Source organism: Haemaphysalis longicornis, unplaced genomic scaffold (genome assembly GCF_048455015.1).
Source record: "Haemaphysalis longicornis isolate Haplotype H1 unplaced genomic scaffold, Haemaphysalis longicornis Haplotype H1 scaffold_1, whole genome shotgun sequence".
Classification (NCBI taxonomy): domain Eukaryota; kingdom Metazoa; phylum Arthropoda; class Arachnida; order Ixodida; family Ixodidae; genus Haemaphysalis; species Haemaphysalis longicornis.
Window position 1 is genome coordinate 475,932,744 of NW_027526203.1, and position 71,756 is coordinate 476,004,499.

The window sequence follows — 71,756 nt, forward strand, 5'->3', positions numbered from 1 at the left end:
CATATCAACTGAACTCTTTTAGCACACACAAAATGACATATACAGAAACAGCGCATGCGCGAATACAGGGGAAGCCACCAGGAAAAAAATCAGGGGAAAAAAGCAATCAAGGGGAAGGGATTTCTCGTTAAAGGAAGCAGGAAAATAAATGGACTGGGGATATTGTTAAGCTCTGATGGGAGCTCACCTACATTTAACACAGTCCGCAAGCGGGAATAGTTGGGGAAATAGGATAGGAGAAAGAAAAGTAAAGATTAGAAAGGTGAGGAAAGAGTAGAGAAGAGTAGTTCCACTGTGGTCGATTCCGTCGCACACAACACACCACGAACACTGTTGGCTGGCGTAATGCTGCGTCCGGGAGACGAGAAACCTCGAAGGGAACAGTGAAGCGCGGAGGCGAGCATGGTGCGACGACGAGCGAAGTCTGCGGCGGTCCCGAGCGCTTTGGAGACGGGTACGGGGGGGGAGCTGGCACTCGACCACCCACACCAGCAGAGTGCGAAGGCCAGGCGACGTCCAACGGCCCGCGAGCGCGGGCCGCCGAAATGAAGCCCCTCCGAAGCACAGGAGCACGAAAAAACACGTCCGCTCAACTCCGAAGCGACGACCGAACTCCCCTGACGCACCCGCAAAAGCTACCTCTCCGAGCGTACGAAGTACTCGCTAATCTAGGCGCTACCCTTCTCAGTTGCGGAGAATGCAAAACTGCATCTAACGCGGCAGCATGGCACAAAAGTTCGCTACCTACCACAGGAAAAGCTTCACACAACGTTTCTGCACAGCAAAGTTTTCACGGCGCACTCACAGCAACGGTGGCTGCCATGATAGAATGCGTTGGTTACTAGGTGAATACCGACTACTGCCGCCAACTCTAGTAGGCAAAAAGGCAGCGGGCAACGCTGTGAGGGTGGCATCATGTCAGCGCCCGGGTGTAGCACGGTTTCAATGCACGGGCTGGCCGGGCAGCTTTTGCTCTAGAGTCAGTAGTATTAACTCTATGCACACAAACGCTTTGTCAACCGGAAGCACATGACCAAAATTGAAAGCCAATCAGAAAAGACTTCTGGAAAATTGCCTGAATTGCCGGCAATTTGTGCAGTCGAGAATAGGGCCCCGAAAGCGCCGCCCGTCGGCACAACGAATAAATAAGGAAATAGCCAAGAGGAATAACCAACGGCCAAATAAGGAAATAGCCAAGAACACATTTTATTTCTACGCATAATGGTATCCCTTTAATTTATTTCTGCTTATGTTGAAAAGATGAAGCCACATATATGCCAGCGTCGTGGCGGCACTTTATTTTGCGATACCGAAACTAGCCGAAGTGTCCGGCCCCTGATAGAACAGCACGTTCGAGGGCACGGCAGAACCAACAAAAATCGATTATCACTACGGTACGTAACAGTGCCATACCGGGAACTAACCTGCAAAACAAGCAGCAGCGGTTTCAGCATGCTGTTGCCGTGCCCACCTCATGTAGTGTATCACTCCGCCGAAGCGCCGGACCCGTGACGTCAGTGCGCGCGCGTTTTGAAAGAGGATCGCGCTAAAGCGCTAACCACATGGAGCGATTTTTCCAGCGACGCGACGAGCGACGCGACTGGGATCCGCAGTCGCCGAACCGAAGTCGCTCGCCGAGGCAACCACATGACAGCGACGGCTCGAGCGACTGAGCATGCGACTGAGGATGGCGATTTCAATGTTTCCGCACTGCGCATAGTAACGCGCTTGGTACGCTGGATGTTTGCAAACATTTTTTTGTTCATTTGTCATAAAAAGCACGACTAAAAAGTATTACGCCTTTCTACCTTGCTTTTTGCACTTCATTGCATCTCTAAAACTGGTTTGGGTTAGCGATAGCGCGCCAATAGCGCACGCTTTTCCTTCTGCGCCTCGTTTCTCGGCTCCAACATGAACGCCGTGAAGAATTCGCTTTCTTGACGTCGTTTTTCCCACACGGGTCTCACCCAGTGTGAGCGGGAGATCTTGCTTCTGCTTCAGCGTGTACTCAAGCTTTGCCACGCAAAGCTTTCTTTGCCGCTGCACCGCAAATAACGTCGTCTGCGTGGATCTTCCCCCCGTTCTCTTTAAACCGGAGGTTGCGTGCTTACGTAGGGGCTCTCCTATTGGCTAGTCGCTGTTTCTGGCGACCCAGAACCGAGCGATTCGATGAGCGACTTAGGTGCGCGGCGAAAAGTAGTTCGTCGCTAGTCGCGTCGCGCCCCAAGTCTCTCGCAGAATCGCTCCATGTGGTCTGTGATGTGGTTGGGGCTTAAATTCGTGACATCATCTGCTTTTCTCACCGAGTTTGTTTGTCGTCACTGCAGTAATTTATAGGCAGATTAAGTCCTAAAAGTCATGGAAACGACTCGTGTCCGGTGTGGTTAATGTGTGCGTGCGCTGGCGGTGATTGCTATCGGTTGTTTATCTTGCGTCTCTCATTTCAGAACTGATCGATTGTCCACACCTCACCCCACCTATTCGTGAACGGCGCGAGATTTCGTAATTATGACATACGAATGAACAAATAAGTTTTAATATAGGACGTAAAAGAGCGAGTGCGTCATTAATTTATATGACTCACTATGTTACAAAGATCGATGCAGTTATGCGTACGTGAAGTACTCGATGTGCTGAAGCATTAATTTCGCGAGGTACGCAACATTATGCGTGTTTGACGACGACGTGGAGAACGATTTCAGATTTTTAGATTATGCTGATGGTTAATAACAATTGCATCAAACACTCTTGTGTTTAGTAATGTGTGCACAAAAGCCATGCCAATCGGAGGTGCACATAGGTAGCGCGTTGTTTGTAAAAAGGAAAAAAAAATAACAGACTTGCTCCTTTCAGATCACGCGTGAAAAATAGCTTTGCTTCTGCTTCATTATTACGCGTGAGTTTATTACTGTCTCTTCCTGGTTATTGCTCCTTACATGTGCATTGTCTAAGCACTGCCGTCATTTCTACGACTGTCCTTAATATAGCACTGTTACGCGTTTTTTTACGCAGTCTTGACAAGAAAGCCTGCGGTTTACAGGAAGCGACCATGAAGTGTCTGCGCGTAAAAACCGTGCTTCACGGTGCTGCACATTTTTGGGAAAAAGCGCTTTTGCGATTCTGATCGAGTCTCGAAATGGATGGTAAATTCTCCATTCCTGAAAAATGCTCTTTCGCAGCTGCCATGGTAATTGCGATTTTGACAACGCCAATGTAGGTTATAACAGGCTATTTCGATCACTTCTTTCAGATTTTTATACGCCCTAACACACGGCATTTGGAGTATCATTTTACGAAACTGGGGAAAATGCCTGTACAGGGAAAATTTTTTGGCGTCATAGTTACAGCTCACCCTTTTATGCCCATTTGCTTGAATTTACATCTGCTGGGGCAAGCTCAAAGAAATCGCAGGCCAAATAGCAAACAAGTTTGCTTTTCTCTTAATTATATGTGGGAGTGAATTATTCACACTTATAATTTGGCTAGAGAGCCGCCACTTATAAACAGCATTTGTTTTTATTCCCTTTTGCGCTGAAATGTTTATGAATGAAAAGTTGTAGTGTCTTCTACGCAAATTCAAGTGCCAAAACAAGGGCATGATGCAGACAGTCTCACTGGCAGGCATACTCATGCGTACGAGCTTGAGGTATCATGGACACGAGCTTGAGGTACCAATTTACAAATATGAAAAGGTTAGAACCCAGAAACCTTAGCAGGCGCTTCCTCCTCCTCCCCGCCCCCCCAAACTAAATTGGGCTAAAACGTGTTGTGTGGTTTTGACATGGAGCTTCACTGAACAACAGAATGCAGAGTGCGACAGGTGATTCCCTGCAGGCCTTCCATCTGGATTTACCACTAGGGCACTACCACAGGTGTATGAAGACATTAACAGTGCCCGTACACAGTTTTGTTCAATGTTTCCTCCACATTATCACAATAACGCACTGCTAAGAACCTCAATATCTGACATTTCTCTGTGAAGTATGCTTTACAGTCCAGATGTTGAAACTTGAAACTCGGTCCTCTTTATCACATTAAAACAAAGTTGCATTCAATGACCTCCCCATGCCCGTAATATGAGTCACATTTTATCGTGTCTTACAATGAGCCTGAGATTATTATACATGCTTTCGTTATAAGCAGTGTACTCTACACGCACAAAAATAGCAACGGCTGCTTTTTTGATACCATTCAACACGACACCAAGCCAGGGATGTGTTGAAAAATTGCAACTGCACCGTAAATTGTAATTTTTTAATTACATATTACATACATTGAATTACACTGCAAGCTTTGACTTGAAATCACATAAAAGCACACCTGTAGTCAGAGTTAAAAGTACACATCCTCAGTGAAAACACAACATCCCATACGTGGCGCTGCCATGAGAAGTCCATTCAAGCACATAAGTAGCATATGATGCCACTTAGAACACTGCAGTGATTTCCCTTATACCGGACTTCCAAATGCTTCCGGTGCAAAGGGGCTTAGTGAGATTGTTATACAAGTCGTTTTTTGCCTCAGTACCTCGGCAACTCTTCATTGCCAGCAGTTTCAAATGAAATAAAATCAGCAAACAACGAGAAATATGGTTGCAGGTCACATAATGCTGCAAGACAATTTCAAGCTTATGCGCAGAAGGTTCCTATTCATCAGGCACAACGCCACAAATTAGATGCAAAGAGAACAAAACAACATGAGCACATTTTGTACAGCAGCCACTTATCGTAGCAGCCATTTAAAAAAATTTTCTGTACTGCCGCGAGGCACAGTCCTCTCGTTGAAGTTTGTCGCTGAAAGTTTCAGGCAGTCCGATAACTTAATCTGACAGCCTTGCCCTGGTGGTATTCAGCTTATCTTGTGCATTGTTGCAATATGTTGGCATTCGTTCCAAGGGCAGAAGAGTGTATTGTGGAAAGGTAGGGCACACATGGTAGCAACGTCAACAAATTTGTTGGTTCGATAGTAAATTAGCCTGCTAAATGTAGTCGTGCAGGCAGAACAGCCATTCTTATAAAAAAAGAGACTTCCTTAAAATTGTTGACTGCAAGCTTGGGCAGATGGTGGTTTCGCCCTGGTCGATGTAAAAATGAGCGGGAAGTTTTTCTGTTTTCTTTGCGTGCATTCCCCCGACAAGGCGCAAGCTCGTACTGACCTGTTTGCTTCCCCACAAACAGTACCACATAATGTAACGGGAAATTTATTTCTTCTTTGTGAGGGGATATTAACTGCATAAAGTGTCAGTGACAAGAGAGAGCAGAGCCAGACACTCTCAGCTTGTACACTAATGTTCGTTTTGTGGGACAGTGATAGGATCCATGCGGACCCGGGACGTCAGTGGGGTGCCGCCCCGCAACACATGGCGGCATGGCACGTCTCAAGCTCACCTGGACCGCTTCTGCGTTACCAGGGACTTCTTGCAGTGGGTGGCTAGATGCGGTGTCACACGTCTTTTCTGACCATGCACTAATGTCTTTCTCCATATTAATCAGTTTGGCTCGTGTGGAAAGAAAGACCAGCAATCGCCAAATAACGAATCCTGACGCTGTTCACAAACCCCAACTCGTTGAAAAGGTAAACAAGACCACTGGAAACCTTGAAACCAACACTGCAGACGTGGCCGCATGAAAATATTTTAAGGAAAGATTTGAGCGTGAGGCCACAAAGATAGGTAGGCGAAGGCAGCCGAGCATAAAGTTACAGAGCGTTGCCTCAATAATACAAGATTGTCTTTTCAATAATGCAAGATTGTGTCACCATCCCCCTTAGTTTTATGTTTCATGTTACTCAGCCCTACATTGTTGACCAGCCATGTAAACAACCTTGGTATTGTTCCAGAAAAGAAGTTGAATTCTGCTGCATAAAGCAAACATAGTGGGAGGATACACAGGTGGCAAGCTCGCTGTAGGCCAGACATTCAACATTTGGTGGGCTCTTAAAGGAGCCATGAAGAGAAAATACAAGTTCGTTTAATTTGAAAGCACTAGGACTCAGTATCTCACTCAGCTCCGTTACAGCGACAAAAGATGTTTTTTAACGAAAAAAAAAGCAAGAAGTATTTAAAAACTTTCAAATTTTGCGCCACAGTGACGTGTTATGAGCAAGAATTACGTCATACGGGCCAACAATAAAATATAATTTTTAGTGCGTTAACTGCACGTTAGCATTCAAGTGATGCGGTCAAATGGAACTAGAGGCCCCATTACGGACGTCCAGTCATGTGTCGTCGCGACAGGTCAGTTAGGCGGCCGCCAATCGCACAAACAAGGTTCCGTGACGTCATAGAAAAGTTGCGGGAAATTGCCTAGGGGGTCGCCACGGCTTCACACGTTTTCTTTAATATCTCCATTATTTGTTCGAAGATTGTGATGATATTGGTATCATTGTTATCGGGACTAAGCAGTCTTTCTAATAAACCCAACTTGTATTTTGTCTTCATGGCTCCTTTAAAAGAGCCGTTTGGAGCTTCGGAGCTGAAGACTGCAGCATGGTAAGCCTCACTCCATTTGCTCGATGCCGGAGAGGTCGTCATCTGCACTCCCACAGCTGTCGTCGTCTTCCTCCTCCCCAAGGCTGATGATGATTGGCTCCACATGGTCACTGAACCCACGCGCCTCTCGGCACTAGTCCTCAATGCCAATGACGTGCTCAACAGCCTTGGCCCAGTTGCTTGGAGAAACATTCTCAGCTGCTGTGATGAGGAGCTTCCGCACACTGTCAATCTTGAAGTCAGTGTTCAGCCTAGCAACTTCACCTTTCATCTGCGCCCAGATCAGCTCGATGGGGTTAAACTCGCAGCGGTATGGTGGCAACCTCAGAACGACGCACCCAGCCTTTTCTGCCTCGACATCAACCCTGAACTTCACAAACTGGTCTTTCACTGGCGCCACCAGTTCAAGAAGCTGCTTCTTTGTCATCGTTGCATCACACGGGATACCTTTTGATGTCAGCCAGGCTAGTATGTCAGGCTTGCGTGAGGACATGGTCGGGACAGTCTCCAGCCGCCTGGAATGGTAGGACGCGTTGTCCATGACGACAACACTACCCTGGGGCAGCTTAGGGAGAACAGAGTCAAACCAAGCCTCGAAATGCTCGCCGTCCATTTCCTCGTGATAGTCTCCCGACTTCGTTCCTTTGAAGACGGACAGACAGCCGTCAACAAAGCCGTCCTCGTTGCCGATGTGGGTGACTATCAGCCGCGCTCCTCTTCCGGGTGGCTGTTTGAGCCCAGTCGTCAAACCACGCAGGAAAGCGTCCTCAGACGTTTTCACTGTATCGTCCCTCCAAGCCTTCGTCACGGTGTGGCCAGCGTTTACCCAAGTTTCGTCTGTGTAGAACACCTTGCGGTGCTGCTGCCTGTACTCAGCGACCTGACGAAGGTACCGCTGCCGCCAAATCAGCACGTCCTGACGCTCGATCATCATCGAGTTTCGTTCGCGTTTCTCGAAGACGAAGCCGATGTCATTCAGGAGGCGGCGGATGGTCCACGTTCGAAGGCTGGGAAGATGCTCACTCCTCCGAAATTCTTCCGCAATCTTCTGTGCAGTAGGAGGCTCGTTGCGCCGGAAGAGGTCGTGCACAATGTTTCTCAGCGCGCACAAAGTGAAGCTGTCATACATTGCAGTGCGGCATTTGCGGTTCTCGCTTCCGGGCCTTTTCCGCGAAGGTGTTGTCAGCTTCCCGTCCGTCGCCTTCGCTTTGGATTTGATGTCCAAAACCTTCCGAAAACTGACACCGATGTACTCACTTGTCTTGCGGAAAGTCTCTTTCCCGCCAACGTGCTGGTGCTCCCCTCGCAGCTTCATGTAGACGTTCAAAACTGTCTGCTGAACGTGGCTACAAAGAACAATGCCGCTGCAGTTCTTCCTGTACAGATGCTTCGGCGTTGATGGGCTCTGAGGCGGCGGTGAACTCGCCCCAGCACAATTTCTAGGGACCCTATCCATGGTGTGCGGCGGTGCAACCAAAAATTGCCCCGCGACGGTGCGCCCCGGTTTATCGAGGACGGACGGGCATAAGTTACCGGTCGCGGTAACTCTCGCGCGCATTTTCGCAAACCACACATGCCTCCCCACTGTCACCATATTTTCACAGAAAAGCTCTTTGTTCTGAAGCAACCTGCTCTAGCCTTAAAAAGTAAAGCAGTTCTCTTGGAATTGTCAGGGAGATTTTAGTTCTAACGATATTTTCGAGGAACGAAAGTCGCGCTCTGGTGCCGGAAGCCAGAAGCGCCGGAAGCGGGCCTTGCGTCATCAAGTATTCACCATGACGTCATGCCTTCGACACCTCGATGCCTCGACACCAACAATGTAATAATTAAAAAAGTTGTTTCTGCGTAGTTTTTTTCGAAAGTACTCTAAATGTGCTACTATTTTGTAAATCAATGCGTTCGTATCTGGTGTTGTGAACTTTGCAACCACTAGCCAACTCGTCAACGTCATTGGCATCACGTTGTAAAATGGACGATAAAAAGCCTGCAGATTCGAAGAGCGAAAATAGTCAGCCGCCTGCGAAAAAAGTAAGCTGCGTCAGGGCCTAATTATGTTACTACAGTTGCGGTTTTGATTCGGTCATGAATTCCGAAGAGTGTCTGTGGTGATGGCGTTGACACTTTCTCGAAAGCCGCCGTGAACGTGTCTGACGTGAAGTGTACTGGTGCTGTCTGTGTTGACCAGATGAACTTCAGTAGAGTACAAAACTCTTCTTCAAAGGATTGGTGCCCTAACTGCTGTAACATCAAGTGCCGTGCATATTCCGAGCATCATTTAGGAAATGGTATTTTTTTCTGCCTAATTTTTGATCGTATCTAAAAAATGAAACGTTCTAGCGTGCTTTCCGCAACACCGCTTGATGTAATGGCCGAGTTCAGCATAATGACAGGTGAAACACGTTATCACACCACAGGCGCTGACTCACTATTATCCATACTGCGCTGCAACATTGGTACAAAAAACGAGACATGTATGTAAACAAGATCTGCAACACTTCGTTCGTGCTAAGTGCTCGAGAGGAAACCCAACGTGAAAAGGAACCGGTACCCGTGTGTCTCAAGGTATGCCGATTTGCCACCCGTCAACGCCACCGACGGATGCCTAACATTTGCTCTGGCCCGGCGTAAGTGTTGCCCGGGTGCCGTGAAGCACAAACAGGCAACACTTACAACATTACGCTGGCGGGCGAGCAAGACATCGTTTTTTAGCCCGTAGATGTGCCCTGGTACGCGCACGTTCAAACAGCCCGTGAGGACCGATAAGGTAACCGAGTGCAGTGTACCACTTATGTTTTGGCAGTCGAGTCGGCAGATCCTTTCTTGTGATTAACCTGGCAACCTCCGCCCTTATGCGTTGTATGGCCGACTTTCCTTTGCGTCACTGCACATACTCAGCTAAGCTTTTCTTTATCTGAAGGCAAGACGTTGACGCCACTTTTTATACTACCATTGTTCAAGTTGTGCGTAAGTCTGTATATACAACACAACTGTAAACCTAATGTTTCGAGCCATTCTTTCCCAGTTTGTGACGTGTTGCTGTTTTACTTAGCCTTTAAGAATTTCACCGTAGTGCATCAACACACGACTCAAGTATCCTGTAGCTTGTAACCTGGCAACCTGCCCTTAGGCTATCGCGCTGTGCTGGGCAGCACTGAAAACTGGCAATTCTTAACAGTGCCGCTTTTAACCACTTGTGAGTGTCCGAAGTAGTGCCCTTTTCAACAATAACGAAAAAATGGGGCCCCACTTCATCATCACCTGCTTAAGGTCTGTAGATTGCTATAACTGTGCACTCTCAGGCGTCTCACCAGTAAGTGCGAGCCGCTCTCTTTGGACAGGGTTGCAGTGTTTACCACCTGCTGGTTGGACTGCAGCTCTGTAAACACTAAATGATCGTCTATGTAGCTGGAGATGACAGTAATTAAACCTGCCAGCTTCTTGCATAGGTTCTGCTCAAAACAATACTGCTTGAGTCAATGCTATGTTGGCTCTTGGCAATAGCTCAGTTGGAAAATGCGTAGGGTGGAAGTTGAACTCAATTCTATGCTTTATTGTACACAAGCTCCCATTTTTTGAAGTTATGACCTGTTACTGCAGCCAGTGTATAGATGGCTTTCACTGACGTCGGCGTAGCTGCCATGTTTGGGACCCACAAGCACTGTGGAAGGCTGCACGCTTGCCTGCTGCTCGTATCTCTGGGAGCGATGAAAAAGCTGGAAGTGGGTCACAAGAAAGGGTTGGGATGATGTCATGTGCAAGCTATATATTTCAGTTGCAAGTTGAAATTGAGAACGCCTCAGTTGATATTCTGCAACATGAACTGAATTCCAATTATTTATCAGTGGTGCATATGTTTACATAACTTATGAGGCCACTTTGGGTCACGAGATCTTATACATCAACATCAAAGAAAAGCTAAGTCCGGATTGCACTCAAACTTTGTTATAACATAATTGGGTATAACGAAATAATGGATGTAACGAAGTAAATGAAATTCCCCTTGATATCTTCATAGGGAATCATACTTTTAAAACTTCGTTGTAACAAAGTAAAATTGACCTGTCAATGGATATAAAAAACTATATTATTTTACCCCCCCCCCCCCCCCCCCCTCCTGAAAAAAAACACCATGGTGCATGAAATATTCCGCGGAGTTGGACACTTGTTTGGTGTAGCTGTTTCAAAACTCCTGCATCGACCAGATTGTCATGTGCAGCCACACCACGTGCGGCTGAGCAAGCCATCCTTTTTGCTCAGCCAGCATGGCGGAGCGAGCAGGGAGGCAAGCCACATGACGGCAATGAAGAATGACGCAAGGTGGTTTCCCTCAAGCTTCAACGCTGATGCCAACGGAGGAGCTGAGCGACGATGCTATTGTCGCAGGTGTCACCGGACAAACCGACGCAAGCGACGACAAAGACACCGTGGTCTCCCATGCACTCGCGTCTGACATGCCAATGTCGTCGCAGGCACTCGATGCAGTTGACCGTCTGCATCGTTTCTTCAGCACCCGTGATGCCAGCGGAGATGGCCTCAATGTGGTGGCCAGCACTGAAGAGGAAGTCCTTCGCTGACGATGTCCGAAACAAAGGAGCATTGCGGACCTTTTTCCAGCTATGTCTAGCAGACAATAAAATAGGCACTGTGCACATTGAGCAAGCAAAATAGTTGTCTGCCATTTAATTTCCGTTGCATGCATGGTTGCGTAGCGGTACAGTTGGCCACCAGGATATTTTCTCCTGTGCATGCTTACAGTTGTGCACCCAACTGAGCATACATTGCTGTAAGCTGTTATTATTATAACGAAATAATTACAGCTCCCCTTCAACTTCCTTATAACGAGGTTTGAGTACAATCGCTATCCATGGTGTGATTAAGTATTTCTTCTTTCATGTTGTTATTGTGTCGAACAAGGTATACCAATGCGCCCAATTATTTGTTTTGGTATAAACTGGGTAATGGTCTTTGCGGTCAGTATGCAGTTCTTGAAACCACAGTTTGAACACTACTCTATGCCATCAGGGTGTCCATTGCTCCTCTTAAGCACTTTCACTGTGTTCTGTAATTGGCGTTGAACATGGCCATTGCCTACCCTCATCTGCCCGACCTTGTGCAGGGTACAACAGCCAAAAGCAAACAGAGGAACAAATTTTACCTTGTCTTCGCACTGCATGCTCTGTGCATAATCGTGTTCCTTAAGAACCTTAAGAACCAGCTAGTGACCTACGACGTGGTGTATGAAATCTGTCAGAAAAACTGCCACTGCACCCCTGACCTTCAACCTTCTCCTTGTGTTCAGTAGTGTGATGCCCAGTACTGAGCCGCTGCAGTGGCGAGTGGAGGAAGCCAACTGACCTTCGGATAGACTTTGTCACTGTGTCACTAACCTATCTACTGGCTTAGGCTTCAAGCACTTAAGTAGTGCGTATTCACAGTGCAAATGGAAATGACTTGCACCAGGGAGCCTGAGATGGTGTTTTTGTTGTTTTCAGAGGTTCCGCAGGGAAGAAAGCAAAAGCAGCAGTGACTCCGATAGTGACTACACTCCATATGTGCCCCTCAAAGAGCGACGTAAACAGCAGGCATGTTTCACTTTTGTTTGCTTTTTGTTCAGCGAAATAGAGAGCACAGGCGTGTCAGAAACACCTTGAAGCAACTTGTATTTACTGCCAGTGTTGTAATGTGAATTTTAATGAAAGAATAGCCTTGCAGTATTGTCTTGCAAGTTTCTGAGGCTTTTTTTCCCCTTTTAGTTTGGGATTACGGTTGACATTCAAAAGTATAGAGTTAAGTAGCTCATACTAACTTCTCAAAAGAAAGGTAATTTAATTTTTCATGATGATCTGCGATCGAGCCTTGCAAAAATGAGTGAGGAGACATGTGGACTTGCCGCCACTTATGGTTCTGTAATGAATATGTGCAGCTAGGGAGGCTGGGCCGCCTGCATGCCATCCTGCTGGAAGAAAAGCGGGATAAATCAAGCACAGCAACGGATGACGACGATGACCAGCGCGATGAGTATGGCCGGAAATCCAACATCAGCTTGTTGGACCAGCACACTGAGCTCAAAAAAAAGGCTGAAGGTAAGCAGGGTTGCTTGGAAGCTGCGCTGAAGGAGCAATGATATCGCAATATTCCGCCGCACATCTGGTGCGATACTATGCCGCGCCCCACCTCTACACCGGCCTAAAAGATGGCAAGCCACCCCTATTTACGATAATAATGTGCAGAATTGAGCTAAGAGAACATTTTGCAGTAAAAAATAGTCACGACTTCTGGAAAAAATGTTGGCACTGCTGCGGCTCGAATCCAGAATGTTCGCTCTAAAACCCACGGCTCTGGCCCAAGCCTGCTGAGGCCCAACAGTGGAAGCACAGAAGGGACGTTCCCAGCAAACCAGTAGGTGGCGCTTGGTGCACGGTTCCTGGCTTGTGCTAGCTGCGATCAGAATGTGCAGCAATTTCAGTGTGCTCTTTGTAATGGGCCGGGCGGTGCGCTTGATCAAGCTGGCCCATTGGTGTCCCCACCCTTGGCGGCGGTGCACACCTACCTCCATGCACACCTGCTGCCACAAGGCACCGTTTGCGCACTGCTCAGCCTTGCAGGGAGGGAGCGAGCGAATTGCCCTGAGCAGCCGTGCCTCCCGTCAGGCCGTCGCTTGTGCACTGCCGGGCAGGCCCAGATGGGGGCATCGACCGGCTCGCTGCTCCCTCAGGTTGTGGTTGGCAGCTGAAGGAACCGCTCGAAGGGGTTTGTTTTAACACCCGTGCGATTCATTGCTGGTGGGTATTTGATTTAAACTGGGAGTCTGCACAAGTAAATGCAAATGAATGATAGTAACAAATGTGTAGCTGTAGGTCAGCTCATACTTTTTTTTGTCAAGTTTGAGGCTAAACTCTTCGAATGTGGGAAGGGACCATGATGACAACATATAACTTTGCCTTGTTCAAAATTTTGCAATTTCAAGGTAACAAATGGGCTAATTTTATTACAAAACACATTTAATGAAGCTACGAAATTATGAAAGAGAAGGAATGTTGGTGACCCCCTAGCGATTTTCTCCCACTTTTCCCAGTGATGCTATATACTCAGATTATCGTTGGTTGGTGCAGTAAAAGCAGCCACAAATACAACGGGACTTTGGGCGTGAAAATTGAACTTGCCAGCTGTATGGTTGGTTGTTAATGTGAAAGCATTAAATGGCTCATTGGGCTGGGAAACGAGCATCTGTAGCAGCAAAATGTCTCTTAAAATGGCTGAGGGTGCACGGAGAACGTAAGCAAAGAAACAAAAATTAAATAAGCTTGGCTCCGGACAGCAATCCAACCCAGACCTCTGCATCCCACCCCAGCAGTTTGACTCCATGTCTCAGTTTACTAAAAGTGAACCTTGATTTGTTGTTGACTTTGATTTAGAAAACATTGACAAATGGCACACACAGCTCGACATGCAACGAGTTCCACATTACTCGGTAGGTCAAAAGTTAAGGTAGCCACACATTGAAGCTGCATGTAGGCATGACACATACCTTCTCGGGCGGATTAGCTGGTGACAATTGCTGCCGTTTCACAGATTCCCATTTGCTTGCAACCAGCCATTCTCACCTAGACGTTCAAGAGGATTTGCCTATGATGGTGACACTGCCATGAGAGGCCGATTTGCCAATTCCTATTTAGCTTGGGCGTAAATGCAGCCAAGTGAAAACCTTGCGTACCTTTAGCCACGAGGCTTGGCACATGCCAACAGGCAACGCGAAGGGCCACGCAGTACTGGGCAGTGGGGTGGCCAAAAGTGGCCAGCTAGCCAGGCTGCTGTGCAGAGCGTACGTGTCATACTGCTACGGAATTGGAACCGCTATCTGTCAGACAGTGAAGTCATCGTGGGCACAAAATAGGACATCAGAGGAGTGCATCTCTCTGCAGACATTACCAAACACACTGCTGGAGAATGAATGCACGTGAACTCTAAGCAGTACCATTGAAATCATCCAGTCTACAGCCGTCGTGCCACCATAAACAGTGAAAAGTAGCCCGCACTAATTCCGTGACAAGCCTGCAAAAAATAGCACTTAGGAAAGCTCAAAGATGTTACTCAGTGGCATTCAACTGTACATTAATGCTTTCTCATTCACAACTCATAAGAAGTGCTAATGTGTCCTCGGGGTCTTTTTGTAAGTGGCCAAATTTATTGTAAGTGGCCGGAGAAAAATTTATGCCTGACCTGCAATAATTGTACAAGCAGATGGCGTCATCTCTGTGTGGCTCCTGTAAGAACACATTTCTTCCGTGGCCATTCCGTGGTGGTGTTGCAGGCGGTGCTGTTTAAGACCCAAGTTGCCAAAACTAATGTTCTCACCTTTTTTTGCCGCACCCGAGAGCGGCAGCCATGCACCATCAGGCCCTATCAGGTTTTGTCTGTCTACGTGTTGTTTCCCACTGCACCCTGCCTTTTGGCGCAGTGCCCGCTGTGGCTTGGGTCTCTCTAAGAACCAGCTGGGTAATACTTGACAGATGTTTACAGGGCAGAAAAGCTTGCGTTGTTCCGTTCCACCTTTCTGTCCTTGTTTTGCGCTTTACATGTAGCGGGGAATTTGAGATCCACCCTGTTCGTTGCAAGCTGCCCAACAATGGCTGGATCATTCCCCATCGAACAAGAAGGTAGACAGGTATAAAAGGCACCATTTTTGCTGTGGGGCCTTGTTGCATTCCGACTACATCTTTTCTACTGTCCAAGATGCGTGCATCCTAATTAATAAACACTTATTTGGGATTTGGAGGTTTTCTGTGTTGCTACTGTTAAAATATATTAGGTGCTGATAGTTTGTGTCTCACCATTAGTCATTAGTGTTGTGTGTATGCACGCCTGTGTCTGCATGCACTAATGCGCAGAGTTCCTTTTCATTCACCATGATTGATTTGAGATATGGCCCGCAGCTCGCAAGGAAAGTGCATTGGAGAAACAGCTTAAGGAGGAGGAGAAAATCTTGGAGAGCGTGGCTGAACGAAGAGGTACGTTGTGGCTTCACATCCTTACCCCTCTTTCCCCATTTTTTTTTTTTTTTCTGCCAGTTTTAAATATGGGTTAGTTCTGCCTTTATGCATCCTAAATGGTTTCTTATGAGCTCAGTTGCATCTTTCCTTCAGCGAATATTTCACAGCCAATTCATGCCACTGTAGAGCTTAGGTACATCTTGGCCATCTCTGTTCAATGGCATAATTCTGCATTTCCAGATAAATGCAATATCTCTAAAAGTTATTGCAAGTAAACATTTTTTTTGCAAATTTGAATTCATCCAGACCAAAAGTCAGGGTACCTTCATGAATCAAAAGCCTCGAATGCAATTACAGTTAAACCTGGATGCAGCCTCTATGTAATGAATTCCTCGATTTAGCGAAGCTTTTCATTTCCCCATTGACGGCCCCATTGAAACCCATGTGTTCGCGATTTCTATGTAACGAAGGCATCGCGGTGGTTAACCTTGATGCAACTAATTCGCTACGCTGATGAGCTATTGTTTTTTGCACTTTTTCTGAAAAATCGGCCAGACAAATGCGCTGATTTAGCGAACTTCGCCTGCACTGCAATCTACCGTGCGTTTCCAGTGCGAGTGCTGTGTCGGTAAAGGTGCCCCAGGGCTGCCCGTATGCGTATGGCCACGCGTCTCCACTGCCATCTGTGGTGTCGGTCGGGAGTGGGTCCTGCTGCCAGAGTGTGAGATGTTTTGTCTTTGCAAGACTAGCTCCCAGTTTTAAATGCCCTCTCCGCCGGCGAGAAAGAAAAGCGTCACCAGCTAGCACCCTCTGCACAATTTTCAGTGCGGCAAAGAGCATCAAGTTCGCTAAAGGCGCCCTTTCAGCACAAGTTTGGTCAATGGGTAAGGCAACAAAAATTGCCAAAAGGCAGAAGTGGTACTTCATTTACGTTTGTGAATACGACGGTGATTGACTTTGCATCTTTGGAGTGCCAAGTAGCGACTAAGTTCGTGGGAAAGCAGCAGGCGCAAATCACGCAGTTTTTCACTTTGAAATAAGTCCTAATTAAGGGTCAGCTCACCATCACTGATGTCAAGCGGTTTGCTTTCGTTTCTGCTCAATTGACGCGAGCCTTAACTTGAAACCTGCATGTAACGAAAAATTGGGAATTTTTGTCAACTTCGTTATATCCAGGTTTAACTGTACTTTGATACTTTGAGGCATGGAAAAACCTTAAATTTAATGCTGCTGTAATAGCCCATATTGTTTTCACTGTAATTATAATATACCAGAACTCCCTGAATACTTGAAGAAGCCACTTGACTTCTGTTGCACTAACAGAGCAAAATGATGTGGTATCAGCGGTGCAGTGTGGGGATAATTGGGAAGCGCCCAATGTTCCAGGAAATAGGTAATGCCTGTTTTTCTGCAGCATTGGAGGCCTAACACAGCCTCCGGTTAGTACTACACGGAATGCTTGATTGAGGCCGCTGATTGTGCAGACACACTTTGGTCACAGCTTGATGCTGGGGTTCTCGTTGTGCTCCCAGCTCTCATGGGTGTGGCTGAATTGGCCAAAGGCATCCAGTATGACCAACCCATACAGACAGGGTGAGTAGGCAGCCTTCATTGCAGCGGCGGCCAAGTGGCCTGCCATCGTGCCACAGCAGCTGAGCAGGTTTCTCCTCTCTGCACAGCTGGCGGCCCCCTGGCTACGTGGCCAGCATGACCCCGGAGCGGCAGGAAGAAGTGCGCCACAAGTACCGCATTCTGGTCGAGGGGGAGGGCATTCCGGCACCCATCACCACCTTCAAGGTACCGCCTGCACTGCGGCCGAGAGGGGTGCCTAATAATGAGCCGTGCCCGTGCAAGGCGGCGCTTCCACAGCCGCCATCTTGGGAGAGACGGGTTTTGCGAGAGAAGAGTGTCGGGTCCCGCCCCCCCCTCACCTGGGCTGCCTGTGGGCGCTTTTTTTGCGGTTGCCTGAACCACGGCTAATCCGATTTCTTTTGCTGTTGTGCATGAGGGGCGATATTGGTGGAGTGTTTTTGGCCCATTTAGTGACTATTTTGGCCCCGCTCTTTCCCTGCTGCGACTTGCTCACCCTCGCAAAACCATGCTGCAGTGCGCTTGCTTGTTCACACACGTGTAGCACAGATAAAGTGGGACATTGATCATCAAGTAGGCTTTTCTGTTTTTAGAGGTGGAACCGCTGCGCCATTTGTGCCACGCTGCACCAGTCTTACCGGCACTCACGTACGGGGCAGAAACGTGGAGGCTCACTAAGAGGGTTCGACTTAAATTGAGTACGACTCGGCGCAAAATGGAACGGAAGATAATAGGTGTAACATTAAGGGACAAAAAGACAGCGGAGTGGGTCAGGGAACAAACGCGTGTTAAGGACATATTAGTAGAGATTAGGAAGAAGAAATGGAAGTGGGCGGGGCACGTAATGCGAAGGCAGGATAACCGTTGATCATTGAGGGTAATAGAGTGGATATCTAGACAAGGCAAGCGTGGCAGGGGGCGGAAGAAAGTTAGATGGGCAGATGAGATCAAGAAGTTTGCGGGGATAAATTGGTCACAGTTAGCACAGGACCGGGGTAATTGGAGATTAATGGGAGAGGCCTTTGCCCTGCAGTGGGGGTAGATAGGCTGGTGGTGGTGGTGGTGGTGGTGGTGGTGGTGGTGGTGATGATGATGATGATGATGATGATGATGCACCAGTTTGGTTTCCTGCGCCACCCTTCTCCAAAAAACAGCATTGGAGTAGGGTGCTGCAAAATGTGAGGCAACAGTGAAATGATGTTCAATGCCAGTATCATTGTGCAGGGAACAGTAGGGACTCATTCGTTCAGCTGTCATTCACGATGTAGCTCGCTTCGGCAGACTTCTTAATGGACTAAAGCACTGAGTCACTCATCACAATTTCCTGCTGTTCAAGTGGCGGCGCAGTTTTACGGGACTTGGGGTGCGGGCAGCGCGGAAACTTTAGCCCTAAATGCGGCTTCACCGCACAGCCCGCTGTGCCATGAAGCATGCGTCGTCATTAGCAGTCGTTGCAATCTTCCCGCTTACTGTCAGGAGCAAAGAATAAAGTAGTTCTAATGCTTAGTCGGGCTCTCGCTCTTTTGTCTTATCGATGCTAACCATTTCAGAGTTAGATGCCGTCGTGCTGTGGCTTTCTGGCTTTCTTCTAGCTTTCTTTTTGCTGCCATCGTCGGTGCGCGGCCCGGTGGTAGCTAACCACGTTCCATAGATGCGCGGATAAAGATACATGCAAATGCCATGTGAAAAGCAATGACCAGCAGGTGAACATTTTTGCCAAGAGCCGCTCAGCCGCTAAAAAAAATGGAAGGCAACGGCTGCCTTCATTGACATTAAAACCCATAATCTGACTTCAGGTGAATCCGGCTTGGCCTCAGTTTGGTTACTGAATGAATTGTGTATGTTTATGACCTCTGCGTGGAAGTGACGATGTCTCCATCCCTAAGGAACGTTGTAAATTATCAGGGGAGCTTTGTTTTTTCTATTAGTCGTTAGGATTCCCTGCTGGAAAGAGTAGCAATACTGTGACACAGAATACTCATGTATTTGACAAGCCACTGATAAAAAAACTCTGCCGAAGGGGTCACCGAAGACTGCAGCTTTTTTCAAGGTCAAAAAAGCATGCAAAGCAATTTGAAGGCTCTCCCTAACATTATAAAATTATTATTTTGTCGTTCTATATATCTTTCTCGTTTAAAAATATAACATAGTTATTTCTGTGGGTATATTTAAATGTATTTTGTGTGTACGTGACGTTCATAGTCAAAAGTTACTACAGTGCGTGATCGTTTCCAAGCAGTGAGCAGTGCGTTCTTTGCAGGACGTGTAGGTGCCAAGTTTTTTCGATGCCCGCATGGCACATCAACAGAGCTTCGCATTGTGACAGTAACCTTGTTCATCTGCGACTTTCATGTTCTCTTTTTCTGTCTTTCCTTCACAGCCAAAGTGAAGCAATGCCGTCGCTTTCAAAACGGCCTTGTTGTAGTCACTTATTTCTAGTAATGGAGGGCTAGCACCTAGAGTTAAAAGAATTAACGGCCTATTCGGATTAGGAATAGATTTACCCTGGTATTCTGAATCCTTCCTCCACGTGAGCCTCTAGTGGAGGAGATCCTTGAAATCGATTTCCCCATGCATAAGCATTGCGGAATCATCCCCTTAGCCGAGTGGAGGGAGCGAATCGAGTGGAGGAGGGACTCAGAATACGGCCCTTAGTACGTAACAATATGTAGTTTTTTTTTTTAACACAACCCACACAGGTATGGAGTGCTGCCTGCTCCGGAAGTAAGTAGCCCTCATCCCAATACCTAAGAGGCTACACTCGATAGGCGCAACCACGCTAGGAAGGCTCTCAGGGACACAAACAGCACTCCCTCACCAGAGAAGGATCTGGCCACCACCTCCCGTGACTGACCAACTCAACTCTCGGCCGTCAGTGCCCAGCAGCTGTGGAGCACCTGACTATGGCAGCGGCAGGCCAGCGATACAACAGAGGGTGCTGGGAATCTCTGAGTGCGGACAGGCCACCTTTGGAACTTGGACCTGGCATCGTTCAACGCACGAACCCTGTCTAGTGTGGGAAGCTTAGCTGTACTGTTAGAGGAGCTATCGGAGATTAAGTGGGATGATATAGGGTTAAGCAAAGCTAGAAGAACAGGAGTAGGCATCACGGAACTTCAGACATATTCTGTGCTACCAACGACATCAGTGAAAGAGAGAGGACAGGGTGCGATTCTTAATCCACAGAGAAATAGCAGGAACATGGAGGAATTTTTTAGCATTAACGAAAGAGTTGTAGTAGTGGTGATCACGCTAAACAAGCGATACAGGCTAAAGATAGTACAGTGGAACCTCTATAATATGACTTTCAAGGGACCACATGAAAACATCATGACCAGGGTGCCATATGATCGAGGTGCGGGTAAATGCCGCACTAGTAGATGGTCTCACGCCACAGCTGGGCTAAGAACTTATTTAAAGGAGTACTGACACGAAATTTCTCGCTTTCAGCTTTTATGCTGTAAAGAATACCTATTGGCCCAGTAATTACGAAAATCAAACCGAAAGCCGTCAGCCGCCAACACAGAATTAATTATAGCACATTTATTGCAACCAATTTCAAATTTGGTCGCCGCGCGGGAAAATGGCCGTTCGAAGGCCAGCCTGCAAGCGGGCCAGCCTTACATCACGGTCTCACCCGTGACGTCAGGGACGTTTTTCTTTCCTCCATGCGTTCGCCGCATCGTCTGCTACGATTTCACATGGTCCGCGACTCGCCCGCGCAGTCGACATGTCGTCTGAATCGTCAGACTCGGATGAGTCACTGCCACCCGACAGACAGAACAACTTTATTTGGCCAGGCGATTAGGCCGGCGATGTCTTCGCCGTCGTCAGTTTTTTAATATCACTGCGGCTCGAACCGGCGCAGACCGTGATAGCAACAGCTTGTCGCCACTCTTCTAATCAATCTGATCACGAAAAAGAAGCTCCACATGCGAGAAAGTAAATTTTAGTGTGTTGAAAATTGTGCTAGGAGTTGTTGTCAGCGCTGAATTTAAAAGTGGCGTTCAGATATTTGCCGCGATGGTAAGCCTACGCTGACCGGAAGCGAAGGTTCGGCGCTCCGACCCAGCACTGCTGGCACAGCGGTGCAGCGAGCGGCCGAAAGATGGCGCCACCTGCGCGTTAGAATCAAAACAGGCCGCGGCAGATGTCTTGGTCACCGATCGCTGGAACGGAAATTATTGCCAAAATAAAGCTTCATATGCGAAAAAGGGGATGATAGTGTGGTGAAAAGTTGTGTAAGGAATGGTCATTCGCAGTTGTACAGATACCAGCGATCAAATAGTCGCCACGATACTAAGTTCCCAACACCCAAGGTGACCCGTGTAACCCCGAGCCCGCTGGCTTGGGCGACAGTTCTTGCGGCCGCCGGCGCGCACGAACTCAGTCCACATTTAGCGCTGCATGTCGTCGCGTGGAAAATAATGCATCTTGGCATCGTCGTCGATTTGCTCGGACAGGCTTCCATGAGCAGTACGTCGCATACCGCGAGCTTGCCATAGCACAACTTGGGCGAGCTCGGCGACACACACCGCCGCGTCGCCGCGGTGCCCGTCGACATCGCGCAGTTTTCGGCACCAGTGCCGAACACCATGCGCCGGCAACGAACTGAAGAGCAAAGACGTCGAACACGCAACATTTACAAGCATTGCTCACACAGCTACGCCCACGTCTCCTGCCCAAACGAATACCACCGACAACAGCAGCGCAGGATATCGTTTCCGGTTCTGAAAACGACTATATGACGTCACCCTGAACCGGCCAGACACGCAGGCCAATGTTTCGTCATGCCGAAAGTGATTGCGCTAGTGCTGCCGATTTGTGGAAGCTCGCGACCTGGACAATCAAAATCGATTTTAGATGTGATTCCGGCCTCGGATCGCTGCAAAAATTTCTGTGAGGCATCTGTACAAACTACTGAAGCCAATTATATCATTTTTTAGGTATCAAAATTTGGTGTCAGTACTCCTTTAAATTACTATATGTAGCGCGTTCTCGCGTAATTTGCAAACTGCTAGCTGAATTCCCAAGTTCCGAAAAAACAACGATATTGTGGCTCTCTCCCCTCTGCGGCGTCTGCGCTAGCCTGCCAGCCCTGTGCCTCACTCGCATGAGATAAGCTGGGAGAGGTAAGCAAATTGAGAGGGGAAAAGGCAGGAGTGTGAAGCTGCCAAGGCCACAACCTAGTGGCAATGAAAGGGCGTGCAAAACGAACTGCAGTACAAGGCGGCGATGGCAGGAACGAAAGGAATAACGGGGCTTTGAAAGACACTGCTAAGAAGAGATCAGTTGGTGAGAGCGGTAGTTGAAACAACGAACATCATAAAGAGGGGGAGAAACATAGATCAGGAAAGCGGGAGTTCAGTTATGCCGTGGGGTATTGCGTATGTATTCTCACGTTCGTCGGTGTGTTGGCGCGTTGACCCCCCCCCCCAAGAAAAGGAAAACTTTCCGCCTATGCTGCGATCTCGTTCAACCGTCTGTGGCCGCTGATCCCCTTGGTGGGGAGTCGCCTCATCTTGAGGTTGAGGAACAGAGCATTCTTAGTCCGACCCTCACAGGAGAGTGTTAGAAAGAGAAGATCTGCCCCAACACTGCCTCGGTCTGGAGCAGCAGGCCGATAGGGCAGTCTGTGCGAGAGCCTGTGAGGCTTGGCATGCCCTTGCTGCCAAAGGTTGTGGCCCCATCAGCAGCTCTGGCCAACTAGCACGGGTACAATGACTGGCAAAAAAAGAAATTCGGCCGAGCTGTGAGCTTTGTAGAAACTTTTCTATGGCTTAAAACAAGCAAGGCAACAAACATAGGTGGACTCTTAGCTTACCTGGGAAGTTTCATCTCTGACATATACGGATTGACTGTAAGTCGAAGACTGTTACTACTATTCGTGTTTTTAGTTATGCTCTGGTGAACTATAATCATCACTTTCCCCTTGAGCAACAGCACAAAATCACAAGTGTCAGGGTATGGGATATGCATGCAGCGCACAAGGAATTGGGCCAGACTTTTAGAAGGTCGCCTTCAGATCATACCTACTGGCTCCCGTTTGCAACCAGCATTGTATCAATTTTATGTTTTGGGCATCTAACCCTAGTCATTTCCTTTTATCTGTCTAGTACGCAGATCAGTGCAAAACTAGAAACAGAGGGTACTACAGTGCGCATGCAGTATAGCTGAAAAAATGCAAATCCTGCCAGTGCAGTCGTTCTCACCGGTGGCAAAGTGGACATGGCAAGGGCTGTAGTCACACTCTGGGGTAGTATGTTTGGAGAAACTTCCACAGCCATGGGAAGTTTCTGGCTCTAGATGATGAATTCCCCGATAAGCTGCTCATTGTGCGTTTTTCTTTTGTCCACTTTGAGCTGCTGGGCAGTTGACATGGCAGGACCGGATTTGTAAGCCTCTGTAATTTTCATTTCACACTTCTGGACATTGACCATGGCATAAGGACAAACTTAGTGCAGCCCATATTTGGACGGCTCTTATTGTCGGAACGACTGAGAAATGTTTCACCCACTAAGCGGCATGGTGGGCTGCATGGGAGCCATGAAAATGGCTGTTTCAGCACCAAGCAGTACACTGTCAAACATATAACCTGCGCAGCAATAATTTCTCTTGTCATTACAAACCGGCCATGAAAGAAAGTGGTTTTGTGAAAGGGGTGTTGTGTACCTGTGCTGTTTATGTTGTGCAAATCTGGCAGTGCACAGTGGTCAATTTATGTAGACTAAAGTGGCCTTACTGTGGTCATCTAAATCTTCTTTGCAGGAGATGAAGTTTCCTCGGGCAATACTGAATAGCCTGCGCCGAAAAGGCATCACCAAGCCCACTCCCATCCAGATGCAGGGGTTGCCGGCAGTGTAAGAGCTCTCGCTTGCCTTGTCCTGCTGTGGGATTGAATGTTGCACCTAGAATTGCATGAATTTTTTGTTTCCACTTGGCAATGCGGTCTTATGAGTAGGCTGCTGGCCAAAGTGCTGCGCAGAACAATGCGCTTTGCAACTGTGAAGGTTGCTGGTGAAGGGGCTGCCTGTGGCTAGTTCCGCAGGCCAATCCTCAGGGTCCGGTCTGCACGTCGGCCTCGCTAGCGGAAGGAAACACGGCCAGCCGAGGGGGCCACGTCACAGCGGCACAGGAACTCTGCCATCGGGTTTAAGGCTCGCTTCCTGTCGTAAAGTCGGGGTTTGCTGGCTGGCTGGTGCTTCCTTCCGTCACACATGTACGACTGGTTCACGCGATTCGCATGCCACTGATCGTTACGATTGATCGTTAGGACCTGTTTTGGCGTCGTTCGCTGGTCGGAGGAGGCTCACGACGTGCGACTGGCAAGCCAGATGCAGTCGTGCCATCGTTGCGATCCTTGTGAGGCCACAGCCATTGAGAGCCCCGCTGAGCCCCGCTGAACTTTATTTAAGCTATAACTGCCGTTTGAGCGATCGGTGACCAAGACATCTGCGTAGCCTGTTTCGATGCTTCCGTGCAGGTATTGCCATCTCTCGGCCGGTCGGCGCACCGCGGCGACCAGTCAGTGTAGGCTTGCATCGTGGCAGATATCTGATCGCCGCTTTTAAAATAAGCCCTGACAACAATCCCTAGCACCATTTTTCACCACACTAATACCTACTTTCTCGCATGTGGAACTTCTAAGAACCCTTCTGTGGAACTTCTAAGAATCCGATAAAGCGTTGTTTGCACTGTAGCAGGCGTCTGAAAGATTTTAAATCTGCACCGAATGTATTTAGGCTACAAGGCCTGACGCTCAATTACCCCTAATTCCCAGAAATGTTTATATTCGCCTTAATATCCCCCTATACGACTACAGTTCAGTGAAACGAAACTGTTTTTGTAACGTAAAAGCAATAGTAATGCTTCACTAGTGTTCTGCAAGTTTCCACTCCAACGAAGACCAACCACAACCACCAAATATTTTTGTTTGCTAATAACTGAAGTGAAGGCAAAACAAAACAGCCACGCTTCAGTTTTCACGATGTCAAAGAACATCTTATTACGTCAGAAGAGTTAAAATAATTGTACGCATTGCCCCAACTTAAAAAAAGAGAAGAGACATTCAGGTGGTGTTCTAAATGATGTTGCCAAAATTATTGAATTCTCTAAATGAATCTTTTTACAAAGCTCGATCTTGTTTCCTTTTGCATAACTGCAGGCTATCAGAAGAATATTTCTTTTGCTGCTATTTTACACCATCCGCTGACACGGGATTTTCTAATGACCTCGACACACTATATGTATTTTATTACAAAATTTCCTAATCGTGCCATGTTTGTTTATGCCAGTTTTAATTTCCTCCACATTACCTGGAAATCCTCTACAACTGTGACAATGCTATCGGAATCCTCTACTTTCCAATCATTATGCGCCTACTTTTACTTAACACAAGCAACTACCCAGCTAAACAGAACATCTTCATCCGTATGTTCGACCTAATACTAAGTGTCCCAGACATTGTTTCAAATATTAGCCACATGCCTGACATTAGCGATTTCTGTATTGTTTGTATGGCCTTTGTCCCGCTGAATGTGCCATCTCATCATTCGTCCAACAAACCAAAAAGAATTTGCGACTATGGAAAAGCCACTTTTGCTGCTATTGACAACCCGATTCATAAATAAATGTATGAAAATTTTTGAAAATCGTTTGGTTGACATGCTTACTTTAGCATCACTCTTCCTTCATTATTGCCAAAATATCCCCAAAAGTTATGCATCGTGGTTAACGGTATCGAACGCTCGTAAACTGTATCGAACACTCGTATTCCAAAGCCCTCGCTTTAAATAAAACCTGCAAAGTTTTTGTTCATTTCTATACAAAAATAGATACGTCTTTTGTTGTTATTTCAACACTTTATTTTAACAATACAAAATAAGTGGGTAAACTTAATTTAGAAAATTTCTGGAAAATAAAATAAAGGAAATAAAATAAAGGAAATTGTTCTGATTATTGCTGACATGTTGTATGAGAGGGGGGTGACAAATTTGCTGGGGTCCCGGGTGCAAGGTTAGCCAGGAACGCCACTGGTACTTTGTGGTTGTGGGGACTGTAGATTTCGAGAAGGGACCAAATATGAGTGGGAACGCCCGCAAGAGAGCAGCAGGAGTCTCAGATGTTCAGACACATGGCATGAATCACGGGTGGTGTGCCGTGCACATGTGCTGAACTAAATACCAATCCACGGTGTGAGGTGTGAGGCTTTGTTAAGATGGTTGTTGTTTGTAGGGTTTAACGCGCCGACGCAACGCAGGCGATGAGGCGTGCCGTAGTGGAGGGCTACGGATTAACTTCGACCACCTGGGGATCTTTAATGTGTGCCGAAATCTCGTACACACGGGCGTTTTTGCTTTTCGCCTCCATCAGAAAAGCGGCCGCCGCAGCCGGGAATCGAACCCGCGACCAGCGCTCAGCAGCGCAACGCCTTAGCCACTAAGCCACCGTGTTAAGATGGTCATGCCACCATGTGCTCAGGTTGGTCGCGTGCACATGACTGGCCACACAAAGTCCCCACAAAGTTAGCACCACAATGGAAAGAGTATAGGCGGTGGCACCCGCTGCTTTCTAAGCAGTAGAAATCTGCAGGATATTGTCCGCTTACATATGTAATCGGCTTTTATGTAAAAAAAAAAATATGGAAATCGAGTTCTTGAACCCCTGTGGCAGTCCCAAGGCTTCCAGACTTTAGAGAGCACAGGCTTGCCCAGCTTTCGCACATCCCTGTCGAAAGGTCACTGTTGCTAGCGCAGCACATGATAAACTGATTTTTCGGTTTAGAATACTATTAAAAAGGTGAGGAAGGATGCTAATGTTCCTTCAGTGGCCCTTTTGGCCAGCTGAGCTTCAAACTAGCCATTTATCGTAGCTATACACTTGAGAACAGCATTGGCTCGCTCTTCCAACGGCGAAACGTCAGTGGATCTCTCATCAGCCTCAGCTTATTTCTTCAGAACTGCGTGTATAAAAAAAGCAAAACCGAGAAACGCTGGCTCAATATCACTGCAGGTGTGCGCGGCAGCATCATCCGCGGGAAACTTCTCTTCTCTCTCTCTCTTTTTCATCTGGCTGTCTGTTCCGTACCCATGCAGGTATGGAGTTCAGCCTGCTCTGGAACTAGCCGTCATGCCGAACTAGAACTAGAAAGGTTCAACTACGCTAGGAACGCTCTTAGGGACACAAACCGCACTCCCTCACCAGAGAAGGACCTGGCCACCCTGGTGTAGTAGGTTGCCGCCACCTCCTATGACTGACCAACTCAACTCTCGACCCTTAGTCCCTAGCAGCTGGAGAGCACCCGTCCACGGCGGCGGTCAGAACAGCGATACCACAGAGGGTGCTAAGAATCTCTGGGTCCGGACAGGCCGCCATTGGAACTTGACCCTGGCAACGTTCAAAGCATGCACTCTGTCCAGCAAGGGAAGCTTAGCTGTATTACTAGAGGAGCTCTCAGATATTATAGGGTTAAGCGAAGTTTTAGAAGGACAGGAGAAGGCTTCATGGAGCTCACTAGCGGGCATATTCTGTGCTAGAGTGGACCCTAGGAGAAGAAAGAATGCGCGGTGAGATTTTTAATCCAGAGAGAAATAGCAGGAAACGTGGAGGAGTTTTTCAGCATTAGCGAGAGTGTCACGGCTCTTGTGATCAACCTAAGCAAGCGATACAGGTTAAAGATAGTACAGGCCTATGCGCCAACAACCAGCTACCAAGATGAAGCCGTAGACAGCTTCTACGAGGACGTCGAATCAGCATTGAAAAAGGCAACAACGCAGTTCACGATTGTGATGGGAGACTTTAATGCAAAGGGCGGTAGGAAGCAATGGGAGAAAGGTCAGTGGAAAACTTCGGAATACACAATCGCAACAGTCGAGGAGATACACTGGGGGCATTTGCAGAGAGAAAACACTTGCGCTTAATGAAGACATTCTTCTATAAAGTAAAGAATAGGAAATAGGCATGGAAAAGTCCCGATGGTACAACAAAAAACGAAAATCACATCATTTTAAGTGACAACCCAGGTATCGTGCATGACGTAGAGGTGCTAAGTAAGATTCGGAGCAGCGATCAGAGGATGGTTAGATGCAAGCTAAGGCTGAATCTCAAAAGAGAAAGAAGGAAACTCGTGAAAACTAAGAAACCTTGCATGGAGTCAGTCAGAGCCAGATCGCAGGAGTTTAAAATAACTCTTCAAAACAAATTCGCGCTTCTGAACGAGCAGAACGAGGTCAGTGAAGACAGGCTAGATGACAACCTAACATCAGCACTCAGTGAATCAGCAGCAGCTGTGAGAGAAGCAACAGGTAGGAAAAAAAAAAAAAACCGGAAGACTAAGAAAACGAAGGAACTAATTGCCAAACGTAAGAACATGACAGTGTCAAGTACGGCGGATTGGATTAAATTAGCAGAGCTGTCGAAACTGATTAATGCCTGTGCTACACGGCAACTTTCAATTGACAATTGAACGCTGGCCCAAAAGTGCGCCCATGTATTTGCAGTGGGGCCCTCGATAGACAATTGGTTTAACGGCCTTCGGAAGGCCTTTGAAACGGCTGTGTAGATGAGCTATAACAGAAGTAAAACAAATTACGTTCATGCATATAATGTGGCAGGGATCAAGGAAGCTAGCCATTGGCAAAGACACGATGTACACACTCAGAGATGAGCAGGGTAACGTTATGCACAACTTGGGCAAGATAATAAAGGTAGCAGAACGATTCTACATCAGGCTGTGTGGCAGCGACGTTAGATCAGGGGAAACTACGGAGAGTACAGGCTCAACTTGCGATGTCCCACTAGTAACTAAAGAGTAAGTTGGAAAGGCTCTTAAACACTTGAAAATAGGAAAAGCTGCATGTGACGATGGCATAAACATGGATTTTTTGAAGAAGGGATGAGATATTGTAGTGGAAAAGCTTGCTGTACTATTTTCGGAATGCTTGAAGGCTCAAATAGTGCCCATAGCCTGGAAAAGCGCCAACATAATTCTGGTCCATAAGAAAGGAGATCCCAAGGACCTCAAGAATTACAGACCCATCAGCCTACTTTCAGTTACAAAAAAAGATTTAGTGCAGCGAAAGACACGGGTGGTGAAAGGACAAGATGGGTGCTAACTCGCAACTGGATTTTTATTGAAAAAACGGCATGTATATATACTTTTGGCATAATCACACATGTGTACAAAAAACTAACAAGCATTTGGTGAAAGCACACATCAGCAAACATCAAGAAAATTATCAAGGAACGTACACTCTTTCGCTTAGATTAGCAGCGATGGCACACTCCCGCAATTATCTCCCTTTCGCTTGATGTAGAGGGCTTCCGCTACTTCATGTGCTGTGACGTCCCGACTTCATTTCGTAATTTTTGTTTTGTCCAATTCGGGTACACAGTGACATTCTTTACAGTAGGACGGCAAGTGTGATCTGTTCCTGTTTTTTATGGAGAGAGCATGCTCATGTAGTCGGTCACTTACACATCGACCAGTTTGGGCAATGTATACTTCGGCACAATCCACCGGTATCTCGTACACAACACCTTCAATGCAGTTTATAAACGGCTTGGCATGTTTTCAGTTGTTTACAAGCCGTTTACCAAAGTTATAGTTAGCCCCATAGGTGACAGCCTGGATTCCCAGAAACCCATAGAGCAGGCTGGGTTTAGGAAAGGGTACTCAACCACAGATCAAATCCTTGTTATCAAACAAGTGATAGAAAAATCCGCCGAGTACACTAAACCCCTTTGCATGGCATTTATAGACTATGAGAAAGCATTTGATTCCATACTCACCGCAGCCATGCTAGAGGCAATAAAAGACCACGGAATATGGGAAACCTACTAGTACATAAGACTTCTCGAAAACAAGTATAAGGAATGCGCGGGCAGGATAACCCTCGGGAAAGAAAAGCGATTAATTTCCAATGCTAAAGGGAGTAAGACAGGGAGATGCCATCTAGCCAAAACTTTTCACAGCATGTCTGGAAGGGTTACTTAGAAAGCTTGACTGTGAAAACATGAGATTAAGAATAAACAGGGAATACTTAAGCCATCTGAGGTTTTTGGACAACATAGTCTTGCTGAGTGAGACCGCAGAACACATGCAAACCATGCTTGAGGAACTACAATCAGAAAGCACGGCCGTGTGGTTAAAAATAAATACGAATAAATCTAAAAGTAATGAATAAGCATGCCAAAAACATCCTCTTCAGCTTAGGATATGAAATACTGGAAGGAGTAAAAGAATATAACTACCTCGGACAGATGGTTAGTGCTGACCCCAACCACGAGAGAGAAATCCGCTGCAGAATAGGTATGGGCTGGGGTACACTTGACAAGCACTCCCAGGTAATGAAATGTAAGCTACCTCTGTCGCTCAAAAGAAAACTCTACGACCAGTGCATACTGCCCGTGATGACATACGGAGCTGAAACTTGGCACCTTACTAAACAACTAGAAAGCAAACTTGTGTCGTCTCAACAGGCCATGGAACGGATAATGTTAGGAGTAACACGCAGGGGCAGGAAACGAGCTACCTGGATCAGGGAACAAACTAGAGTGGAAGGTCTAGTGCAAATAAAGAGAAAGAGATGGACTTGGGCGGGCCGTGTGGTGAGACGAACCGGCAACCGGTGGACAGTTAGGGCAACAGAGTGGACTCCAAGAGATGGGTCTAGAAGAAGGGGAAGGCCATTGACCCGATGGAGGGATGAAATAAGCAAATTCAGGGGTAAACTGCGAACTCGAGCAGCGCAGGACAGGAGCAGTTGGAGGTCAATAAGAGAGGCCTTCATCCTGCAGTGGATTTCAATAGGCTGCTGCTTATGATGATGATAGTCCCCTTTGGGCCTGTGTCTGCCTTCCTGCCATCCATGTTCATGGGAGAGAACCATGCTATCGAGTGTCTTTTCGGCAGTGATGTGTAGCGGCACTGATACATCGTGGGTGTGTTGGTGTATTTAGAGAGCACTGCTGTCATCCAAGCGTAGGGCATGTGGCCATTCAAAAAAGTTTGGCCTGTGCGAAGGTGACAGGGAGAGACCAATAACTGTCAGTCCTGTGCTGTCTTGGTTGCGGAAGTTAATATGCATGCGTAATCACATCGCAAGAAATAACTACTTTATCATGCCAAGCTGTCATAGCACTGTAGCAGAGTGCAAGAATTCCCCGCACGGGGCACCTTGAGCAATCTTGGTGACGGTACTGGCGACACCGTGGACCCCGAGCCCTCACACTCACGCTGTGACCAACCATGGCAATGAGTCGAAAGGTGGAAGGATAGAAGCCTCTAACGGTGGCCGTCGAAGCCTTGGTCAAGCTCCGGCCGATGGGCTCCCTGTCCGTTTAGCGGGCGGGGAGCTCTGGGACCTCTCTAGTTATCAGGGTAAGGCTAGAGAAGAAAGCACCCCTGTTCCCTGCTCTATACTATTTCGCATGGTATTTTCTAAACCTGATCAGGCCCCGAAGATGACCCGCTCCGAAGCCATCTTCAAGCCAGTTTCAAACCTTGTGTTCGCAAACCCGGAGAACTTCCCACGATTTTTGGTCATGCAATCAGTGGACAAAGAAACACCAATCACCACCAAGTCCGTGTTCCTGATCGCAAAATTTATCGAAAGTGTTGTTGGAAAAAACTACGAGGCAAAAAAGCTAACCTCTGGTGACATGCTGATTGAAGTCAAGAGTAAAGAACAGTCTTGTAACTTACTGAAGCAAACAAGCATTGGAGATCTACCGATCACTGTGGCACCCCACCGTACTCTCAATAGCTGCCAAGGAGTTATCTCGTCAGTTGAACTTCTCAATTAAAGTGATGCTGATATCCTCGAAGGCCTGCGTGAACAAGGTGTTACGGCAGTCAGACGTATCACAATGAGGCGCAATGGAAAAGAGATAAGAACCAAACATATAATCCTGACGTTTGACCGTAGCACCCTACCAGAGTCTGTAAAAGCAGGTTTCCTCCACTGCCAGACGAGACCATACATCCCGAATCTGCGACGCTGCTTTAAGTGTCAACGGTACGGGCATGGTATTAACAACTGTCGAGGCCAAGAAAGATGTGCAAAATGCTCAGAGCACGATCACAAGACGGATGATTGCCGCACCACACAGTTCAAATGTTGCAACTGTGATGGGCCTCACGCTGCTTACTCTCCATCATGTCAGAAGTTCAAAGACGAGAAGGACATAATAAATCTCAAAGTAATTGAAAACATCTCATACCCAGAGGCTCGAAAAAGATACGCAATGCTTCCTTCAGGAAGCTATGCCGACGCTGCTCACCGGGGGGTGGGGCGCCGTCAGGTTTCGGTGGGAACTCAGTACAGCACTGCTGACTTGGTCCCGCCACCGCCTCCCACCGTGCTGCCCTCGGCAGTCCACGCCGCCACAGTGCCTGCGGACTCCGCAGTCACAGTGGCGACAAACACACTCAGAGGTGGTGTCGCCTCTCCTGTGCCTGTTCCAATGCCCCTCTGTGGCTCTGGGGGTACTGCGAACACTGACATGGGAGCAGCGGCTGCCGCTGCGTCATCCGCCCTGCCACGGCCTGCACATGGTCCTCGGCCACCAAGCGCCCCAAAGGAACGTGACCCAATGGCTACTCCAAGGGCATCAGATGATGAACTGGATTTAACGCCATCCTCACCGGCAATCACAGACTTCCAAGGAGAGACGGCACTCTGTTGAGCGCCAAAAAAAGCCACCTGCAGGGTAACAGCTCCTACACAGAACACATAATACGCACATAAAAGACCCCTTGAATAATGGAACTACTCTACTAGCAGCATCAATTTTCTTTGTGGACTTTTATGGCAGTTCACAACATTGTCCAATGGAACTGTAGGAGCCTAATGAGAAACCTCGATGACATCTATGAAATCCTGCACAAACACCAGCCAAATATCATGTGCCTACAAGAAACACATTTAAAACCCACACAAACCAACTTCCTCACTCAATCAATACGTGATATTCAGGACAGACAGAGACAGCTGCACTCACTCGTCTGGTGGTGTAGCAATTGTCGTGCAAAAATCTGTTCCCTGTCAATCTCTTCAGCTACTTACTTCCCTCAAAGCAGTGGCTGTCCGGGCAATAATTTTTAATAGGTTAGTTACAGTCTGCTGCTTATACATTCCTCCTGACTACCACCTGTCACGTTCAGAATTCGAATCCCTCTTTGACGAGCTTCCGGAACCTTTTCTAATAGTAGGCTACCTTAATGCTCACTGTGAACTCTGGGGGTCGGAACGCACAGATGCCCGAGGTCGCTTGCTGGAAAAGTTTCTTTTATCATCCGGAGCCTGCCTATTCAATAAAAAACAGCCCACATATTACAGTACAACACACCACACATACTCGCACATCGATCTGGCTATAGGCTCTTCTATTCTTTTTCCACTTGTTGAATGGGGAATGGACACTAACCCACACAGAAATGACCACTTCCCAGTCACCCTAAGATGTTGAGAATCTGGCCCCCACAGTTCAATTCCACATAAAAAATTCAGAGAATGTGATGCCGACTGGGGAAAGTTTAGGGAAAAAATCAAAACTCCCCTACACTACCATCAGCCATTTAGGCATTGATGAATCTTGTAGCTTCCTCACATCGCACATTCTTGAATCTGCTGAAAGCGCCATTCCGCAGAGCTCGAGCTGTGCTCGTAATCTTCGGAGGCCTTGGTGGAATGAAGAATGCAGACTTGTGCGAAAGGCCCAAAATAAGGCGTGGGGTGTCTTATGCAGATATCCAATGGCTGAAAACTTAGTAGCCTTCAAGCGATCAAAGGCACTGGGTAGGCGCACTCGCCGGCAGGCCAAAAGAGATAGCTGGCAGTCTTTTTTAACTTCAATAAATTCGTATACAGATGCGCGGAAAGTATGGCATAGAATTCGAAAGTTCAAAGGACAGAAAACGCACAATGTACCTTTGGTGTGTGCTACTGGTGACCAAGCAAATGCGCTTGCACAACATTTTGAATACATATCGAGTTCTGCCCATTACACAAATACATTCATCCAATACAAGAAATCTGTGGAACGCAAGCCGATTCGGGATAACAGACAATTAGGAGAGCGGTACAACTCTGAACTCACTATGCAGGAGCTGATGTTTGCTCTCGGCACGTGTAAGGCTTCTTGACCTGGGCCATACAGCATCACGTACACCATGATCCAGAATCTTCACCCAGACACCCTCGAAACACTCCTTTACCTTTACAACAAAATATGGCTAGCAGGACGCTTCCCTACCTCTTGGAGAGAGGCAATGGTAGTGGCTATACTGAAGGAAGGGAAAGATGCCTCGCTCCCAACAAGCTACTGGCCAATTGCCCTCACCAGTTGTCTAAGTAAGGTATTTGAGAAAATGATAACTAGAAGACTGACATATTTCCTTGAGTATAATGGCATCCTGGATAACTGCCAGGCAGGATTTCGTTCAGGTAGATGCACAACAGACCATCTGGTATCGTTTGGGTCTTATGTCAAAGATGCCTTCATCCATAAATAATATTGTCTCTATTTTTTTACCTTGAGAAGGCATACGACACTACTTGGCGCTACGGCATTCTTCATGACCTCAAATCTATTGGTATATCAGGAAATATGCTTAACACAATAGAAGGATACTTGTCAGAACGGACATTTCGTGTAAGGGTTGGGACGGCACTCTCCAGAGTGTCTGTACAAGAAAATGGGGTTCCTCAGGGTGGAGTATTGAGCTGTACTTTATTATCAAAATGAACACGCTCACAAAGTCGTTGCCACCTCCAATATCATGCTGCACGTACGTTGACGATGTACAGATTAGTTACAAGTCGTGCAACCTCTCAGTGTGTGAAAGGCAGGTTCAACTAGGTATAAATAAACTCTCTAAATGGACAGAAGAGAATGGCTTTAAATTAAACCCACAGAAAAGTACCTGTATCCTGTTCTCAAAACGTCGTGGGCTCTGTCTTGAACCTGACCTTACTTACTACCGTTAGCTGTCACAAAACTACCGTCACTACCGTTAGCTGTCACTAGACTACCGTTAGCTGTCACAAAAGAACACAAGTTTCTGGGCCTTGTCCTTGATGAAAGACTGACGTTTATATTACATATAAAGAAAACCAAATTAAAATGCTTAAAAACATTAAACATACTGAAAGTCCTGTCTCATCAGTCCTATGGTGCAGATAAGGAGTGCCTCTTGCATCTTTTTACCAGCTTGGTTAGGTCCCGCATGGACTATGGAAGCGTGGCATATGGCTCAGCCAGCAAAACTGCTTTAAAAATGCTACACCCAGTTCTACACCTCGGGCTCTGTCTTGCGTGTGGCGCTTTCCGTACAAGCCCCGCTGAGAGTTTGTATGTAGAGTGTGACCGGTGGTGTTTGGAGTACCAGCGCATGTTTACGGCCCTAACGTATGCTCTTAAGATGTCTTCAAATATAAGGAATCGGTGTAACACTATTATCAAAGACACATCCACTATGAGCCTGTTTTCCAACCGTCCTTCACTTTCTCCGCCTTTCGCTTTGCGAGTGAGAAGACAAGCTGAAGAACTAGGGGTATCCTTCAATGAACTCGATGAAACCAGTGTAACAGACCTTACTGCACCCTGGGATGTGTCATCATTTGCCTGCGACTTTTCCTTTAGGGAAATCGTTAAGAGGAATGCACCAAGAGAGCTCATTGTACAACATTTTCTACACATACAACACAAGTACCACCAATACAATGCTTTCTATACAGATGGCTCGAAAAGTGCTACTGCTGTTTCATGTGCTGCACATGGCCCTAGATGAATGTAAATTCTGGAATTTTCACGGCAGAAGCACATGGAATTCTTCTAACACTACAGCACATTAGACGAACAAAAACAGAGCAATCAATTATTTTTACAGATTCTCTGAGCATTGTCAGGTCGCTACACTCACGAAAACATAGTCGCAATGTTGTCATGAACCGAGTTAGTCAGGAAATGGTGACAGCACATGCTCTAGGGCTGAAGATAATAGTATGCTGGGTTCCAGTGCATTGTGGTATACGAGGAAATGAGATCGCTGACAAAAATGCTGCGCTGGCCACTTTGCGCAATGATGTCGAAATCTCACAGGTACCATACGAGGACATGAAACCAGTAATACGAAGACGTCTCCGCGAACACTGGCAACAACACTGGGATGAACAAGCACACAATAAACTACACACAATAAAACCACAGATAGGCAAATACATGACAGACAAACAAAATAGGTTCAATGAAACATCCGTGTGCAGGCTTCGAATAGGCCATACACATGGCACACATTCGTATCTCCTAACTGGTTCAGTGCAGCAGATGTGCCGAGCGGCTTTCAGTACTACATATATTAATCGAATGCAAATCCTTAAACGATGTGAGACAGTGACACTTCCCTGATTTATACAGGTACAGAATTCTACTTCATCCCTCTTTATTTTTAGGAGACGAACCAGCGGTCACGAACAAACATGTATTATCATATCTCGTTGAATCCGATTTTTTAAATGTCATCTCGTACCACATGTAACTTTCGGATCTCTCAGCATTAAGAGAGCTACCAAGGGTTACGCACCCATCATGGTCACCTTCATCCACCATTATGGCCATCTTCATATTTTTAATATCTTACACCCATATATTAAGCTCTTTTAGTAAACAGGATCATACTCGTACCATACACATTTTAGACACTAAAATGACAGTAAAGGACCACTAAATATTATCTTGGCGCTCTTTGGCCTTGGCTGCCCTTGCGCCATAAACACCCACATACTACTACTACTAGAGTACAAGAATTGGAGCGCCTAATGCTGGAGTGCACTGCCGAGAGATATGTGGGGACGTTCACTTATCACCTGGAAAGTGCAGGCACTGGAAAGGCCGTGTGTGTTCTTAAAAAGACAGCACCCAGTTACCGACAGCATGGCAGCACACGCTGTGCAAGTGCTGAGAGTAAACGACAAGGATGACAACAAGGGCCACGTGTTGTTGGCGTCGAGGCAAAGGCTACGAAGACTGCACAGAGAATGTGCTGCTCTCTCAGTCTGCAGAAGGTTCACTTTACAGTACTTGGTTTACCTATAGCAGCACTGGCCATCATTATTTGAGAGAACCCTCGCGCACTGCTAGGCCCGTAGCACGTTATCAGGATGCCTTGTCGGGCTTCAGTGTTTGCATGTAGCACTTCGTATGCTGTGCTTGCACCCCAGCCTGGACACCCACATTGCTTCTGCTATGGCCCACCAACACTGCATTCACAGCCTGCAAGAGTTTTCCATGGTACGGGTCATGCTCGTCGTCAAGCTTTGTGTCTGCACTGTTCCATTGCGCACAAAGTCACCTGGGTGGTCAGTTGGAAACGCAGTCTTTGCGACTCTACAAGAGGCATTTGTTTTACGGGCCCATTGTGGTCCTCTGCCCTGGGTTTTAGGAAAGTGGGACAAGCACAACACGAGTCTAACTCCGGTCTCCGCTGCTGTGTGCACTCCCACCCTAACAAATGCCAGCTCTTTTGGTACGGGTGACCAGGAGGTCCTGCCTCCGGTTTCTGACCTTGGGACCTCCTCTTGTATGTAGCACATACTGTCGTACCGTATTTTCGTGCTGCATACAACCCGCCCCTGCATATAATCCACACCCCCACTTTCAGCCCGCCCGAAAAGAAAAAAAAAACCTCTCATATTGCCCCCATATTTGATACAGGGAAGTCTGCACCAAAGCTACTGCTCAAGCAACCCATCACATACATTCATGGGTTTATAGGTCTTTCGTCAAACGAATAAAATTCAGTTGTTAGAGTGTGCTCATCCTTGTTTTTTTTCTTCCTTGTCTTTGTATGTTTAAAAAACAAGGACAAGTGCACTCTAACAACTGAATTTTCTTTGTCAGTGTTACTGCGTAGGAGCTTCACGGCAGAGCGCGCATTGCCGTGAAGCTGCACTAAAGAAGAAAAATATGCGTATTATCCGCGCCCCTACTTTGCCACTTAAATTTTTGCATTTTTGGTGCGGGTTATACGCGCGATAATACGGTGCTTTTGAAACAAACTGCGCTCTGTGTTTGTGCAGGCTCTCGGGACGAGACATGATCGGCATAGCCTTCACAGGCTCTGGCAAGACCCTGGTGTTTGTGCTGCCCCTGCTGATGTTCTGCCTGGAGCAGGAGAAGCGGCTCCCCTTCATTCAGAACGAAGGGCCGTACGGCCTCGTGGTGTGCCCATCGGTGAGGCTGTCGTGGAGCAGCAGTGTTCGTGCCGCTGCGCCGCATCAGTGCCCCGTTACATGTCACTCTTACTTTTTTGTGTGTGTGTGCTTGGCACCCAATAATGGTGGTAAGCAAAGTATTAGGCCATAAAATGCGAGCTTTGTGTGGAATTTGACTGCAAAAGAGCCAGCAGTGTAGGCATAATCAATGTTCAAAGTGTTTATAACAGTGTTGCAGCACCTTGTAGTATTTCCAGAACGTTACATGCTGCGGAGATCTGCCACCATTGCATGGCCAGCTCTGACAGCAATTGAGAAGTGGTCTCGGTACACACCGCAAGCTGGGGAAGTGCTGCGAATGCGCCAGAATTGAGCTTGAGAAAGTTTTCTTCTTCATACGCGCGCAGTAGGCAGGGTTTAACCGGTGGGAATTCCGCATCCGCTGGGGTAGAGTGAGGCTAACTTTGTGCGCGCTCAGCCGGGAGCGTGCTGCCAGTGACAGCGTGATGTTTGTTGTTCTGCTCGTGGAACCTGCCTTGGCGTAACCCCACCCCCTTGTGTGCAGCGCGAGCTGGCCAAGCAGACGTTTGAGATCGTGAGCTTCTTCGTGAAGGCCCTGGAGGAGGCCGGCTACCCGGGCCTGCGGGGCTGCCTCTGCATCGGGGGCACCTCGGTCAGGGAGCAGCTGGACGTGGTGCGCAGGTGGGCACCTGTGGCCGGGCACTGTCGGGGACCGAGATCGGAAAAGGATTGGTGCCTCATGGCAGCATGTTTGCAGTTGTGTGTCCCGCATAACCGTGCTTTGTTATTTGTCGTATGATTAGGCGATTTGTTTACAACCTTGTATATTATGGTGGTTTAGTAGGTGTTTTGTTAGTGTGGAGGTTCAGACCTGTATTGGCCCATTTCAAACAAGGATTGTCTCGCCTAGCGTGGATACTTTTGCTTTGCAGTGACTAATGTCGTGCTCTGGTTTTATGTTTTTGTTTTGTTTTTTGTCAGAATATTTGCTTTTAAGATGGAAGAGGAATTCTATCAGGATTGGAATTTCGCTTTATTTTTGCTAAATTTCGCTTTATTTTTGTTGATGTGAAGCGCGGCTGTTCTAAGCATGGCATTAAAAAATAAGATTGTGTTTCAAAATTTTTTAATGTTTTCGCTGGAGCATGGACCAAGTGACCCAGGCTCTAACTATGGCAGGCTTCACCAGTATTCCTATATCACGCATTAGATACAAACATTGATAGCTGTCGCTACCCAGAAAAAAAGGCTCGAGAGAATGTGCTACTAATGCAGTTCACATAAGTGTAACTTGTTCTCTTTTAACGTGGCCAACTAGGCTTTCAGCTGAGGTTAAAGCACATATATTCCAAAAATGGAAATCATACAAATGAAAGTTACGAACATGAATTAAGACATCTGTGGCGAGCCTGCCCAGGAAACATGGCGTGAAGAGCAGGCAGGGCGCACAAGTCCTGTTCGGACTCATTTCAGGTCAGTTTTGCTGCGCGCTCTTCACTCTGTCGGCATCCCACAGACATGGGGGGCAGAGCACCGGGAAACTTTTGATCGCATATTGGGCACTTCTATCGCAGCTGCTGCTGTGTATTTGTTCATGCTGAAAGTGCGCGAAAGACGCAAAATAGTCAGGGGAGCGCGTGCACACACACTTACAGGCGGCAGCGCTTCCTGCTGGGCCCTGCATTGGTACAGTGCATTGGCTCAGGTTCATTGCAAAAGTGATAGGGTGGCGATATTGCTGCTGGTTTCCATGTTGGCACGAGTTAGGCAGCAATGCATATTGGACATTGCACAGCAATAAAGTGAGCGTGGCAGCTTGGCTTAGCAGTACCAATGCATAAAGGTGGACAAAGGACAAGGAGTGGGTTGGGCACTTGTGCATTAGAAGTAGTACTTTAGGTGTAGTACTTTTTAGGCCAAATAGTACAAATAAGGCAGATTTTTACTCTAACCTTAGAGAACGGCATTTTTTATTTAAAATGTTACATAATCAATAATGCCGTGTCAGTGTCCCACCCAAATCCACTGTCAAGCCTTCTTCCAACCCATTCAGCCTCTGCTCCAAAACAGTTAACCACGCTAAGAAAACAGAAGGATCTGGGCAATACGTATTCTATTCTGACTCCCCTGCAAACAGCTGGTTACAAGCCTTGCCGCAATAAGCCATGTTCCACTGAATGGCCACAAATTGTCACTATGCCGACGATTGCCGCCACAACATGCCTTCAGGCTGACCTGTGAATTGTCTAAATGTTGACTGCTGTAGCGTCCTTTCTAGTTTGGTTTAATAGTCACCACTGTCATGCAAAAAAGCCTTCCTACATTACCTCTTTCAAAAGCATGGCAACATGCCTAGTGGTTCATTTGAACATCTCAGGCCACAACTTGGAAACCCGCTCTTCAAACTCATTGCAACTGCGAAATGCGCAAATCCTATCTTGGTATAATTGGGAGTTCAGGAAAACTGACACGCTTTTCGCTTGATTGAGGTTCTCATGTTTTTATGTACTGTTGCCATATACCGTGACCCCGACATAGTTAGCTTGCCCAGCATGGTGGTATGGTTTGTACCACATAATAGAATCCGTGGTGTGGATATCTACCTAAACCATCCAGAAGTCCCCTGTACTTTATTCACCTAGTGGTCACAATGCAACCCTTGTGGCATAGTGGCTTATATGACCTAATCTTTCCAGTTAATAGAAGCGCTTATCCTTTTGGCTGCATTCTGTTTGTAGCTTTTTGCTGCTTAGCCCTTTACATGCCCCGTGTATAAGTGTGTGTGTGTGTGTCTTTTTCCCCTCCTCTACCTTTCACCCCCCTCTGCTCCTACATTTATTGTAAGCCACCTTTCAAGGCATCACTTGTTTCATGCGAATGTGCATAGTGCCTGCGTGTTGCAGATCCTTCGAATGGAATGTTTCATTGGTGGTTGGCTACAAAAAAGGCTCCTTTTCTCATTCTGTCGGGAAGCTAGCTTTTTTCAAGTGTTTGGTTTAGTTTGAAGGTTTCACTATTTGTGCGCCCCTGCTAAAAACGTTATAAATTTTAGTAGTCTCAAGACTTTTATGCTCCTCTGCACAGACTGCTTGGAGAGGGTCTGAGGAGCTGGATTCTGTCATGTGTGCTAGTTGCATGCACACGCTCCTTCACTGGTTCATTTGGGAGAACAGCTGGAAGTAGTCAAGCTCCGATTGTGTGCCTAGTAACATCACCGATCTGAGAGTGGGCACTCGAACGGGACGGGGAAGGTGTCTGCTTACAGCTTGTGCGAAGCTCTTGGTGGCCCATACGTGGCTCCTCCAGTACAGTGGTGTGTCGTGCGGGGGAAAAACCAATTCAGAGCGAGGGTCCCTTTTGCAATGAAAAAAATTGTATGGAGCGCAGGCGTTCCCCAGAGAACCCCTGTTGTAGCCAGCGATCAACCTAAACAGTTATTGGAGGGGTTTTATAAAACTTTATATCGAGAAATAAAGAAAGGAGACTATTTAGGGTGATAGATAAGGAATAATTTGACAGTTAAAGCTTCTGAAGCCAACTGGTAAGCAGCGGCTGCCAGGGGCGCTGCTTACAGCAGGAGTTCCTCAGCAGAAATTTTCATCACAAAAGGGAGCCCCCTAATCGGCTCCGAATGACACACCTCTCTCTGCTAGTACACTGTACCTGCAGGGACTCGTTGCTTGCCACCTTGTCTGCGGAAGATGTAGACTGATCTCATTACTGAAGAACCAGGGGTTCTTTCTTCTTGTCCGTCCCGGAAATTGTCATTGATCTCAGGGAAGTTGTGTGGTAGTTTTTTGTGGACCGAGAATCGCAGCCATGTGCTACCCTGCGTGTGAGCCATGCCTGAAACGACAAAGGAGTACAGTGCTAGCTTCTGAAGGGAGAGAGCAAAATTGTACTGCTCAGCGTTGCCAGCTTGCATGGATGGCAGTGAGGTAGGCAGGTGCTGCTGTTGTGCGTAGTGCGATCCTGCCTGAGCCGTGCTGCTGACACTGCAGGGGTGTGCACGTGATGGTGGCGACACCTGGCCGGCTGATGGACATGCTGGACAAGAAGATGGTGAATCTGGACATGTGCCGCTACCTGTGCCTCGACGAGGCCGACCGCATGATTGACATGGGCTTTGAAGAGGACGTGCGCACCATCTTTTCCTTCTTCAAGGCAAGGGCCACACTGCGGTCTGGCCTGGCTGGCCACTGGAACAGCTGTCGGGCGCTTGCCATGAGGCGGCCGTTTCTCAGTGCTGGGAGTGCAGCTGTCTCCCTGTGCTCATCGCCCACGTGTTCCTTGCGCTGCATTCATTGCCCGTAGCCTAACTACAGCGAACTAGAATATTTGGGTAGTGGAAAAAGTATCCATCTCTGAGTGAGGCACTTAGTGTCAACCACATGAGGTGGCGCTCGTGTGCCATGCCCAAGCACTTTTACACCTCAGGAAGCGGTGGGCAAGCATGCGTCATGGGCAGTCTTCGAAGGGCTGCTGTTCTTTTTTTTTTTTTTTTTTTCCCATGTAAATTTATTACCGGTGCAGCGAATGGGCACTGTTATAACGTTGAGAATGCTATTAATATAGCAAGGGTCTTATGGAAAGGGTCGCTATGGCATGCATATTTACTATTTGCTCATTTTTCCATCACATTTGGCCAGCCGAGCAGACTGCACGCACCGTGCTTTAGGGATTGAAGCTAGCATGTGGATACTTTTTTCTTCGTGGTTTGCTGATTTTTCTATCGTGTTGCGTCAACTGAGAAAACAGTGGCGGGCTTTAGGCGGGCCAGCGTGGGTTTTTTTTTTTTTTTTTTTTTCTTTCCCTTCTTTAGTTGTTTGCTGATTTTTCAATTAGGTTGTGCAAACCGAGCAAATAGCATCATGCTTTAGCCAGGCCGGCATATAGAAACATTTCCTCTCCCCCCTAGAGCACTGCACGAGCCGCAATTTCTAGGCCCAGCTTGAGCCGGCTCGGTAGAGGCACGAGCCCTGCCCACGCCTGATAAAAATTTAGATAAAAGCCCGACCTTGACAATTTTTGAAATTTTGAGCCCGAGCCCGACAGAATATAATAAAGTAATTCCGAGCCCGCCAGACTGTTTTTAAATATCAGCCTGGGTCCGACAGACTGCATGAGCATGAAGAACCTGTCTTTAACCGAAAAACACCAGCATAGAGCGAGTACATTTTCTTTCAGCTTGCACAACATGAACGAAGGTAGCGCCCCCAAGCGCAGCTTGTGGGTGAGTGAGCAGCCTCCTTGCTGGTGTGTGCAGGGCCAGCGGCAGACGCTGCTCTTCTCAGCCACCATGCCCAAGAAGATCCAGAACTTTGCCCGCAGCGCCCTGGTGAAGCCCATCACGGTGAACGTGGGCCGGGCGGGGGCCGCCAGCCTGGATGTCATCCAGGAGGTCGAGTACGTCAAGCAGGAGGCCAAGATTGTGCACCTGCTGGACACCCTGCAGAAGACGGCGCCGCCGGTCAGTTGTCCGCTGGCATGTAGTGTGCGGTGATTGGGTCGGTGCAGGCCCTGCAGCTAGTAGGAATGGGGGCACTCACATTTGTCTAGCTTGCATTCTAGCGCCACCAGTTGCCACCGAAGGTGGGCATCACTGCCAAGTACCTTCACTGTGTGCCAAAGAGAAATTAGGGCTTTATCTTTGAAAGCCCACTTTACCGAAAAACGACAGCACTCAATGCTTATGAAAGGTTTGCAATATGACTTCGCTTAATGGCAGTCATGGTAAATGTTATTAGAGCGAAAGCCCTTGTTTCGCAACATCATTTGTCGCGTTAAAACGACCTGCAGGCTCCAGAGCACAGGTGTGGCAGGTGGGACATCGCGCCACGCGATCTGCTGCGCTTGCCCCGAGCCTTGTGCGGTACTGCGTGATGAGGGGGCAACGGCTGCCTTTCCAGCGCTTGGTCTGAGCCCGAGAGACAGGCTGTGGAGTGGAAGGGTCGTGCCGTTTGTGCCACGCTGCCCCAAAAGGCAGATATTGCGCCAATACTGCTCCCAAGTGGTGCCGCAAAATGTGAGACAACCATGAGACGATGTTTACTCGCACTCATTTGTTCGGCTGTCATTTACAACTTGGCGCACTGCAGTGGACTTCCTAAAGGACCAAAGCTCCGAGTCACTCGTCAAAATTTCCTGGTCTCCAAGATGCAGCACAGTTTCACAAGACTTGAGATCAAACTTCGGCTGCGGGCAGTGCACAGACTTTGCCCCTAAATGGAGCTTGCTTGCACAGCACGCTGCACCGTGATGGGTGCTTCGTCTCTAGTAGTGTCATTGCAATCCTCCTGCTTATTGTCAAAAGCAAAAAAATAAAATAGTTTTACCATTCAGTCGGACCCTTGCCGTTTTATCTTATCCCTAGTGCCCTTGCCATTCCAAAGGTTAGATGCCGCCGGAGGGTGTGGAATAGGATGAAATAACAGGCGCAGCCCTGGCACAAGCCAGAGGGGAGATTCTGTTAAGCCAGCAGCTGTCTGCAAGTAATCAGCTTGGTAGGTATGTCGAGCCATACAGCACCGCTTTTTTTCCTCCACTAAGCCCACCATATACGCTGAAAAAAAAGTAGATAAACACTAGTGCATTCGTTATTTGGGTAAACATGAGGCAGTTGCACGGTGTTTTTTGCGTCAGTAGAAGCATGCGTTGATACTTGGTCAATAGTGCAGGTAATACGCTAGGATGTTGTTGTTTTTTCTTTTGTTTTTGAACGTGAACATTTATTTTGAATTCCTCTAGAGTTTAGTCAGGTTTAGTTCAAATTATATTTAGTTCCTGTTAAAGGGACACTGAAGTCAATTTGCCAAACTTCTGTTTATGTTTGGATTGCATAGACTGGCTCAAATGAACACACTTTTCATCATTTATCCAGTTGATAAAGCATTATTCGATTTATAAAGCCCGAAAGAAATAATACCGTGTGACACTTGTGGTGGTCACAACTAACAGCAGTGACGCTCATATGCAATGCAATGTTGATTGGATGATGTCCAAGATTAGGGTTCACACCCGAGTCAGTTCTGTGAAACAACATGCTTGGCATCCGATGTTATCGTTGGCTGGACTTTTTCGATATCTCAATTATCGGCATACCCCCTGCCTTGTTGTCGGCTGTAAAATGCATCAGATAAGCCTGCCAGCATGGCTTGGAATCATAACTATCACTAGCCAAGGCGTGCAAAGTGGATGAACGCCCTCCGCATCACCGGAGACGCTCAAATGCGACGTGCTCTACCCCCACCTTTGGAGCTTTCCTGGCTCGTGCCTGTATTGTAAGAGGCGTGTTCGCCCAAGGCCGAGAGTCGGCTGATGCAGCACTGTGCCCTCAAGCAGTCGGTGCTTGTGGCAACACCGCGCCAATGAGAACTCGTCAGCGCATCAGTGTCAGTCTGCACGCGTTCTGCGAGCTCGCTCGTGGAGCAATGAATCTTACAGCGCAAAAATGGTTAATTTAGTATAGAAAACAGTGCCAAACTTAAATAAATCAACTTAAGAAACATATTGCTATTGGGGATTCGAACTTGCAAATTGCAGAACTATGCACCTAATGCTCCAGGCCATTCGGCCATAAGCGAGCACTGTCAGAAATGGAAATATAAAGCATATATTGTATAGCCTGTTTACATTTCTATGTAGTTTTAGCATTCCAAGCAGCGTAGATGACAATTTCTTGAATAACGCTCGTGCAGTAAGCGTCCCCCAGATTCCCACAAATACCTCATCTCTAGCGACTGCATTCCTTAGGCAGAAAAGCAATCGCAAATCTGTGGTCGCGCTGCTGACCACTGTGCTAGTTCACCCAGCGCGAAAAAGTGTTTCCTGCACCTTGGCTTTACACTTTATAAAAAAGTTGCGGTTGATTTTAATTCCCTACTACCTATACTAACTTCACTGACTCTTCTCCCGCCTTTAATTGGCCTTAGATTTTCCTACTAACGTAGCAGTCAGTGAAGCATCACATGCGCGCTTGTGTGGATCCACTTGGACTTGGAGCTTGATACAGTATACAAACTAACAAACGAAGGCACATTCTTCCAGGCACAAATCGTGTTGTGGCTTAGTTTCAATCGAGCGAACGAATTGCGACGGCCCACCGGCGGCCAGCCAACTAACCGCTGGGCCGACTGATTCTATTGGAGAGTCGATACAGAGAGGAGGACAGCACTTTTGGATAGATTTTGTTAGTTGTTACTAAAGTTGCGTAAATGCTGCGAGAGTGGTCGAAACATGGCCTAGAGACCCGAGACTACAATTTACGCAAGTAATCCCGCAACGTTTACAGATCACTTAAGTGTCCCTTTAATTCCTTCCTCCCTTAATTTCTTTTTTTTTAACATGAAAGTGTTTTATTCCCGGATACACGAAGATTTCGCTGAAGTCATATCCATCACGGAGGTGACGCCAGTACAACAAAGTAAGCGGCCTGTAAAGGGTGCATCCCTGCACACAGAGTCTTCTTGCAGGGAAGCAACCTTTAGTACTAAAGAGTACCTTATACTTAGGGTTGTTCATTTTCGGGTTTTATATTTTAACGAAAGTGTTTTATGCCGCAATACCCCAAGATTTTTTCTGGCGTCATATTAGTCATAGAAATAATGCCAGCACACCTTTGCCGAATCAACCCGCCAGCAAGACGTCGCTCGCCAAGCACACTCACAAGACAGCCGCTGACTGCAAATCATGCTCAGCTGCGGATTTCGCCGCACATTTCACTTTCGTGTTTTACTGATTCCTATGACAGAGGAATCAACCACAGTTTTTTTCATTTGCCTACAGTCTCGTTATATGTAGAATAAAGGTACTAAACCTTTAATTCTTGGGTGCAAGAAAGACCGTTTTGCCCACTTCCAGTCTTCTCTTGGTTGCTTCTCACAGCTTTAATGGTGTTAATAAGAGGAAAATTTATTTTTCACTTGATTGCGTATATCTAGATTTTTTTCTACCTGCTCTGCCAGCTGTGTGCTTTAAAGGAACACTAAAGGCTGAGTACCTTTTTGTTTCTACTGAAAGATCGCATGTTCCATAGCCCTCTCAGTTTTTGTTCGACAGCCAACGATGCGTTGTTTGCTCAGAAAGAAATAATTAGAGATGGCATGTGTCTCTCCTGTTTTCCTTTCATTTTTTCGTGATGTTTCCGAGCATGTCCCGAAGCGAGCAGAGCTAGCTGGGCCTGGTAATACTCGATTGCTGCCGTCTGTGTCAAGTATACATGCACTAGTGGTCAGTAGGCGCGGTAGGTTGTCGTGTTCACCCGCATGCATGCATCTTTTGACTGCGCTTGCATGCAAGGCGAAACATTTCAATGAAAGTGAAACTGAAGCACAGTCTACCACCTGGGATGTGGCATCATATTTTATGGTGTGGGCTTGCTGTGGTTTGTGTCTTTTTAAAAGCGCATGATCATCAGAAGCAAAAATTTATTTTACATTTGCACATCCCTGCTGCATCTGTGTTTGTTTCCGAAAACACTTAGGCAAACTCCACCAATCCCGTTTCGCCACACATTCACAGTTTGTGATGTCACAAAGTGTAGTGCGTGATTGTGGATGTGGCATCGATACTTGATTTACGTTTCTGGAATTTTCTGTGTTAATAAGAAACCGCTGCCGCTGCGAGTGGTTTATTAGTATTCACAACGCTCTAATCTAGGCAAACTTGCTTTTACACTTTAGTGTCCCTTTCATTGTGGGAACAAATATTTTTATAATTTGTAGAAAAAATGGTCCACTCAGTATTGATTGAATGTTGAAAAAAAGCCATTTGAATTTTTTTGTGTGTGTTTCCCGAATGAGAAATTGCAAGTTGCGCCAAAATTTAGATTGTGGTGCTCCAAAGCTGCTCCAAAGTTCCCCTTTTGCTGCTCCAAAGCTGCTCAAAAACAGCATTACCGTATTTCTTTTGCCTGAGCTGCTCCAAAAGGTTCAAACCCACTGCCACCCCTGCAGGCTGAATCCAGTCATCCAGCAGCCTGTTTTTCACGAAACACTGTGTGCATTGTCTTTGCAAAACTAAGCCAAACAGACCTTTCATTCGTGATAACTAGGTTTACAAGTGTTAAACCTTACTCGTTGTTTGATTTTTTTTTTTGCAGGTTCTTATTTTTGCAGAAAAGAAACAGGATGTCGATGCCATCCATGAGTATTTGCTCCTTAAAGGTGTGGAGGCAGTGGCCATCCATGGCGGGAAAGGCAAGTCACACATCTACCTGAATATTTCACAATCAGAGAAACTGGGGTGTATTAGCAGAACATCTGCAAGCAACTTCAACTGTAAGTAAAGGGACACTAAAGTGAATTTTTCAAACTTCTGTTTTTGATTACATAGCACAGACTGGCTCAAATAAACACACTTTTCATCGTTTATGCAGTCAGTAAAGCAGTATTTTTTTATAAAGTCTGAAATAAGACAAAATACCATGTGACATTTGCGAGGGCCGCTGCAACTAACAGCAGTGACTCAAATTCATCTTGCGACGTGACTGGACGATGTCCAAGATTGGAATTCAGACCAGTTTCGGTTTCGGTTGCTTGCAACAACACGCTTGCCATCCCGACATTATTGTTGGTTGGGCATTTTCGATATCGCAGGAATCGGCACACCACGTTTCTGCCATGTTGTATGTCGTAGAATGCGTCAGATAAGCCTGCCAGCACCACTTAGAACCACAACGCTTTGTAGCCTAGTGTTGTATGTCGTAGAATGCGTCAGAGCAGTCTGCCAGCACCACTCAGAACCGTAACGTTTATTAGCCTAGGCGTACGCAGTGGCTGAACACCCTCTACGTCATCGGAGATGCACAACTGAAGGGTGCTTCGCCCCCACCTTCGGAGCTTTCCTGTCTTGCCCCTGTGTCGTAAGAGGCGTGTTCGCACCAGGCCGACAGTGGGCTGATTCGGCACTGCGCCCGCAAGCAGCCTGTGCTTATGTCAACACCCCACCAACGAGAACTCGCCAGTGCGTCAGTGTCAGTCAGCACGCATTCTGCGAGCTCGCTCATGGAAAAATAAAGGTTGCAGCGCAAAATGGTGAATTCAGTATAGAAAACATTGCCTACATAAAAGGAAATCAACTTGAAAAAATATTGATAAATCCAATCGGTATTCAAACTTGCTCGTTGCAATGCATTGCATCCAATGCTTCAGACTACTCGGCCAAAGCCCCAAGGGTATTTCTTTTCCTTTTTGTAACGATAACTTAATTTTGATTTACACAAAAATATAGAAGGTATGTAGAAGGTTACACGTTAATCAGTAGTAGCTAGGGCAGCAGACATAATAGGTTAAAAATTTTGGTAATGAAATGACAGTGAACTACACAAAACAATGAAGAAAGTGACCACAAACCAAGGAAGCATACACTGTTCTGTGGTACTTAAAGTGACTCGTTTGGTCTTGAAAAACACGAGACAAAAAAAAGGAACACTGACAACAACAACAAAGACTATATATGTCATAATGAAAAGAATTCTATGGTCCTTATTTGCTGGTGCTTATCTTTCTTATAATATATATACAACCGAAGGGATGGATTGATCAAAGAAGGCAGGGATGCACTGACCTGTTAAGCTATCACCATTTTGCGTGGGCCTAGAAGGTTTCATATTTACACTTCTCCTTGCTTGTCTTGTATTTTTATTAAGTGTGTCGCTGCCTCGGGTGAGCGTTCTTCGCAGCTCCATGTCTGAGCCTAGTTTTCCAAGTGCACTAATCATCCATCCTAGTCTCCACGGAAAATGCCGCCATGTGGGCTGTGGGTGGAGGTTGCACACTACTACATTTACCCCATAGCTTTCTAAAGGGGATAGAGGCCTTTGGCGAGGACACAGTGACAAACAATGGGATGGTCCACCACCTGGCATAAAAACTTGAGGCCCGACGAGGTGACGCGCCACGAGGTTCGGGTGCATGATTGGATTTAACCCCAAAAACACATTGTCCTGTTGCAGTCGAGCAAAACGTGTTCGACAGCCTCCTGCTTTCCACACAGGAGGCTGGGGAAGCAAGAAGCCCCGCTTCTGCTGACGAGCCGTGACTAAGTCTTCAGTGCTGACTGGGATTGGCCACTGCCTAACTCACTGGAGCACGTTGTCTCCACCCTGAGGGACAAAAGGCTCATGGTAAAGAGGCGGTAGCAGTGTCTGTGCTGCCAAGTCCCAGCATAGCTTTCGCAGCTTGATGGCAAGCAGGTACTGCCACGAAAACAGCGTCTGCAGTGAAGCCTTCACTTGTAGAACCCGGTGATGCGGGAGCCGTAATCTACGGGAACTGATGTGGCAAGCCACGGAGGCAAGTGACGGGAGCCTAGAATGGCCGCTTGAAGGAACGGATCAGCCTGGTGGGGGAAATAAAAGAAGCACTGGACTAGAAGCTTGAGTTCAGCGTTTATCAGTTTAATGCTTCTCCCCTCCACACTCCAGAAGAGGTTAGTGTGGCACATGGGCTTCTATTGAGACCGCCAAACAAATACTCCTCACAAGAGGTGCAGCCTCAGTACCAAGCCAGCACCAATGGTGGTAATGCGCGCTGCATAAAGAATCATGGTGTAAGCCACCATATTGCCCAAAGGGACCTTGTGTAAATTGATATATCCCGATGGGTGAAGCTTTCTCGATGGGTGAAGCTTCCATTCTGCCGCGTCAACTTTTGGTTTCCACTGAGGCACCACCGCTTTGCCTAAGCCGATCTTTACACCTAGATATGATTCATCACGGTCCAACCACCTCCACAACCAGGCCCTCTCTGCATTTTCTAGGTTCAGCTCGGCACCACAGAAACAATAAACAATAAATAGCACATGTTAATAAAACTGGTGTGCCAGTAGGAGCACTTTTCCAGCTTGGGTAGCCGTTGAGCTAACAAAGGTGGCGCCGTTGGCATTATGCAAGCACCTGGAGCTCCCGTCCACCCATAATGAGATCTTCGATTCTGTTGGAAGCAGCCACCATGCGGCACAGTGGCTCCAGATAAAGGGCGAAAAACAGTGGGAGACATGGGACATCCTTGGCGCACAGAGTTTTGTACCATGATGGGGGTTCCTATTTGCCCATCTAAGATTATGCTTATTGTGGTTTGACTAGCATATCTGAATCCACTCCATCAGGTTGTCTTCTATTCCATAGTGCCTTAGTAGTGTGAACAGAAAAGACTGTTGTACCCTGCTGAATGCTTTCATGTGCTCAAGTTGAATTGCAACCAATGGAGCTAACTGTAATTCTCCTGCCTCACAAGTGGTCCTCGTACAGTGTGTGGGGACCACATGGGTCCCCATGCCGGCCGCGCGGTGCCATTAGGGCAAGCTGCCTGGCGCCGCCAAGACGGGGAGGTGCCTTGGCGGCAAAGCCGCGCGAGCATTGAGGAAAGAATACTCCATGCGCGCGAGCGTGCGCGCCTTCATGCATGTGCAGTGCACACTTCCCCATCAGCGATATCAGCGTACGGAGCGCTGGCCCTCTAGTGGCAGGCTTCCCCTGTGGCACCCTCCTTCCCCTCTGGAGACCCTTCTCTCCAACCGAGGTTACGTTGAGGGCAGGACTGCTCTGATTAGGGCTTTTTCCTGAGAGGTCTGGAACCGTGCGGGTCAGACCACGGAGCTGGTGCTCCTCGACCCCGAGTCGGCGGCCACGGACGGCTTACCGTGCTCGTGGGGCTCTGTCCCCCACCTAAGCTCGGGACAGCCTGTCCAGTGCGTGTTCCATTTTACGACCGAGCAATAAAGCGTGGTTTGTCGACATCGCCTGGCTCCAAGCGCATCCTCGGCACCTCTGGTGAGTCGAATGAACCCTCGCCGGCGTCCTCGTGCAGCCGCGGTGGGGATTGCGGCTTTGGTTCTCGTGTTCTGGCTTGCTAGCCGGGTAATACGGTCTTCTCGGAAGTTGAAGTTTATTGTTTGGCCTTTAAAACCGCTAGTCTGGTGTGGGCCTACCACTGTACTAAGGGCTGCCTGGAGTCATTGAGCCAGGACTTTGTAGTCCGAAGGTTGGCGGGGGTATCGCATGGGCTGTTCATTCTTTTTTAGTTTCGGCATTCCCGGCAGCTTAGATGATGAGTGTTTCTTGAATAACGTTTGTGCAGAAGCATCCCCCAAATCCCCAGGAATGTCTTATTGCTAGCGGCTCGTTCTTTAGGCAGGAAAAGCATAGCAAGGTGAGGTCGTGCTGCGGACTGCGGTGCTACTTCACCCTGCACAAAAAGTGCTTCGCGTACCTTGGTTTTACACTTTGCAATAAAAGTTTCGGTTGATTTTAACTCCTCATTACCTATATGAACTTCACTGACTCTTCCCTTGCCTTTAGTTGGAACTAGATTTTCTACTAGCCTACTAGTTGCGCAGGCATATGCAGCTTACAGCTTTAGTGAAGCAAAGTAAGCGAAGCGTTGCATGTGCTCTTGTGTGGAGATGCTTTGACCTCATCGACTTCACTAAGCTTCGTACAGTCTACAAACTAACTAAAGCCACACTCTTCCGGGCACACATCTTGTCGTGGCTTAGTATTATATTTGCAAATAAAATGCGAAGACCCACCAGTGGCCAGCCGACTAACTCTGTCGGGGTCTGCGAGCTGCGCAGTAGGCGCAGCCTAGCCAAGCCTGCAAGAGGAGTCGTCACACGAAACATCATAGGAAATCAGCAAGGAGGATGCGGAGAGGAGGAGAGCACTTCTGAATTTATTTTTCTACAGAATTAAATCGTATAAACGCACCCAAAGTGGTCGAAACGTGGCCTAGGGACTCCAGACTTCAATTTGCACAAGTAATCCCACAATGTTTACAAAATCTACACTGCCTGATACTATAATTAAAACAGCTTTTACAGTGGTTATACGCCATTTTCGTCTGCTTTATAAACACTTCCCTTAGTCTGTCATGTTAAGCAGCTCATTAGCTTGCCAAAGGGAAAGACAGCCTTGATAAAGAGCTGTACTTTTTCAGATGTTCAGTTTTTCTCCTTTTTAACTGATACTCTCGACAGTATGGGTATTTTCACTTCAAAGTTGTACGTATAATTTGTAACGATTGGGCACTGCCACAGCTTATGGAGTTCTTCAGAATTGAATGAAAAGCAGTCTACTAAACCTAATTTATGTGTGCATGCACATTTGCGTGCGCATGTGCGTGTGTTTTATTGCAGATGAGGTGGACAATCGACAGTCGGGCATAGTGCTCCGCTTCCCCATCGTAGGCCAAAGACGAAACTGTGTATGCTTGTGGATACATTGCTTCACCTGCGTGGTCTCTGTCTCGCATTTCCTGTCGCCATGTAACAACACGCACGCACGCGTGCACGCAGATAGGTAGGGAGAAGGCAGGCAGACAGGCACGCACGCACACACAGTATTATACTGAACATTTTATTGCTCACACTTTGAGTCATTTCTATTCAAAGTTCACTTAAGACCGTTGCCAAACATCCTTGTGCGTCAACCTGTATGCTGTGGGCTATGCTGAGTGTCCATTTTAGGCTGACGGAAAGGGAGGAAAACAGCAACTTTGGCTATTGCCCAGAAGATCCTGGAACACTGCCTGACAGTGGGATATCTTCTGCAGTGTTGAACACTGAGCCAAGTGTTGCATTATTTGAACATCATCAGAATTTTTGTAGTGCGGTCAATTAAACTTCAACAGTGTAGCGCACTTCAGTACAATGCCCCACGTTTGTCTTAATTACTCCTGAAGTAAACAAAATTGAGGCGAGGATAGTTTTGCATGGACAATGTGGTGTTTGAGCCACATTGTTGCTCTGGGGTCTCCGGAACAGTGGTGCTGACAAGCGCAGGCCGGAACCCTTCGATTCGATGGTGCTTTATTGTTCAATGGAGAAACAATATACCGTGTTTATGTACAGGAGGAGGTCTCAAGTCAAAGACTGCAGGGGGGCCTCCTATAATACAAGCATAAACAAGGAAATGTTTTAGCAAACAGTGGTTACATTATTATGTTGAAACAGACTAATGCAGATATTACAGAACTGAGCTTGCACTAGTACAGTAAAAAAAAAAGCTAACAGAACAGGGGATAAAAGTAAACAAAATGAACTCAGATGGACTGAAGGTGTGCGCGTAAGCTATTCCTTAAAAAAATGAATATTCGAAGCACTTTTTGTCAAATGAGACAAACAGTTCTACTCGTAAGCAGCGAAAAAATGCACAGCTTGTTTACCGTAATTAGTTTGAGCTTTAGGATTGTTATGAAAGGCAAAACAAGTGCAGCTCTGAAGTGGGAGCCGGTTAGCAGTAATAATTTCAATAGGGAGCCTTCTGCTGAAGAATTTGAATGCGACGATGCAAAGAGAATACTTCACCAAATTAGAAACCAACAAAATAAACGTTTCAAGGGGGACAGGTGCATTGGGTATGTATTGCCCCAAGACGATGTGCAATAACTAATGTGACTATGAATGAAGGCATAGTACAATGAAATTAGTCTTCAACCCAAAATAAGGATGAACCTAATTAATATTGGTATTTCATATGCTACTTTTTTATGTTAAACATACAAAGAGATGTGTTTTTGATATTTGAGATTTTTATCAAGCTCAATGCCTAAAAATGTGCCGTAATCAGAGCAAAGAAGTTGAGTCCTATTTAGGCAAATGGAAGAGTTTTCCGGGATTATTTTGTGTTGAGATCTAAAAATAATAGAGATTTTGATGCGTTTTGACCCGGCACCATGTAGCTAAACTATTACAATCAGTATTAAGCTTCACAATTAGCGATTCTGATTTTGTAGTTTCACCTTTTCCCGTGCAGGCAAAGGACACCGTAAACTCTATGGACTAACTGAATCGTGCATCAAGGTCACAGAGAAAATACATTGATTAGCTTGGAGAAGGTACTTCTGGTGTTCTTACTCTGTGGTAAATTGTGTGGTCCAGTTGGTGCAGAGCTTGAATCACTGCCTGCAAGAGCATATTGAGTGCTGTACTTTGTACTTGTGGGACAATGTATTATTTTTCACAGCCAGTGCAAATGGTTACTTAGCCAAGCTAAAATGCTAACAAGTGCCTTTGCTGAACTTGGAAATGCATCAGGGTATCCCACAGGTTTCAGTAGGTAGCCGTAGCTGACTGGCTAGCTTGTTCCCCTCCCTCTTTCTCTCTCTCTTGGCAGACCAGGAGGAGCGATCCCGAGCAGTGGACGCATTCCGGCGGGCTGAGAAGGACGTCCTTGTGGCAACAGACGTGGCCTCCAAGGGCCTGGACTTTGAGAACATACAGCACGTAATCAACTATGACATGCCAGAGGACATCGAAAACTATGGTGCGCATGTTGCTTGGGGTGCATCTGTTGCACATGCATGGTGAAAGGCCAGTCCTAACCTGTGTGGGTGACCTTCTGCTTTCAGTGCACCGCATCGGCCGTACGGGGCGTTCGGGTCGAGTTGGAATTGCAACAACCTTCATCAACAAGTCTTGTGGTACGATCACTGTCACCTGGCGGTGTTTGAACCTCCCTGCACCAGTCATTAGCGGCATAGTGGAGAAGAGAGTGTTGCATACCATTTGTAGAACACTGCTGATACCTTCTCAGTTTCATTCACACCATACAGTCATGCGCTTTAATTGAAAAGCTGTGCTTTCATCTCATTAGTTCTTCTTTCACCCGACCTGCCGCAGTGGCTAAGGCGTGCTGCTGAGTCGAAGGACGTGGGTTAGATTCCCGGCCGCGGTGGCCGCTTTTCTGATGGAGGCGGAAACCAAAAATGCCCTTGTGTTCAAGATTTCGGCGCACGTTAAAGATCCCCAGGTAGTCAAAATTTATCCGGAGCCCTCTTCTACGGTGCGCCTCATCAGCGCATTAAACCCCACAATCAATCAACCAATCTTCTTTCACCCAGCTCAGTATTTGTTCCCTCCTTCTGTTTACATTTCTGCTTTCTTGGGGCAGTGGCAGTATGCGTCTGTTGTTTCCATGCAACAATGGTTTGGGACCAGAGGCGAGCACCACGCTGGTATCTATTTCTAACCAAAGTGCACATCGGTGGGTTTTCTTCTGTTGCTGGCTAAGTTGGGAGGGAGCGCACCTGGTACTCCTGTCCCAATGGGTGAGAGTTGCGTGCCCATGTCTTTGCAGATGAGTCAGTGCTCCTGGACATGAAGCATTTGCTGCTGGAAGCCAAGCAGAATGTGCCCCCATTTCTCCTGGCCCTCCAGTCGGAAAACGAGAAGTACCTGGAGCTTGGAGGTGAGCACCTGCTGAGCTGCGTGTTGCGCACGAGCTGTTCCCTCGTCCTTCTGGCGCCACAGCGGTGTGCCAAGCCATTGGGCGCCCAGGTGCCTGTCTGCAGTGGCCTTGTTGAGCTTTGCACGACCCAGTGCACACACCGTGTTTGTGCGCCCCAAACGTGCTTGCAGTGCTGTGTACCACAGCGTCTGTTGCAGCAACAGTGCAGTACATGGGTCTGAAAATGTTTCATGCTTCCTTTTTGCAACTCTAGCAGAAAGGAAAACTGCCCAGTGAGTGGAACAAAAATCCAGCAATTTTTGGTGGAATAAAATGCATGTGGACACTTCTAAGTTTTGAGGTTTGCATGACCAAACATTGGTACTAAGTTAGGGATTGACTTATGAAACCAAAGTAAAAGTGATTAGGTTTTATAAAAGTGCAATGTAGTTAGAGAACTTGTACATTTATACGTATTGCTAGCGATCAGACTACAAATTATTATGCAGAGCCAGTCCAGCCTTAGCAGTAACGAGGTTTGCCGTGGTACTTGTAGCTTTCACTTTTTACTTCAATTAAGGCGGGTGATCTAATTGTAAGTACTCCTCGTTCAAAAACTTGGTCATTATTCGAATGTCTCGAGGGAAGCCTCACAGGTGGCGTGCTTGTGTGGAGGCATTTGGCCAGCCGTGTCAACGTCGGCCCTTGGGGTGTCGTTGCAGAGGAACGTGGCTGCTCCTACTGTGGTGGCCTGGGGCATCGCATCACGGACTGCCCCAAGCTGGAGGCCATGCAGAGCAAGCAGGCGTCCAACATTGGCCGCAGAGACTACCTGGCCAACAACAGTGCGGACTGGTGAACGGCGCTCTGCTACCACACAGCCAAGGGCCGTTCAGTTTGTCGCTGCGATCCTGCGGAATAACACTAATTCAAGCAGCACTGGTAGCCCTGTCCCTTCTTCCCGGCTTCTGCACAAAAGCCTTGCCACTGGTGCAGTCGCAACAATTCCCCCGTGTCTCCACCCGCCTCTCAGCTGGCCCCCATTAGGCTGGGCATTAGTGGCTGGCAAAGGGACATGGCGAAGCAGCACCTGCATGCACCCAAGCGTGCAGGGGCTCATTTGAGGACTTGGCTGGGGTACCCATAAGAGGGTGTGAAAACTGGGGCAGGTGACCTTCCATCTTTCTGCACGGCAGAATAAGGTTGCTGTAATAAGCAAGAATTATACCTTTGATCTTTTTCACAGTGGTAAGAGAGTGCTAGTGCACCGAATTCCAACAAAACAAGGTGGCAGTGCTGTAGCCACGAGCTTTCAGGAGTTCTTCTCCCATGGTTCTTCAGCAGGCCCACGAGCCACCATTATTTTATGGGCAAACTTATCTTTGATGATTGTCTTTACATGTGAAGCATTCTTTGGCTTGGGAGGATGACTTGCTAGCATATAAGAGCAATAGCAAGTGATGAGCTCAGTGAGCACATAACCTCGAAGGCATGGATAAACAATGGTCCCTGCAGCCATACATGAAAGAAGTCCTGTGGTGTCTTAACAGATTCATAATTTCTTAGCACGAAAAATGAGGGGGGCTAATAAAAGGACATGAATGGGACAGGCATTAGACATGAAGTGATATTTTATAAAACAAAACAATAATACATAGAGTCGCCGTGATCAAAGTAGCACACACCAGATTTGATTGCAAAATTTATTTGAATCAAATTTCTTCGTGGAAAGAGCCAGGGAAACGGTGCTTACGTGCCTCCAGCTTATTTGCTGATTAGATTCAAACATTTTTGTCACAGCTCATGCAACGCGACTGCACGATACTGGTTTGTCGAATTCGTATGTGCACATGCAGCTGCAGCGGCAGTGATCTGCCAAATGCCCAATCCCCGTGACCGATTAAACTCGCACTCAGCATTCTCCCAATTTAGGGTGTACAAGCACATTTGGCCAATGTAGCCTTTGCCACAGAATAGCGAAATCCTGTCTACTATGTCCACCTTGCAGTGTGTTATCAGAAAACCGGCTAGTCCACCTCGGTGCTTTTATTGCTGTAGTGGGGCAGGGGTGTGGGAACAGAGGGAGGCTCCCCCTCTCTTAGAGATAACGTAGCACGGCCCCCCCATCAAGGGGCACCTGAAGGCTGCCGCTGAGCCCCAGACGGCTCCAGGAAGGTACTTTGCAGACGGCAAAATGCTGATTTGAAATCCCAGTGGTGCTGGTCACTAATTGAGAATTTTTCGCCTGTATAAATTCCCCCAAATTCTAAAAAGAAATAGTGATTTCGACTTTCCCCATCCTCAGCAGACATATAGTTGAAAGGCCTTCGTATCAAGAATTTTACAAGGTGACCTTCCGTTTCAAATATTCAATGCCTGCAGTATCGATCAAAAGATGGATGGTATATTGGCTTTGGCCTTTGTATCATAATACTAGCCAGCTTTACTTACGGTGTGACCAATATCTCTTTATGCTAACTAGCTAAGATTTTTTAGGTAAACCCAGTTCCCTGAGCGGCTTGCACCAATTGCATAATCACTCGTGCTTTAACCATAGAGTTTCATACAATAATAATAGCGAGGAATCTGGCGCTGCGATCGTTCGCCGCGATGGAGTCCACAAACTCTACGTTTGTGGACTGGAAAGGAAGGTTGTTCCTTCAACGCTGTGGTGTGTGTACTGGGTCGAAAGTTGCACGTGTTCTGAGCGACATTATCCTAAGAAGAGTAGCCAAACGCATCCACAGTAATGTCAGCAGTTCAATCACAAAAGTGTTCAGATATTTAGATGATTTAAATTTCATGTTTTCGTTCAACCCTGTGATATGGAAAAACTTGTTGGAGATATTGTTCAAGTGTTCACGGATTGTGGTCTAGGATTACAGCTCACACATCAGTTACCCCAAGAGAATCAGCTACAGTTCTTTGTCATTAGGTTGGAAGTGAAACCTGACCACATGTGTTGTTGGATGTGCAGTCCTCATTCTGAGAAGCCGCTCCTCAACTTTAATTTTGCTTTTTCTGATCAGCTACAAAGGTTAAAAGATGCCGGTTTCCCAGGTGACATCATTCGTCTTAAAAGATGGGCACATGCGCAGTGCATGACGATAGAGCACCGGCGGAGAAGAAATTTCCCACAGTACTTCCATATGCCCATAGATTGTCCCACGGTTTGAGGTATGTTCCGGGTCGCTTTGGTGTAAGGGCTGTTTTCCAGCACCCAACAGACTGAGCAAAATTTGTGGACCTGTGGACAGAAAGCTCAAAGGCTTGTCGTGTGGCATTGGAAAGGGTTACGGGGTGAAGCATGGGTCTCCTTTTGTACCGCGCAAAAAGTGTGTTGTCTACCTTATGCCATTTCCATGGGATCATGTGTATATAGTACAGACAAGTAGGTGTGTTAATGTTAGGTTGTTAGAACATAAACGGTCTTTAGGAGGAAACACCTACTCACACGCGGCTCAACACGTTTCAAAGTGCAAATGCAAGCCTTCGTTCCAGGAAACAGTGATACTATCTGTGCGCAGGGACAAGTTAACACGCGAGATTATTGAGGCATATAATATAGGAAAAAAGGGAGTGGGGTGCTTTTTTGAATTTGAATTTGAAGTGAGGTTGAATTTTTGAATCGCTCTCTAGCGTAAAGGTAAAACGCGCATTCATCCGCACAGTTTGTTTGTGCCTGTCACGTTTTGGAAATAACACAATAAACTGTGACGCATGTGTGATCACTTGGGTTTTAGGTTTCAGTATTTAAATGTGTGTCTGTTCTAATAAAAAGATCAGTTGCGAGTCAGCACTGTGGGTTGTCGTCTCCTTTCTTAGTGTCCGTGTGTAAGTGTGCTACCATCAAGATGTTCCAAATGCAGTGCCAACTAGCCCAGTTGTCACTTCTACAAAAACACAAATGAAAATGACAGCGCTGCATGTGGCGAAGTTGCCTGCAAATTAGGAGTTGTGGTACCGCTCACTCTGCAGAGCAATGTATTTTGGAAGCTGACAAAGATAGTAAACTGTTTGGGACCAGCAAACTTTTTGTGCGAAATACGGTGTGCACCACTGCACAAGCAGCGTGGGGCCTGGCGCACGGCCTGGGAAATGGCCCTGCTCATATGCCCTGCTGTCTATACACAAGGTTTCAGCTCCGGAATGGACAGAACAACGGAGAGAGAAGTTAAATCGGGTAAAAGCAGCGTAAAACCCTTACGGCGGACTTTTAGAAGAAGCTTCTTGGTGGTTCCTTGGATGTGGACACGAGTTTAGTTAGTGTGTTGGGCATGCTGACGGATGGCCCCGAGTGAATGCTGCACAAAGGCACCTTTCAGGCAGCATTATCCCTTGCACAGCTTATGGCTGTCCCTTACGCAACCTCAGCCCCACTGGAACTTCCTGCAGGGGGCTCTCTCATCACTTGTGCCTGGAGCAAAGGTTGCCTGCCCTGGTCGAGGTAATCATTAACTCGTTGAAGATAACAAGCGTGCGTGCAGCTGCGGTTATGTGTGCAGAAACTGCCTTCTTTCCATGGGACGGTGCATAATGGGTAAAATAAAAATTCGAAGACACGATATTTCTTCCAAAGACGGCTAGTGCAAGTCAATTTGACTGAGATCTAGTGGATTAGGCTCCGGGTCAGCAGCATTGGCTTCGAGAAATAACCAGGTTTGTGTTCAAATTTAATCTTCAAATTATTCTTAAAATCAAATGCTGTAAATTCAAACTTCAATTGAATTGCTCAGGAAATCGAATAGCTCAAAATTAGAATCAAATTGCATATATTTGAATTTGAAAAATTTACAAAGCAGCAAGGCAGCCATCCATACTTGAAGAGGTGAACAGATAGCTTGCACTGACGTCAGTGTAGCTGCCATGAAAGCGTATTGAAAGGCTGCGAACGTATCTAATTATCTCATCTTGAGCAATGTGCAGACAGATGTCAGCAGTGCCCTAAAAATGGTGGTTGGGTTCAAGCAATGAATACGAATATCATGGAAACCACCAGAAAAAACTCAGACATTGGATTGGGTTCATTTGAAATGCAACCTCAAGTAAAACAGTTTGTTAAAACCTCCATTACTGTATGAACGATGGTAGTAAAGCAGGATGTACGTCTGGTGCTCACTTACGCGGCAGGAATGGGGTCTTACGAGGGGCTGGACAGAACATTTTTTTAATACTTTATTATTTCCAATGGTTTCCAATTTCCAACATTCAAGTAAATATACAGGCAAGGGTCCCATTGTCAACAGACTGCAACGGGACCCTTGATTAATTACAAAATAAAGAATAGACAGAAAGCAGCAAAACCAAACAAACAGTAACTAAAAACAAGCAACTAAAAGGAATGAACACAGCTTAGGGAGCTCTAAAGTACAAGAAGAAAAAGCAAAGAACTCGGTTTAACAAAATGGAGAGCAAGAATAAGTGTTGGACATTATTAGCAGAATACTAATTCAAACAAGACAAAAAAGGTTGGCACCAAAAACAATATATGAACTAGACACTTGCACTATACATACAATCTAGCTCAACTCGGGAAACTTAGGCAATGAAATAAACAGTAACAAAGCAATACAGATTATAAAAACAATACATTCATCGATTCAACAAGAACTGCGAAGGATGGCCGCTCTGCATGCCTCTTTGAACGATTTAATTTTCCCGGAAGGCCATTGGATAACGAGGAGGGACATCTTTCGTTTAATCCTGCAATTTTCACGTGTCACAAGCCTCAGCGAGTCATGGTGAATTCCCGCGCATAGCGGTAAAAAGGTGCTGATCGGGTGAGCAATTGCCGGCATACCACGCAAGGCTAGGTCCACCCGTCAATAAACATCATCACTACCACCACCACCAACAAAAACATTTTTAGCATATGTTTGAAGGAAAAGAATGATGATGATTTTAGTTCTGCCGAAAGACTATTCCAGAATGGGATAGCTGAAAAAGCGGATGTCATCTGACCATAGTTAGTACGGACTATGGGTAATAAGCAATTTTTCTTGGCTGCGAATCTGGTGGAGTTATTTTGTGATAGTTGTCTGTCAATAAATTGGTACGATAAATTATTAACATGCAGTTGAAACAAAAACATGGCTATGGTATAATAGAATAAATTTTTAACCATTAACATTATTCTGTTGAAGCAAAACACAAGCGTTAGCATGGAATGAGCTGTTAGTAATGATACAAATAGCTTGATCTTGAATATGTTGTAACGGTGCTAGATGGCAATCATAAGTGTTACCCCATGCAACAATACTATGTGTGATTGAAAGCAAAATAAAGAGATAGAAGGGCTTGGCGTGAAAAAAAATTCACGGGATTTTATGAGAACTCGGATGACAAAAGCCGTCTTATTTTTGTGATAAATGTGTTTACGAAATTTCAGATGCGAGTCGATGAACACTCCAAGAAAAAGGACACTGTCACATGGGGTTATGGTGTTCGAACACAGTGAAATGGTTAGAACATATGATACGCGTTTCTGGGATGGTCTAAAAATCATGAATTTAGTTTTTGACGGATTGATTCTTAGGTGGTTGATGAGGCACCATTTAGTTACTTTAATCAAAACAATATTTAGGTTAGACGTAAGAATGAACAAAGATTTATCAGCCGGAGATACTGTGGTGTCGTCACCATATAGAACACAGTGCGAGGCATTAAGAGTGAGCAAGGTCATTAATATAGATAATAAACAGCAAAGGACTTAAAATAGAACCTTGCAGCACACCTTAATTATTTTAGTCTTAGAATATGCATCATTAACACGAACACTACCTTCCCTGTTTATAAGAAAATTCTTTTTTTTTAAAGAAATTTAAAGCTGGTTTGGTTAAAGGAGCCATGAAGAGAAAATACAACTTCGTTTAATTTGAAAGAACTAGGATACAGTATCTCACTCAGCTCCATTGCAGCCCCAAAAGATGCGTTTTTAACGAAAAAAAAGCAAGAAGTATTTAATAACTTTCAAATTTTGCGCCACAGTGACGTGTTATGAGCGAGACTGACGTCATACGGGCCAACAATAAAACATAATTTTCAGTCCGTTAACTGCACGTTAGCATTCAAGTGATGCGGTAAAATGGAACTAGAGGCCCCATTACAGACGTCCAGTCATGTGTCGTCGCGACAGGTCAGTTAGGGGGGCGCCAATTGCACAAACAAGGTTCCGTGACGTCATAGAAAAGTTGCGGGAAATTGGCTAGGGGGTCGCCACGGCTTCACACGTTTTCGTTAATATCTCCGTTATTTTTTCGAAGATTGCGATGATATTGGTATCATTGTTATCGGGACTAAGCAGTCTTTCTAATAAACCCAACTTGTATTTTCTCTTCATGGCTCCTTTAAACCATAGGATTCAAGTTTGTGGAACAGAATATCGTAATAGTATCAAAAGCAAAAAAATGGACGCATTGGTTGAATACCTTTCTTTTTAGGGATAGAGGTATCTTACTTTTCATTATTTGCGAGTGCTTGCCGAATGCACCCCATCCCAGTCCTATTCTGCGCCTGATTTCTCTCTCGTGGTTTGGGTCAGCACTGACCATCTGGCCAAGATAGTTGTATTCTTGTACTTGTTCCAGTTTTTTGTCCCCTACGCTAAAAAAAAAAAAAAAGCGTTCAGCATGCTTATCATCACTCTAATTTTATTTATATTTATCTTTAACCCCACACCAAAGCTCTCTAATTGTAGTTCCTAAATCATGTTTTGGAGTTGCTCTGCAGATTCACTGAGCAAGACAATGCCGTCTGCAAACCTTAAATGGCTAAAGCGTTCGCCGTTTATCCGTAAGCCGAAGTTTTCCCAGTCAAGCCTCCTGAATACACTCTCCATACATACTGTGAACAATTGATTGATTGCAGGGTTTAACGTGCCGATGCAACGCAGGCGATGAGGCGCGCCGTAGTGGAAGGCTCCGGATTAAATTTGACCACCTGGGGTTCTTTAACATACGCCGAAATCTCGTACACACGAGCGTTTTTGCTTTTCGTCTCCATCAGAAAAGTGGTCGCCGCAGCCGAGAATCGAACCCGCAACCTCGTGCTCATCAGCGCAACGCCTTAGCCACTGAGCCACCGCATGCTGTGAACAATTTTGGTGAGATGGTATCTCCTTGTCGCACTTCCTTTCCGATCGGGAATTTACCACTTTGCCTGTGAAGGGTAATTCTGCCAGTGCATTCCTCATATATGTCGTCTAGGAGTCTTAGGTAGGTCTTCCTTGTTCCTTGGTCCTTTAAGGCGTCCATCACTGCGGCGCGGTGCTTACTGAATCGAACGCTTTTTCATAGTCTGTAAATATCATGGAAAGTGGTTTACTATAGACTCTGTGCATTTTTCTGTTACTTGGTTGACGACATGGATGTGATCTATTGTAGAGTATCCCTTTCTGAACCCAGCCTGTTCTCTGGGTTGTTGGAAGTCTAGGCTGGCGGTTATGCGGCTAACTACTATCTTGGTAAGCAGCTTGTATACAATCGACACAAGGCTGATGGGTCTGTAGGTCTTCAGATTGTTGTTATCTCCCTCCTTGTGAATTAAAACTACCTAGTGTTTTTTCAGGCTTTCGGTACCTTTAGAGACCTTAAACATTCAGAGAATAGTTTAGCAAGCTTTTCTAGGATTATATCTCCACCCTCTTTTAGGTCTATGGTTATGCCGTCATCGCCTGCAGCTTTCCCTTTTTTCATGCCTTTAAAGTGCCTTTTCTACTTCCTTTTTCGTTACTGGTGGAACATCGCCAGCAAAGCTTGTAGACTCGGTAGTTTCCCCCGCTCCACCGTCGCTGGTGTATAGCCTGGTGTAAAATTGTTCTGCGATTTTTATTATCTCTTCCATATTGTGCTTATATAATGTCACCCTGTTCATCTCTAAGTGTGTACATTCTGCCTCTGCCGATAGCCAGCTTCCTCCTCGTTACCTTCAAGCTTCCTCCTTTTTCTAACGTTTCCTCGATGACCACCATGTTGTACGCACAAATGTCATTTGTTTTACTTCTGTTTATCAATTTGACAGCTCCGCTAGTTCAGTTTCACCCACCGTACTTGACAATTTCATCTTCTGGCGCTTCGAAGTAAGTTCCTTTGTTTGCTGAGTTAGTTTTTCCAGTTGGTTTCCTACATGCTGCTTCTCCATTAGCCGCTGTGACTCAGTGATTGTTGTTGTTAGGTTATCATTTAGGGTGTCAACACTCTACGGAGGCCTAAAAACTGGGGAACTCTCTGAAGAGAGAGGGGTCAAGTGCAAAAATTTAGGAGTGTCAAGCTCCAGAGACAATTCAATCTGGTCAATGTGAAGGAACAGATGTGCACTAACAATTAGAATGAGATCAAAAAAGTTGAGAGATTGCAGACTTAGGCCAGGGAACAGTTCTTGTAGGACTGACTTAGTAGGAACTAAAGGTTCAGTAATAACCGAAGAGGTAGTTTAAAAGGCACAATTGAGTGCGGGAAACGCAATAAGCCGATGATGGTGGATCTACCAGAAAATGGAGAAGGGGATACCTGTGCTAGAAAGGCTTACAAAACTAAAGACCAAATGCTTCAGGAGGGTGAAGATAACAGCAAAACGAAAAGACGCCAACAAATTCTAGTCTGCAAGAAGGCAAAGAGCGAATTACTGCTGTTTATTCTACCCCAGTTTACCGAGGCAATGGTGAGCGATACACTGGACTGCCATTGATACTGTGAACAAGGCGGATTTAGGAATGATAAATGTGTGGAACACAAGAAGCCTCTGCACCCAACCCTTACAATGAAAAAGCATTTAAATTCAAGTTAAAATATGTAGACCTGCTGATGGAAAGTGCAAAAGCAAAACCTTACAGCACCACGACTCTTAGTTACAGTGCAACGGATTTTCTTCTCGATGACTGGAAACTGGGAAAATTACTGCAAAACATCACCTCATACTAACGGCGTGCTAGCACACTCATGGTTGGCAGGCACACTATGCTCCACAGGAACAGTTCAGGCCCACAAGCCTGCAAGGGTTGCCGGCACTTGGACGCAGCAAAAGCTTCCCAAGCGGCTGCCAAAAGCAATGAAAGTCCAACTTGGAGTCAAGTGCTACTGTGGAACAGAGCAAATGGGTGGCCGCCTCTAAAGAAACGCAACCACCACTGTAAAGCCAACCAGATATGGTGCATGTGCTGTGATTGGGCTGTTAGATTGTATTGCATGTAATGAAGGCAGCACCCCACATGCTTGCATGGCAGTTCAGTTAAGTGCATGCTTGTTACGTTGCAGGCTGCAGAGGGCGAGTACAAAGAAATACAAACAACAGAGCGCATGGAATTCAATACATGCGGCTCTATCTGGCTGCCGCATTTACAAGTGTAGCACACACGGTGGTCTCTCAGGGTGTTTTGAGAATACAGCCTACTGCTAAATCGAATGCCTGCCCAATGGGCTGACGCTGTGTATTCATTTCGTTGCACCTTTCAACAATACCCGTCAAGCAAATTTCGGTCGACATTCGTTTTACGAGGGAAAAAACGCCACCCATAGCCTTGTGTTCTTTGCATAAAGGAGGCATGCATGCACAGCTGTTGGTAACAAGCCAGTTCTGTCAAATTCCCCAAGCAAAGTAGACCTTGTCAGATGAGGAAGTTGAGCTCTAACTTCCTTCTTGCTCAGCTGTGTAGTGGTCTTGAAATACACAACTACACAGCATCCATTCAGTGCATGCGCAGAGCTTTCAAACCTGGTAGCCACGTGAAGTGACATGTATCATAGGCTTTGTATGCCCCCTGCACAACTTCGAACAGCAGGCTGACCTTTTCTTTTGCAGAACCGAGAGCAGGAAAGACGAACACGCACGTGTAGGCAATGGTGACTGCTTCATTCTTGCCAACTTTCCAATCCCGTTTAGTTCACACAATAAAGCAATACAACGATCGTACGGCTAAATAACACTGACAATGTTATTTGACAGTATTTCCACGGCAAACTAGTGCAAACAGATATGCGAGTACGGTATTTAATCGCAAAGTTGCACGCCAAGTCACTCGCAATGCGTGTGCTCTATAGTAACGCTCGGCTGCCACCATCAAACCAAAAGGCGTTCAACAGTGCCAGAACGCCGTAGCGCAGGAGAGTTCAGCGCGCATACAAATCAGTTGCACAATTCTGCGAATAAAACGAGTCCTAGCAAAGACGCGTCGTGGCATGGTGGGTTCGGGGCCAGCGACTGGCCTTTGTTGCTGGAACAACGGCTTAGCTCGCTCATTGGGCTTCATCAACAAAATCAGCTTCGCCGTCATCTGCCATCTCAGCATCGCCGGACGAGAGCATCTCACTTACGACTTCGAGTTTTCTTGCTCGGTTAGCCTCCTTTCTCGTCTTTCCTTGTCGGAACTGTTCCAAGCTACCAGTGAGTACATCGACAAAGCTTTCGAACTCCATTTCCTCCATGGCAGATATGATGTCTGCTCCCGTCACCGTTTTCCTTTTGTTCTTCACAGCAAAGTTGTTGGCGCAAGATGTAGCGTAGAGCACGAAGACGCTCGCTGCTTTGGCCAACGCTGCTCGGGCATCCTTAGAAACGTTCACGCCATCTGGGAGTGCATCTCTAACGATGCGGGTCACAACAGAAAGAGGCAAGTTGAGGTCTTCAGGTCGCTCTGCCATCTCGCGTGATGTCTAGGTTGAACAGCAAAAGTGTGCTTCTGAGCGAGTAATAGCCCGTTACGGCACGGATTGCACTACAGTGCGCTTACAGTTCGCACACAATGAAGCAACGTGACGCCAAACAATGAGCACAAGCGCGCGCACTCGGTTCTAGCGCATGCGGCTAAAAGAAGAAAAAAATTTCACGTTTTCATTGGCTCCTAAAACCACTGTCAGTTGGGGACATTTAGGGAATTAGTTGTTGCAGCGAGCAGGCTGGCTTCTTTGTGGTCTCGCCCGTCGCCTCCTAGGGAATTCCCTATCCGCCTCGAGCGCTGCCTGTAGGGGCGCCACTGAAATCCCCCTAGCGGCCCGTTTCGAAAGCAGGCGCGGGAGTTGCCGGCCCGCTGCATCCGACTAAAGCGCACATTGAAGGTGAATGGAAGAAGCCGCGTATGGGACAAATAGTATGTCGCAGGGCCTAAAGCCACTGAAAATTTGAAGGAAGGAAGGAAGGGTGTAGAAGGAAGGCAGGAAAGTTAACCTGGCTAGAGGCTAGTTTGCTATCCTGCACGTGGGAAAGGGAAAATAGGCAAAAAAGAGAAAAGAAAGACTGAAGAAAAGTTGGAGCAGACACGTATGTCCAGCGCTGAAGCACTGACGCTGATTGACACTGGAGGTGTTCAGTCTATAGTCTGGTGTTTAAGTTTGTTGCCCGTAGAAATTGTAAGAGTTCCTTAGTCGCCTCCTGAGCGGATGACAAAGAGGGTCAGTGGCACAGAATCTTTTCTTCCGAAGATGGCCGCAGAGAGTCCAGTTCCTCAGTGCTGACGACAGCTTCTTTCTTTCAGGCGAGTAGCGTGGACACTCGCATAAAACGTGCCGTATTGTCTCCGGCGTGCCACACGTTTTGCACTCCTCACTTGCTGCCATTCCTATTGTGTATGAATAAACATTTGTGAAAGCACACAAATAACACATACAGGCAGGAGGGACACACCACAGTCTCGTCAAACAAAGGGTGACACCCACACTTTTTATAATGCGCAGGAAGATTTGTGCCCGTTGAATTCGTTATCGTAAACAAATGCTCTCCGAGATGGACGCTTAGACAGCATCCTGTCTTGCCCACATACACGGACTTACATTCTGTACAACGGAATTCTGTAAACCATGCCAGTCGTACAACGAACTAAAGACTGTGCATGGTTAACACTGCACTCCTTCCTCCCTTTCCTTGGATGATCCTTGTTATTAACAATGCGGCAGAGATTACCCACTTTTGCTTTTGCAGAAAACATCGCCGGACAATGCGCTGTACGTGTGTTCTTTTTCTTGTAGTGGGTTGTCCTGTGTGGTCTTATTCCACGTCGCCATTTTTTACGCATTTTGTTTTTCAAGATGTATTATTAGCCTAAAGTAACACCGAAAGTTGGGCGAGTTGGTAAATCATCTTGAAAGAAACACACACAGCGCGCAAAACAACAGGACGAAAGACGGAGGGATGTACAACACAAGCGCTTGTGTTGTACATCCCTCCGTCTTTCGTCCTGTTGTTTTGCGCGCTTGTGTTGTACATCCCTCCGTCTTTCGTCCTGTTGTTTTGTTTGCGCGCTGTGTGTGTTTCTTTCAAGATTATTAGCCTACCCAACTTTCAGTTGTGCTGGCACAGCATTTAATCCTGTTCCTGCAGCATCTGCATAGGAGGGCTTCCAGTGGAAAAAAAGAAGTGCTTGGACTTGGCCCCTACGATGTTGGTGCAGGGCCTGGAGAGCAAGGCTTGGTCTACATCCTTTCTGGGTACCCATGGAAAGCAGGTGAATGCCTCCACAAGTGGGTCATTTTGTGGTACACTCTAAATTAGCCGCAGACAGACTGCGTCTGCTCGCAGACCACCCTGGTAGTATGACATCCAAATATGTAGCTATGTCCTAGTTACTGATGGGAAGACTTAACAAAAATCAACTGCCCATCTGTTGAAACGACAAAAACGGGAGATGTGAAGCTTTCCAAAACCAAGTCCAACACCAAATTAACCAGCCCAGTACTGAGCACCTGTTTCTTATCGGAACAGTCTGCTGCACTGCAGTTGTGCTCTCTAGACCTTTACCGATGCAGGCAATCAATGACCTTCCGTAGTGTACTACCATTGTCGTTAGATGGAGGTGTGCATTTTCTGTGTAATTCTCCATGTCCATGCAAATCCAAATTGCTTCAACTGTGCTGGAATGGCGCAATGGGATAGACGTCAGCTTCATAACATGAGGGACCCAGGTTTAGTTCAGATCACGGGAAGCGTTTTAATGTTTTTTCGCTTCACCCATGATCGTCATCATCAGAAAAAGTTGGCTTTCCTGCAGCGCATTTTGGGTGGACTACAGATACATCAGGGGGAGGCTGAAAGCTTAAGACGTCGTGCTCTCGCCACCCTGTGACCTCTGTTCCGGTGCAGCAAGGGATTGCAGCTGAAAAATGACAGTCATATTACTACTTTTATGCAGGTTACTGTAAAAAAGTCCTGAAGTGACACTTTTCCAGCCGTTTTTCACTAGCAAAGACCTGTGCAATAAACAACTTTTTATCCAAGATGGGTCACTTTTTATCCAAAATGGGTCAAATCCTGTGTGTCACATCAATGTTTGCCAGAACCGAACTTGCCAGAACTTGCCAGAACTTGCCACAATGTTTGCCAGAAGTATTTACCATTAAGGGAAGTAATGCAGCCACATTTCTATTTCAGTGCTCAAATAAGATCCTTTCCTCCCTTCTACACCATGGCAAAAAATTATTTCAGCAGTTCCCACCATTATTTTGGTGGCAAAAAACGTTTTTTTCGGTGCCACCCAAAGTGGACTTTGCTAATTAAAAAAAAAAACGATAGAAACTTTCTTGGCTGTTTTTCTTTTATTGCCGTATCATACGAGTGTAATAGCCTTTCCTCCACTGTAACAGCAGCGTCAGACGTCCATACCGATTGTGATCCAAAAGAAGTAACACAATGGATCATTTAGGGATCATTCGCAATCCATTGAGATCCAAAATAAGCTCTAGGATGGACCATTGAGATCATTTACAATGTGTAATCCTGTGGATGTCCCCTGGACGCCGAGTATAGGATCCAGGACGTTTAGACCATTGGAGGACATCCTCAGGACGTTTTGCGTAATCTGGGACTAGATGCGGACAGAACCAACATTCATAGATACTTTTTAAAAACGTTGGACAGAACTGTCTTCTTGGACAATCCGCACTCTTCCTGCTCGTCAGCAGCCGTTTCTTTATCTTGGAATCTCCTCAAAAAGTCGGAAAAGTACTTCAATTCTTCATGCAGCTGCTCCAAAGCTTTTAGAGAGAAGTCCCGTGACGCCTTCCACCTTCAAGAGGCCTAAGTTGTGCTCGAATTGTTTCCAGGGCTGAGACAGCCACCCTGCCACTTCTCCTCGAACGGGACCACTCCCACATCATCACCAGGCTCAAAATAAAATTAAGTTCTTCAGCAGCAACAACTTGTCTCCCTGCTGCTGTGCGCTCCTCATGATACCAACTACCGCCCTTCTAATGAATTTTTTATTTGACGCAGTACTGCATTTGAAAAAGACCTTCACCTGCCCTAGGGCACCAGCAGGGTCTAGTTTTTATGCGTAGCTAAAGTCAACGTTTTTAGATTAGCTA

General features: G+C 46.7%; 1 protein-coding gene across 1 annotated transcript; it reads left to right on the forward strand.

Annotated features, from left to right (window-relative positions):
* Nucleotides 1-12,353: 12,353 nt before the first annotated feature.
* On the forward strand, nt 12,354-60,271 carry Abs (ATP-dependent RNA helicase abstrakt). The gene is made up of 14 exons (XM_077688238.1): nt 12,354-12,573; nt 15,424-15,498; nt 17,013-17,073; nt 17,160-17,277; nt 23,839-23,930; nt 38,151-38,304; nt 38,851-38,987; nt 42,308-42,470; nt 43,573-43,776; nt 48,406-48,502; nt 55,420-55,569; nt 55,655-55,726; nt 56,383-56,493; nt 57,195-60,271. Exons 1-14 carry the CDS (start codon nt 12,369-12,371, stop codon nt 57,329-57,331), a joined length of 1,776 nt encoding a protein of 591 aa, XP_077544364.1. The 5' UTR covers nt 12,354-12,368; the 3' UTR covers nt 57,332-60,271.
* Nucleotides 60,272-71,756: the final 11,485 nt, after the last annotated feature.

What these genes read in the sequence shown, in the direction of transcription:
- Abs (XM_077688238.1), top strand. Translation starts at nt 12,369, where the DNA reads ATGTGGACTTGCCGCCACTTATGGTTCTGTAATGAATATGTGCAGCTA. An exon ending in CACCCATCACCACCTTCAAG is followed by an intron (nt 17,278 to 23,838) that starts GTACCGCCTGCA and finishes TCTTCTTTGCAG; the next exon opens with GAGATGAAGTTTCCTCGGGC. An exon ending in CCATCTTTTCCTTCTTCAAG is followed by an intron (nt 42,471 to 43,572) that starts GCAAGGGCCACA and finishes TGGTGTGTGCAG; the next exon opens with GGCCAGCGGCAGACGCTGCT.